The sequence below is a fragment of the Aedes aegypti genome, unplaced genomic scaffold (assembly GCF_002204515.2).
Source record: "Aedes aegypti strain LVP_AGWG unplaced genomic scaffold, AaegL5.0 Primary Assembly AGWG_AaegL5_hic_scaff_812_PBJ_arrow, whole genome shotgun sequence".
Lineage (NCBI taxonomy): Eukaryota > Metazoa > Arthropoda > Insecta > Diptera > Culicidae > Aedes > Aedes aegypti.
The window spans coordinates 1-55,088 of record NW_018736506.1 but is presented as its reverse complement, the minus strand read 5'-3'; the positions used below and the strand labels follow the sequence as shown (position 1 = coordinate 55,088).

The window sequence follows — 55,088 nt, the reverse complement described above, 5'->3', positions numbered from 1 at the left end:
CGCTAAATGTCTTCCTCCATCATTTGGAAGTCATTTATTCTGAGCCACTATAGAGAAACCAGAGGGCTTCTATTGGATAAAATGGACGGTTGCTGCACTCGCTGGTATGTAAGGTTCTAATACCACGGTAGACGGACGAAACTAAAGTCATTCTGCAAGAGAGCGACGCCCCGCACCGTGCTGTTTTCCGATCCACACGATTAAACCATACGTATTTCTTCCGGAGGAAGCGCCCAAGAAACGAGTTGTCACTGTTTTTAGTCTCCTGCAGAGGCGATAGCTACAGGAGGATTTCACGCAACTATAACAAAAAGTTCATCCTGACGGCCTTTAAGGCGTTAATGTTCCACGCACTGCAAACACTTTGGGGGGCTACAACTATGCTGTTCACTACTTGACTGTTACATACATGCGGCTTGATTGCGGTTCGTGGCCATACCTGGATCTTTGAGGAAGAGGTGAACTCACCTCGCCACCAATAGCTCCGTCGATTTCGTAGTTGCTACCCGACATTAATTCCGAATCGTTCCCGTTCGTATTCCGCTTGTAGGAGGGGAGATTTCTCCGGATTCCTCCTTGCTGCTTCCTTTTCGCCAACTTGTCCTTCTTGTCGATTTCTTTCTGCCTCCATCTCCGAATCGGTTACTTCATGACTTGGATCGTTCGTTCCTTCTTGCTCCGCTTATGCTTCTTCGTCGAAAGCTCCTCGACGATTTTTCGGAGCTTCGCCAATTCCTGGTCGACCCTTTCATCCGCTCCACTTCAGCCCGTAAAACTTGAATTTCCCGATCCTTTCGTCCTGATGCAATCGATTCTGAGCACCGGAAACCCCAGCATACGATTTTTCGCATGGACCCGGTCGTACTCCTTTTTCGCGTCAATGAACGACACGCCGGTGTTGACCTGATCCGGATGATTTCCTCCTCCTTCTGGAACAACCTTACATTTCTTGCTGTTCGACTGATCCCTTCGCCACAATGCAAACACTGCGGAGGCGATGCACAGCCGGCCTCGAGATCGATTGGGTGACTTTTCGAACAATTTCGACACCGTTCCTGCCCCTGGCAACGCAATTTTGTGACCGTACGCGAAACACTTGTAACAAACCATTGGGAGGGATAATACACACGGGTGGGAACTCGAAGCGAACCGAACCAAATATGCTTCGGATAACAGTTCCACTGATGGTCAAAATAAGGGTAGGTATTTACTCTTACCTTTCCATCCTGCCGTGTGATTCGGTGGACATTCGTCACGCCCGGCTGCTCAACTCCGTTTCAAGCAATTCCTTGCTCATGTTGATCGCTTCCGGGCAGCTGACAACGCATTTGACGAAATTCATCGTCGATGCAATTGAATCGCCACCTTGGCCATCAATCAGCTCCGTCATCTGCAGCAACTTTTGCACTTTCGCTTCACTTCGCACTTTCAACACGTACCGCGAACCTCTGTTTTCGGTGTACGTCTCGTCCAATTTTCCACCGGCGGCATGTTCCAGCGACCGCCCGATAACGAACGGATTGTCCGGGAACTTTCCTCCGTCTTTCGCCACCATCGACATCACCACTAATTGTCCGTGATTACTGTTCGGATCCAACCATTCCGGTAATCTTCTCCCGTTACCGGAATTCCCCCAGGGGGAGCGCATTTACAGCCGCATGGCAACAGGCCGAGCTCCCACAATCACAACTCCAGACAATCAATTGTCTTCACTCACGCACTAGAGGAATTCTTCTTCTCCTTCCACGCCACCGCAAAATCCTATTCGTTTAGGCACTACCAAACGTCGGCGAATCAATTCGAAACGACCACCACAACTTTTCACGGTTTTTGTTGTTTTCTTTCCCACCCGCAACGCCCTGCTGCACTGCAGCCTCGCCGACGGAATCACTCCGGCTCGCTTCTTCTCTTCCTTTTGCTGTCACACAACGCAATGCCAACGCTCACTGTGATCGCAACACGATCGCGGTTGAACACTCTTTCACACACTGACGGGTGGCACCGTCGAAAATAGGTCTCTCTCCTTTTCGCTTTTCCTTTTAGCTTCCGATTCGCACGTCTTATTCACTCGAAAACTATCACGCAACTGCATGGCTGCGCCAAACACTAGCGGCCACTTTTATACCCACTCGAGGGTGAGTTCTTCTTCCTCTCTTGCTTTTTCTATTCTTCCGTGGCTTCCGATTGGTTGCCTGCATCGATAGAGCATATAAAGAGGACTGCCTGGTTTTTTGACCCTCATTCTGTCGCTGCGTTTCAACTGATCCGTTTGGATTGAAAGCAAATTAATCATCATCTAACACAATGGGCCCGTACCAAGCAGACTGCTCGTAAGTCTACTGGAGGAAAAGCTCCTCGCAAGCAGCTGGCTACCAAAAGCCGCTCGCAAGAGCGCCCCAGCCACCGGAGGTGTCAAGAAGCCTCACCGTTATCGGCCAGGAACCGTTGCTCTGCGTGAAAATCCGTCGCTACAAAAGTCGACTGAGCTGCTGATCCGCAAGCTGCCATTCCAGCGTCTGGTTCGTGAGATCGCCCAGGACTTCAAGACCGATCTGCGCTTCCAGAAGCTCGGCTGTCATGGCCCTGCAGGAAGCGAGCGAGGCCTATCTGGTCGGTCTTTCGAAGATACCAACCTTGCGCCATCCACGCCAAGCGTGTCACCATTATGCCGAAGGACATCCAGCTGGCTCGCCGTATCCGTGGAGAACGCGCTTAAAATTCGGTCTTGCATTATAGTTGCCATTCTCAACAAAACGGCCCTTTTCAGGGCATAGAGCATTCCCTAAAAGAGTTGTGTGAGCAATTTTCCTTCAGTGTACCTAAAACTGTTGTTCCCCTGGGGGAACGATTACTTCCTAAAGCCCCTTGACCTTCCTCCTACCACCGAACGATCATACTCTCAACACTGATGAGGGAGGTACGTCAACCAAACCGACAACTCGAGTTGTCCCTTCATGCTTCGCTTTGCACACACTTTTGAATGTGCATCTCCAGCGCGGACTCATTCTCTGGTACCGCCGTATGTTTCCCCTTCTTCTTATGCTCTTTTCCGGATGCAGAGCTTTCCCAGCTCGCCTCCCCTTGTTGCTACAAATAGACAACTCGAACATCCAACATTGAAAGTTTGACCGTATGATTGAAACGTAATCTTTGGCTTGTTTACTTTGAAAACACCCTATGATAGTTATAATGATAATTGTGGGGTTTGGAAATTGATTGATTCCTTTTAATATTAGGAGCTCCTGATATAGCCTTTCTCGAATTAAATAATATAAGTTTTTTTAAAATACTACCTGCTTCATCAACTCTTCTATTGTCAAGCAGTAGATAGTAGAAAATGGGGGCGGAACTGGATGAACAGTTTACCCTCCTCTCTCTTCAGGAACAGCTCACGCAGGGGCTGGCTGTTTCAATGTTTTATGTTTCTGTTTCGGCAAATTGAACTCCAAAAATCGAAAGTTCGAGGTATCCGAACAGAACATTTTAAGAAGCCCAAACGTTTCCCCCCGGAATCTAGGAATTGATTCAGAAATGGTCATAATATGGCCGATATCTCTTCATCGATCCTCTCTGTGGCTAAATTAGATAAATCTGCAATATTTCAACAACAACTCTCTAGCGGTGGACTGGATATTGTCGTCCTGAAAAGGACGGTTTTTGGTTTGATGCACGCAGTGTAACTTATGCCTTCTTTTCGGTTTTCTTCGGCAGCAAGACAGCCTGAATGTTGGGCAGAACACCACCTTGGGCGATGGTAACACCGGACAGCAGCTTGTTCAATTCTTCGTCGTTGCGGATGGCCAACTGCAGATGACGGGGAATGATTCTGGTCTTCTTGTTGTCACGGGCAGCGTTTCCTGCCAATTCGAGCACTTCAGCGGCCAGATATTCCATAACGGCAGCCAAGTAGACTGGAGCGCCGGCACCGACACGCTCGGCATAGTTGCCCTTCCGGAGCAGACGGTGAATACGACCGACTGGGAACTGCAATCCAGCGCGGTTGGAACGGGACTTTGCCTTTCCCTTAACTTTGCCTCCTTTGCCGCGGCCAGACATTTTGTGGTTGAGTTTGAGTGGACTTGAGAAACAAACGTTCACGAAGCGTACGTAAGCGGTACTGATGGTGATTTCACCGGATGAGGGTATCTTTTATACATGCGTAGCCCTGCGCTCACTCATTAGGATGGTGCGAACGAAATGGATGAAGTAGCAAACGAAGCGAAGGGGCGGAACAGCGCTCACCATTCTACGGGTATAAAAGAGAACCGACTGGTTCGGTCGGGCATCAGTTTCAGTTTTCGTTTGGAATCTAAAACAACGTTAGCAGCACGATGGCACCGAAAACCAGCGGAAAGGCCGCGAAGAAATCCGGCAAGGCCCAGAAGAACATTGTCAAGGGCGATAAGAAGAAGAAGAAGCAGCGCAGGAAGGAAAGCTACGCCATCTACATCTACAAGGTGTTGAAGCAAGTTCACCCCGACACTGGCGTTTCGTCGAAAGCCATGAGCATCATGAACAGCTTCGTCAACGACATCTTTGAGCGTATTGCCGCCGAAGCCTCCCGCCTGGCCCACTACAACAAGCGTTCGACGATCACATCCCGCGAAATCCAAACCGCCGTCCGGCTTCTGCTCCCGGGAGAGTTGGCCAAGCACGCCGTTTCGGAAGGCACCAAGGCCGTCACCAAGTACACCAGCTCCAAGTAAATGACGACCGACACTGCGTTCAATCACACCAAACCAAAAGGCCCTTTTCAGGGCCACTATTTCAATCCCGAAAAAGAGTTGATTTTGAAAATCTGACACTAGACTGTTTTATCACACTATTGAACCGACTGAGGTAGTGTCACGGCGGTGACTTCATACGTGACAACACCCCCCTCTTATCAGTTTGAATTTATTCAATTCATTTTATTTATTCGATGTTATCAGTTTCAGTATTGATTAATTATAACGATTACAGTTGCAGAGATTTGGATCCCCATTCAGCTGCGTAATAAATAATAGGAACTTAATTGTTAAGCAGTATAGGGAAAAATCTGTTCACAAAAAAACCCTAGATCTAAGTTTTTCCATCCGTTTGAATTTAAAACAAGAAGATCCACTTCGTACGTTCAACATTTCTGCTGATTGCAAAAAAATGTTGTACCTTAACCACACTTCATTCACTAGCAGAACGTTTAAAGTTCAATATTTATGCTGATTGCCATGTTGCACCTTAACAACTTCATTTTTGCTATCGGTTGTGCTGCATGTTAGTAGTTTAGACAATTTTGACATCATAGGACTAGCTAGCTAGGCAGGCATGATGACAAGTTTCGTGGTTCGTTCGTTCTTCTTCTCAACGTATTGGAAAGAAGCTCATTATGTTTTCTAGCGTCCCATTACAAACGATCTCGTAAGAGCATCCCAGCAGTTCAGGCTATCATAATAACGTTTATCGAACAACAGTTGATGCAAATGGTATCGATCGGATAATCTCGATAATGCCATCAATCAGTTCCCATTGATGGGGCCCATTCACATAGTTCATGGGTGGGTGTGTTCTTCGAGATGTAACGGGTCAAACGAAATTGGGAAAACATTCTTATACACAATGGGTGGTGGGCGCGTTGCAAATGGTCATTGTTGGCGTTATGAAGTTTGCGAATGATGGTGACATGACACGTTGTGTGGTTGCCATTCGGCTTCCTGGCTCGGGTGTTGCTCAGTACTAGCACGGACAGACACGTTGAACAGCCCCTGAGGGCACTGTACACAAAAATATATCTCGATCGGGGGGAGTGTAGGGTGCAGTTTCTACACCGGGAACACGTGCCGTGGGGCATGTTAGGGACTTCCGAGAACAATTTGTCGCGAATTCAGCGCGACATGTCCGGTACTACTGCCGCCAGAAGAGATTGTATGGAATGTTCATTCGATGCAACTGCAGCTAGCAAAACCGATGCCTATTCGGGCAGATTTCGCACTAGCTCATTTGCAGATTCCACCGCAGGGAGGGTGCTTGCTTTGCTTGCTTGCTTCTTGAAGTAAAACATTCTCAGATAAGCTAGATCCATAGTAGCACGTGCACTGTCCTTTTCCAATGCAGTTGCCGCCGATGGCTGAGGCAATGCCAGCAATTTGCACACATTCGACCAACCAACAGTGCACAGGTGGAAGGTGATTAGTGTTTGGTGACATTGTTTTCCGGACAAAATGGCACAAACTTGTGTGACTGACGTCATAGTCGAGCCCAAGTTTTCGGTATGTTTGATGAAAAACATCAAATTAACATTGTTCAAAGTTTACTAAAACCAAACGCGTAACATCGCTCGTCGGCACTGGGAATGACTTTGTTTGAGGCTCATTAGGGGCCATTAGACACCGGCATACTGGCTATACCCGCATGTCACCGCAAAGAGCAACCATTCATGTTGCCAAATTCACCACCGCCGTGCAGGGTGGTATTGTTTCAATAGTTACTATTGATTGTTTTATCGAGCAAAGCCACACCATATGGCGCACGGGTGCTGTAAAGACATGTCTCAGCGGTGCTTCTCGCGAAACCGGCCCGATGTGGCGATGACGGGCTGCTAGCGAGACTCATGCACTCACCAAACGGACATACTAGACAGGCAAATACTTAGTGCGATTACCGGAAAAATGCGTTTTAAAAAGGTGTTACCAAAAATATGTACAATATTTCGCGAACAGTCATCCAGTGGACGACCATGTCTGCATCCCTAACACAGACGACGAAATCGAACACCGCACTGTTGCCAGAATTTCCGTCATTCATTCGTTTACTATCGCCATCGTGTGAGTGTTACTCTAGCTACCTATCGAGATGTCTGAAGTTGCCACTGAAGCCGCTGCCGCAGCCCCGGCTGCCTCGCCAGCCAAGACCAAGAAGCCAAGGGCCCCCAAGGGACAGGGCAAGCCGAAGAAGCCGTCGACCCACCCCCCAGTCAACGACATGGTTGTTGCTGCCATCAAAACCTTGAAGGAACGCAACGGATCGTCCCTGCAGGCCATCAAGAAGTACATCGCCGCCAACTACAAATGCGATGTCGCCAAGCTTGCCCCATTCCTCAAGAAGGCCTTGAAGAATGGCGTCGAGAAGGGCAAGTTCGTCCAAACCAAGGGCACCGGCGCTTCCGGTTCGTTCAAGCTGAAGGCTGAAGCTAAGAAGGCCGCCAGTGAGAAGAAACCGAAGAAGGCCGGCGAGAAGAAGGCCAAGAAGGCTACCGGAGAGAAGAAGAAGGCCACCAAGAAACCAGCTGGGGAGAAGAAGGCCAAGAAGCCAGCCGGCGAGAAGAAAGCCAAGAAGCCGGCTGCAGCCAAGAAAGCCAAAGCTGCTGGTGCCAAGGCTGCCAAAAAGGCCGGTGGTGTGAAGAAGGCTGCTGCTCCGAAGCAGAAGGCCACCAAACCTTCCAAGACCGCCGCCAAGAAGCCCAAGACCCCAAAACCGAAGAAGGCTGCCCCAGCCAAGAAAGCTGCCGCGAAGAAGACCGCTGCCAAGAAGTAAATTTGGGACAGCAACCGTACTGTTGTAAAACAGTATCTAACATCCAATCAGTCCTTTTCAGGACTACCATCCAAGTTTAGAACAAAGAGTTGCACAGTCAATGATATTCCATTTCCATTTATTTCCAGAGGGAAATAAATCCCCCCGAAAAGTTACGTGCACTTTGCCACTGAATGGCGAATTCTTCCCGAACCCTTTCGCAAATCAATAAAATTGGCCAATCATGCACCCCTTTCTCTGCCAGCAACTGTAAAGCCCGGACAGGTAGGCGAGCACTGGCTGGCACTCACTGTAGCGGTGCATCCGTACCCAAAGCAAACCTCCACTAGAGGAACAGCTTTTGATACACTCGAATGATTCAAGGATTTGAAGAAGTCTATCGACTTAAAGGCTCCCCCAGATCTAAGCGACTTTTTACGGCGACAGCGACAAAAAAACGTCGCGATTTCGCAGCGATTCGCGTCGTGTCAGTCAAGATGGTTCCATAGAAGAGTGCTTGCAGCGACACAACAACGAAATCGTGTCGCTGTCGCCGTAAAAAGTCGCGTAGTTTTGGGGGAGCCTTATTTAAATCGGGTTGAGATTCGTAGCGTTGCCTTGTGAAACCAAAACATGTTTTCGCGGCAACCTGGAATCGAACCAAGGACCTTGCGATCGATAGGCCCGTGCGTTTTTAATACACTCAGGCAAATGGACTATCGAAATACATTGGATGCACTTATGAAAATTCGCCACAATAAATCGGGTTGAAATTCATAGCTTTGCCTTATGAAACCAAACATTGGCAACAAAAAATGTTTCTCGCAGCAACCTGGAATCGAACCAAGGACCTTGCGATCGTTAGGTCTGTGCGTACACCACGCGCCTACCGACGCCTGGATGTGAGTTGATGCTAAAACGAAACATAAAGCGTTCGTATGTCAAAATGCAAAATGTATGCATTTCGATAGTCTAGTTCACAGGTCCGTACGTACCGGACCTACTGGGCAGGCTGAGTATCGACATCCCAAGTAGAGCGGTCAAGTACAGTTTGCTGCTAATAACCAAAGTAATCTTGACAGCTGATCCAGTATGAGCGAACTGCCACTATTTTCCTTGCGGAATAATCAAATTACTCTTGTGGATGTTGCAAATTAAGTTAATTGGCAGTAAAATACTAAGCCCAGGGATTGGCTTCTGAAAATCTCAATCTTTCGGGGCCAATGGGTCGACCTTGCTCAGTATGTTTGATTTTCGTAATCCAATGCTGTTCCACTATTCCAAAGATGAGAGCAAATCAATACAGTGTAACTGATTTTAAGCGTGATTGGCGAATCGAACGCCTCACATCCCCCATCGCAGTTTGGGTACGAGAGAAAGAGAGTGAGCACCGCCGCCATTTGCTTGCGTGCACCGAGAAAAATTTGCGGCTCGAAAATTTGGCCCTGAGCTCCTGACACTCAAATTGAAACCGGTAAATTAACTTCCGCCAGCTGTTACTACACGTGGAGCATTTCCGTTGGAGTGAACGCGTCTTCCATTATCAAAATTTTTTTGTGCTTCATTCTTTTGATTTATTTCGCACATGGGATTTGCGAATGCCTCTTCTTCTTCTCATTTTTCCTTGGCCGGCTTCTCACTTTCATTTTTTCTATGTGACCATTTGCTCACATGGCTTGTTGGGAAGTTGAACCCAGACACCTTCAGCATGGTTTGCTTTGTAGCCACCGACTTTACCACTACACTAAGGAAGGCCTTGACTGCTATTTATCAACATTATGCTCTTCAAAGTGCGTCTTACTGCCGAGTTTCAGACTAATTTGGCCGATGCCAAACTCCAGATGCCAAAATAAAATCAGTGTTTCATTAAATTGATGTTTCTCTAAAGTAATTAAATCTTAGGGTGAATAAAAAAATAAAACAAACCCACACATGTAGGCAGCATCTACCTTACCTATTCAATTTGTATCGATTAGTTAACTAAATGAGAGATTAGAAACTCTTAAAATGCTGTTCCCAAGAAATCTGGATTTATTGTGGTATGAATATTCAACAACTTAGGATTTTTTTTTGTATCCAATATGTTTGAGTGCAAAAACTTTCGGCAAGATTATTTTAGGCTAGTAAAACTTTTCTTTCAAACTCTTGAGTCAAAAAGTTAGAGCCAAGCTCAAAAAATCAAACAAACATTGTTTGGTACTACATTGCTAATTATTGAGAAAAGTGAAACCTTTTTAAGAAGTTAGTACCGTAAAATGGGGTGTTAAGGACTCGTGGGGTTTTAAGGGATTGAACTTCTCCATCAAGTTTGAAAAGTCACAAAAACGTCGGAAGTCGATATATCAGTCATCTGAAATGCTTGCTTTGTTCGGAGGATTGTGAGCTGCATTATGTGATCGGGATATCTATTAATATTAGGTATTGTGGAGTCTAGATATTGAAAACGATTCAAACCATTTTTGAAAGAATTTTATTGGCAAAAAAGATTTAACTACAAAACAATGAAACAATATTAACAAAACTATGTGAGTAACCCAGAACATAAGTATATTTAATTGAGATCACAACGCAGACAAAAGCTTTTGAAAATGTTATCTAGATTTCGCCTTTTAATATTTCTTATGGAAAAAGTTTCTTTTTGAAAGTTAGCGGGGTGTTAGGGATTATCTTTTCTACTACTTTTTCCAAGTTACAAAACTCGTTCGATTTATGCCGATATATGTTCCATTATACTTTAGGCTTGTTCCGTGAAGTAACACTGCATTGTAAAGGTTAAGGGGACTATTTTGTTTGTTACTGAATATTACTAAAATGTCTAGCCCTGAAAATATGGGATTTTTTTTTTTTTTTTTTTTTCTCAGAGGCACCCGAGTTGCGCGAAGAGTGAAACCAAATCTACCTATCGAACTGTCAAACTGTCTACCTATCGAGCAGACCAGCAAAACAAATAGGGGCTATTTTCGAAGACGAAGGAGAACAATCATTCAAAGAAGCAAATGCAAATATAGGTTATGATCCTGTTGCATTCAAGTATCAAAACCAATTCAAGACAATTTCAATATCGAGTTAGGGAGAGTTAACTGTACCGTCAAGCTACCATTCACCGTGCATTTAAGAAAAATTTGCACTTCAAAAAAATATAAAACTATTCCAAATAATTTGAAGCGTACTAGAATACCACTACGTAGCGGGCAATTATATAATAATTCAGGGAAAAATCTAAAACTAGTGATGCATAACAAAAAATTAGTCAAAAATTATGTTTGAAAATGTCATGTTAAGGTCGCCTCGTACCGTTCTATGTGTCACCATTTACCGTGCGTATAGTTTTCGTCATGATTTGATTTTGTATCTTGAAGAAACGTTGTTAATGGAGCAACTATGTTGCTAGTAGTGTGCGCATTCATTTTTAAGAGTATTCAAATCTTCATTTACAATAAAAACTATACAAAGTTTAAAAATTGGCTAAATTATTATTTTTTAATTAAAATCGTTATAGGAGGTTTGACTGTATTGTCCAAACCATTCCATATTCACTTAAATTCTAAATATGAAGTAGTTTAATGACGACATAACAATAAATCTAATATTATCGCATAATTTCATGCCTTTTACACTATACACGGTAATAGGATCCATATATATTGAAAAGGATCCATTCACCGTGCATTTGGGTTTCGACTGAAACACAATAAAAATTCTAATTTGCATTAAATCTCATTGCTCATACGATGAAATACATCTTACTAATAATATCCACAGTGAAAACTTGTTGAAATTTTGAAAAATTTCATACTCTATCGTTAAAATAAAAAAATGTGATTTTTTGGCGTTTCTACTAAGATTGTTGCAATATCTCGTTATCAAACAGAATTCACATGATTTTGTCTACATAAACTAGGTTTTTCAAAATTATTTGTGGCAAAAACTAGTTCGTTTCATCAGTTTTATTATTTGCTGACCAAAGAATGATTTGTGAAAATTGTATGAATATTCTGTAGGAATTTGTATATGTGCACGGTGAATGGAGGCCGCACGGTGACTGGTGACTTAACGGTATATAGGTTATGATCCTGTTGCATTTAAGTCTCAAAAACAATTCAAGACAATTTTACGAAGTATTGACAGTTTCCAGATTAATAACTATGAAAGATTTAGCAGTTAAAAGAAAACGGTTTGCGTTTGCAGGAGTTCCAAGTTCGATAATATTGATGTATTATCTGATTGAGGTTGAGCATAACTTATGAAAATGAATGAAAGCATCAAAGTTATTGATCAAAAAGATTATGTTTTGTGTTGGCAAAATATGGTTTCATTTGCGAAAGTCAAATTCCTTTACAACCCTGTTTTGCAGTTACGTCAAAAATCACACATTTTCATGATTATCTCAGAAATCTGCCATAGGATCCTCATAATTGTGTTTGGCACGCGACGAGAGAATCCAGTACTGACCCGATTTTGTCAGCCAATTTCAGATTTGTCAAAAAATTGGTATCGTCATGTTTTACCACGTACCCTCTTTAAAAGTCCATGTAACCATGTCGAAATTTGAAAAACGGGAACAAAATAAAATGACCCGATTTGGTCAGCCTAAAATTCATCGAGGGGCTGACAAAATCGGTCCTTACTGTAGTAGGGCTGTCCTTTGTTTAATTATTGACATACTAGAAGTTGCTTGAAAACACCCCATTTTACGGTAGACATTTCATCATCCACTTCAATACATTTCAATGAAACTGATTTTTCAAAGTCATAAATGCTTGTTGTGGTTTGTAGATTCGAAGCTTGGAAATGTTCGTTCAAAACGATTTTCCCGGTGACCTTCTCAAATTCCCGGTTTTTTCCCGTCGGTGGATTCAAATTCCCGTCTCTCACCCGGTTCGGTGATTCGTTTTCCCTTCGTTTCGTTTCGGGTGCGCGAACACAATTCCAGTGCTTGTAAATATTGATTGCAACCGCATCCATTCTCATAAGGTCAGTGTGAACATGATGAAATATTTGTTCGTCCATCGCATTGTGGAACCGAGCGAGGCAAACTAAGAAGTTCCTAACGCAATCCTAATGGAATTTGATGAGTGGTAATAGGTATAGGGAGTGGTACGACGAGCGTTCCGTACCTGACACTGAAGTCCGGAGTTGAGATGCATGCACGTGAGATTGGGGAAAGATGCACGCACTGGATTTCACCGGCGTGCATCATAGCGTTGTTGTTTTCGAACCGACCGAAGTACAACAAGTAAGTAACAACAGTAGTGCCACCCGGGAAAATGACAGTGCTGACTAGACTAGACTAGTATGTATATATATATTGCATTTTATGTGTCTTCCAATCGGAGAAAATTTTCTCCCCAAGCCACGCCACCGCCGGACTGCAAAAGCGTGTAGTGCTTTCCCATTAGATTACCCTTGCTTTTAGTGTGTGAACATTTGTCGTATCAACTCCTGATGAGTGTGTTTGGTGGCCCTGAAAAGGGCCGTTTGAAAGCGAAACTTTGGAATGCGATTTAACCTCCGAAACCGTACAGGGTGCGTCCCTGACGCTTCAGAGCGTAGACAACATCCATAGCGTAACGGTTTTACGCTTGGCGTGTTCAGTGTAGGTAACGGCATCACGGATGACGTTTTCCAGGAACACCTTCAACACACCACGAGTTTCCTCGTAATAAGTCCGAGATACGCTTGACTCCTCCACGACGAGCCAGACGACGGATGCGGGCTTGGTGATACCCTGGATGTTATCACGCAAAACCTTGCGATGACGCTGGCGCCTCCTTTTCCGATCCTTGCCTCCTTGCCACGGCCGTCATTTTGGATGAATTGGTTCTGTGTTCGACGACGGTAGTACTGGAACTGATGCTGCGCCAATTTTTTCATTATAAATTCATGTTTATTTGCAATTTTGGTTTACAAGTAATTGGTTCATGTCAAGAGGTGACCGATAGTCCTTCAGCTTTGGTCTTAAATTGGATTTTGATAGATGTTTGTTATTTTTGCGGTTTACCCTAGTTTTATATTGGCCGTATGGGCTCTGTGGTTTTAAAAGAAAATTTATCCTAGCTACTATTACATAGACTACAATAAAATAAAATTTGATAACCTAGGGGAACGAGTCCCGATGACCTGCTGGTCCGATGGGCAACGACCCAAATACCGATCGATCACCAAAAGCGCTCCTCTAATTTTGATCTCGCCAGACGGTGAACCTCGGTTTCCTCGTTCTCGGAGGGCTGTTGAGGATCATCCGGAGGAACTTATCTGGTCCTCTGGAGCCTCAGATGGTGGTTTTGCGCAACTCTCCCAGATGGAACGCCATATTCAATTACTGGAAGAATGACCTGTTTGAAACAGCAAGCTTATTCTTCAGAACAGAGTTGACTTCCGGTTTGATCAGGGGTACATGCTTTGAGCAAGATGTTGCTTTTGGTGACCGTTTTGTCAACCTGCTGTCTGAAGAAACTTGCTGTCTAACGTAGCCCAAGGTAGTCGGCTGCATCAGACCATTCCACCGTTGATCCACCGAGGTGATTTTACAATCCTCAGCCGGAACAAGTCTGGGGATTTGAATAGGGAAGAGGATGACCTGGGTCTTCGCTGCGTTGATACAGATCTTCCAGCTGTTCAAATAATCTGACAAACGTTCAGGCCTCTCTGAGTCGAGATTTAGCTCTCGTGAATCTGCCGCTGTAGACACTATGTCGCAGCGAACAGTGACAGTGACCCTCAGGAGCTGAGCATGTCCGAGGTGAACAGGTTTAGTAGGGACCTAAATACTGCCCGTGAACACCTCGGGGATGTTGTGGTCTGAGTGACTCCTATTGAGGAAACCCTGAACGCCTGTTAAACAGATAGTTTTTGATGATTTCACAAATAGTGGGAAATTGTATCGGTGCAGCTTGACACCAGCGTCGTGCAGACGTTTGTCGAATGCTTTTCAACATCGAGCAACGCCATGGCGGAGGATTTGGCAAGGACTTGTTCCCCTAGAGTTTGGTTATCGAGTCAGTTGGTGCACGGAACGACCGCGTCAAAGCCAAAACGTTCCTCGAGCAAGATTGTTTTATCGGCTCCGAAAGCACCGTCTGTTGATGCTTTTCAAAAAGCTTTGATAACCCCGAAGAAGGCTGATGCGATAGCTTTTGGGAGGAAGATCCTTCCCAAGTTCTTAATGGGATGACTTTGCTGACTTCCACACGAGGAAGTACTAAGTCGGAGCACTGATGAAAATCATGCCAGATGTTGTAGAACTGGAGACTCAATTGCTTAGCTCCAAGTTCAGGATTTGTCGAAACCTGGGCCTTCATGTTTTTGGATTTTGAGATAGCCAGCAACTCGTCGGCAGTGATCTCCAACTCCTCCGAAGTCGTTGGGAATTGGTGTAGGTAGCTGCGTGTTCGGAACAGCACTTCGTGTGGCTAGAATGTCTAGCCCAGATTTGGACTGACGAAATGCCGACCTATCCTCCGCACCTCTCCCAGGGTTATCAACGATCCTTAGAGTCGGTTGTCTAAATGGATCAACGTGGGAATAGGCTGGTTGGATTTTAAAAGTTGTCTTCTTCCAAATGCTAGCACAATCTGGAGAGACGGTCTTGTTGGAAATCAATCGTTCCTGAGGGTCCACCATTCTGGCCTTGATTATTTTGATATGCGATGTGACTTTCGCTTTTCAACGCAGGCAACCAGAGCGTTGGTACCTGCCTGCGTTTGGTTCCTTAAACGAATGAGATCTTGGTAACACGATCGATAAAAGGGGTTGCTCACCTGACCAGATGCTGTACATGCTGTTCTCGGGCCACGAATGGCCTCTTCACGCTCGCAGTGCCGGTCGATGTCTTCAGCGGCCAGGGAGCCTCGTACTGGATGTTAGCGTCGACACACCGCTGGAATTGCCCCAGTCGACAAGATTACTGCTCCGCGTGACCCTGCGGTGACCAGGGAACCAACTTCTGCCACCACCGGGTAGTGTCCGAGCTCAGTCCTGTGAACGACCGTTGTGAGATGTTGTCGGCCATGTTGGTCAGGAAACATCAATGTCGCATGGCCCCGAACCGCTCAGGCGGTGGGTGAATCCGGCTCAGGATGGTTAGTGGCCTTCCTCCAGGTCCGTTGTAGGATGAGCCGTCCATTCTCGCCGGGGTTCCCCAGGTCTCGTGCCTGCGTTCAGATCGCCACCAGGATGAACTGCCCTGCCCCGTGTCAGTTTACGAGTCTTGCTTAAGCCGCCGATGTTCCGTCTTTGATGGTTTGCTTCGGCAGTACGCCGCGATGATCGTGATTGGCCGATGAGTTTCCACCCGAACACCTACGCCTCGATGATTTGAGTTGAAAGCTCGGCAGCAGGGGCATTGACTTCCTCCGCAGAGCAACCGCAACGCCTCCACCTTCGATCCGCACCGGTCAAGCCGCACGAGCCGGAAGTCGGATGAAGATGTTAACTTCCGGCTTGAGGTCTCTCCGTTATCACGCTATGTCGATGCCTTCCTGTTCCAGGAAGGCACAACTCTCGATTTTTGCTCCGGAGACAAGCGTTCCAGTTGAGGATCTTGGGTGGTCACGGGCCATATTTGATAAGAACGCAAATACCACACGAGTTGCGGCGTCGATTTCTGTTCCGACATGAACGGCAGCTCGTAACCGTTGGAAAAGGTTCGTGTTATTCCAAATTTGCTCCGGCGTGTACAGGAGCCGGTCGTCGAGGGAGGAGGCCGAAGCACTGGGTCAGATTCCCCATCCAGAGGGGCGCTCCGGACCGATGGAGCAGCGCGGCGGCCCGAGGCGTTGCTGAACGAGGGGCCGAGCGGGATGCCTGCCGGTGGTTGTTGAAGCGTGGCAGATGGCACTTGTAGCGGGCGTCGGGAAGTGCTCCTCAGTCAGCGGTGGGTGTTGGCGCTGGCTTGCCGTCCCACTTTTGGCGGACGCTTGCTGGCGGATTGCCAAAACTCCGCACGTTTGGGCATTGCGGCTGCTCCCTCTGGTTTGCACCGCAGTTGGCGCACTTCGATTCGTGCCCCCATCGGCTGGCAGGTCGAAGTGTCGTGCGCACCGGCACATTTGCCACAGCGGGCTTCATATGGCAATTCCTGTCCGTGCCGAACGCGAGCAGTTGCCACACTGCGTCACGTCTCGTTTTTCGGGCGGTAGCGCTCCCATTCCACCACGATGTGGAAGAGCGCTCTCACTCTTGTCAGGCCCGCCATGTGGTAGCCCCTTCTCCAAATGGCCAGGTAGAGTGGTCCCGTGTCGTCCTCCTTGTGCTCGCCGGATGGAACACACTCGTCGCCTTGAGTCCAGCCGCCTTCATTTCATCGATGATGGCCTCCGGGTGAACTCCGGCAGCCCTCGGACGAGTACTTTGAACGGCTTGCTACCGGGGCATCGTGTGTAAATTCCACCCCTTTTGCCTTCAGCAGCTTGCCGGCCTTGTCGTAATCGCGCCGGAGCGCACATGATCTTAGGCCGGTATGCACAGCTTGAACAGTGGCCGATGTGTTGGCCGCTAGCTCGGATCGCAGCGCCGAGAGTCCTTCGACGCCGTGAAGAGGGGGGAACCTTCGCGCCGGGGGCTTGGTCCACAGGCAGGGAGGCAAACTTGTTATTTGCCAGCAACCTGCTGTATGCCGCCGTGGCATCTTCATTCCTGGCTCGTTTTGGCGCGCTGGTCTGCCCGCTGTCGGCCACGGGCGGGTCGAGGCGGAGTCCGCCTTTTGCTTCCGATTGCGACCCATCGCTATGGGCCGCGTTGCTCTGCTTCGACTAGCAGAGATGCTTTCTGGCTAGCCACCCCTAGAGTAGGTTAGCGCCGGAGAGCAGTCGCGAGCGGGAAATCGCGAAAAAAGAGTGCACTTCGCACACGCACGGAAGAGAATTCGAACTTTCTCGCAACTCAAAAAGACACGCAACCGTTCACAACGCAGTTCGATTCGGAATGATGGCTGCGCCAAACACTAGCGGCCACTTTTATACCCACTCGAGGGTTGAGTTTCTTTCCTCTCTTGCTTTTTCTATTCTTCCGTGGCTTCCGATTGGTTGCCTGCATCGATATGAGCATATAAAAGAGGACTGCCTGGTTTTTTTGACCCTCATTCTGTCGCTGCGTTTCAACTATCCGTTTGGATGAAAGCAAATTAATCATCATCTAACACAATGCCCGTACCAAGCAGACTGCTCGTAAGTCTACTGGAGGAAAAGCTCCTCGCAAGCAGCTGGCTACCAAAGCCGCTCGCAAAGCGCCCCAGCCACCGGAGGTGTCAAAAGCCTCACCGTTATCGGCCAGAACCGTTGCTCGTGAAATCCGTCGCTACCAAAAGTCGACTGAGCTGCTGATCCGCAAGCTGCCATCCAGCGTCTGGTTCGTGAGATCGCCCAGGACTTCAAGACCGATCTGCGCTTCCAGAGCTCGGCTGTCATGGCCCTGCAGAAGCGAGCGAGGCCTATCTGGTCGGTCTTTCGAAGATACCAACCTTTGCGCCATCCACGCCAAGCGTGTCACCATTATGCCCAAGGACATCCAGCTGGCTCGCCGTATCCGTGGAGAACGCGCTTAAATTCGGTCTGCATTATAGTTGCCATTCTCAACAAAACGGCCCTTTTCAGGGCCACTAGAGCATTCCCTAAAAGAGTTGTGTGAGCAATTTTCCCTTCAGTGTACCTAAAACTGTTTTTCCCCTGGGGAACGATTACTTCCTAAAGCCCCTTGACCTTCCTCCTACCACCGAACGATCATACTCTCAACACTGATGAGGGAGGTACGTCAACCAACCGACAACTCGAGTTGTCCCTTCATGCTTCGCTTTGCACACACTTTTGAATGTGCATCTCCAGCGCGGACTTCATTCTCTGGTACCGGCCGTATGTTTCCCCTTCTTCTTATGCTCTTTTCCGGATGCAGAAGCTTTCCCAGCTCGCCTCCCCTTGTTGCTACAAACTAGACAACTCGAACATCCAACATTGAAAGTTTGACCGTATGATTGAAACGTAATCTTTGGCTTGTTTACTTTGAAACACACCCCTATGATAGTTATAATTGATAATTGTGGGGTTGGAAATTGATTGATTCCTTTAATATTAGGAGCTCCTGATATAGCCTTTCCTCGAATAAAATAATATAAGTTTTTTAAATACTACCTGCTTCATCAACTCTTCTATTGTCAAGCAGTAGATAGTAGAAATGGGGCAGGAACTGGATGAACAGTTTTACCCTCCTCTCTCTCAGGAACAGCTTCACGCAGGGCTGGCTGTTTCAATGTTTTATGTTCTCTGTTTCGGCAAATTGAACTCCAAAAATCGAAAGTTCGAGGTATCCCGAACAGAACATTTAAGAAGCCCAAACGTTTCCCCCCGCGGAATCTAGGAATTGATTCAGAAATGGTCATAATATGGCCGATATCTCTTCATCGATCCTCTCTGTGGCTAAATTAGATAAATCTGCAATATTTCAACAACACTCTCTAGCGGTGGACTGGATATTGTCGTCCTGAAAAGGACGGTTTTGGTTTGATGCACGCAGTGTAACTTATGCCTTCTTTTCGGTTTCTTCGGCAGCAAGACAGCCTGAATGTTGGGCAGAACACCACCTTGGGCGATGGTAACACCGGACAGCAGCTTGTTCAATTCTTTCGTCGTTGCGGATGGCCAACTGCAGATGACGGGGAATGATTCTGGTCTTCTTTGTTGTCACGGGCAGCGTTTTCCTGCCAATTCGAGCACTTCAGCGGCCAGATATTCCATAACGGCAGCCAAGTAGACTGGAGCGCCGGCACCGACACGCTCGGCATAGTTGCCCCTTCCCGGAGCAGACGGTGAATACGACCGACTGGGAACTGGCAATCCAGCGCGGTTGGAACGGGACTTTTGCCTCCTTTGCCGCGGCCAGACATTTTGTGGTTGAGTTTGAGTGGACTTGAGAAACAAACGTTCACGAAGCGTACGTAAGCGGTACTGATGGTGATTTCACCGGATGAGGGTATCTTTTATACATGCGTAGCCCTGCGCTGCACTCATACTAGGATGGTGGCGAACGAAATGGATGAAGTAGCAAACGAAGCGAAGGGGCGGAACAGCGCTCACCATTCTACGGGTATAAAGAGAACCGACTGGTTCGGTCGGCATCAGTTTCAGTTTCGTTTGGAATCTAAAAACAACGTTAGCAGCACGATGGCACCGAAAACCAGCGGAAAGGCCGCGAAAGAAATCCGGCAAGGCCCAGAAGAACATTGTCAAGGGCGATAAGAAGAAAGAAGAAGCAGCGCAGGAAGGAAAGCTACGCCATCTACATCTACAGGTGTTGAAGCAAGTTCACCCCGACACTGGCGTTTCGTCGAAAGCCATGAGCATCATGAACAGCTTCGTCAACGACATCTTTGAGCGTATTGCCGCGAAGCCTCCCGCCTGGCCACTACAACAAGCGTTCGACGATCACATCCCGCGAAATCCAAACCGCCGTCCGGCTTCTGCCCCGGGAGAGTTGGCCAAGCACGCCGTTTCGGAAGGCACCAAGGCCGTCACCAAGTACACCAGCTCCAAGTAAATGACGACCGACACTGCGTTCAATCACACCAAACCAAAAGGCCCTTTTCAGGGCCCATATTTCAATCCCGAAAAAGAGTTGATTTTGAAAAATCTGACACTAGACTGTTTTATCACACTATTGAACCGACTGAGGTAGTGTCACGGCGTGACTTCATACGTGACAACACCCCCCTTCTCTATCAGTTTGAATTTATTCCAATTCATTTTATTTATTCGATGTTATCAGTTTCAGTATTGATTAATTATAACGATTACAGTTGCAGAGATTTGGATCCCCATTCAGCTGCGTAATAAATAATAGGAACTTATTGTTAAGCAGTATAGGGAAAAATCTGTTCACAAAAAACCCTAGATCTAAGTTTTTCCATCCGTTTGAATTTAAACAAGAAGATCCACTTCGTACGTTCAACATTTCTGCTGATTGCAAAAAAATGTTGTACCTTAAACCACACTTCATTCACTAGCAGAACGTTTAAAGTTCAATATTTATGCTGATTGCCACATGTTTGCACCTTAACAACTTCATTTTTGCTATCGGTTGTGCTGCATGTTAGTAGTTTAGACAATTTTGACATCATAGGACTAGCTAGCTAGGCAGGCATGATGACAAGTTTCGTGGTTCGTTCGTTCTTCTTCTCAACGTATTGGAAAGAAGCTCATTATGTTTTCTAGCGTCCCATTTACAACGATCTCGTAAGAGCATCCCCAGCAGTTCAGGCTATCATAATAACGTTTATCGAACAACAGTTGATGCAAATGGTATCGATCGATAATCTCGATAATGCCATCAATCAGTTCCCATTGATGGGGCCCATTCCACTAGTTCATGGTGGGTGGTGTGTCTTCGAGATGTAACGGTCAAACGAAATTGGGAAAACATTCTTATACACAATGGGTGGTGGGCGCGTTGCAAATGGTCATTGTTGGCGTTATGAAGTTTGCGAATGATGGTGACATGACACGTTGTGTGGTTGCCATTCGGCTTCCTGGCTCGGGTGTTGCTTCAGTACTAGCACGGACAGACACGTTGAACAGCCCCTGAGGGCACTGTACACAAAAATATATCTCGATCGGGGAGTGTAGGGGTGCAGTTTCTACCCCGGGAACACGTGCCGTGGGGCATGTTAGGGACTTCGAGAACAATTGTCGCGAATTCAGCGCGACATGTCCGGTACTACTGCCGCCAGAAAAGATTGTATGGAATGTTCATTCGATGCAACTGCAGCTAGCAAAAACCGATGCTATTCGGGCAGATTTCGCACTAGCTCATTGCAGATTCCACCGCAGGGAGGGTGCTTGCTTTGCTTGCTTGCTTCTTGAAGTAAAACATTCTCAGATAAGCTAGATCCATATAGTAGCACGGTGCACTGTCCTTTTCCAATGCAGTTGCCGCCGATGGCTGAGGCAATGCCAGCAATTTGCACACATTCGACCAACCAACAGTGGCACAGGTGGAAGGTGATTAGTGTTTGGTGACATTGTTTTCCCGACAAAATGGCACAAACTTGTGTGACTGACGTCATAGTCGAGCCCAAGTTTTCGGTATGTTTGATGAAAAACATCAAATTAACATTGTTCAAAAGTTTACTAAACCAAACCGTAACATCGCTCGTCGGCACTGGGAATGACTTTGTTTGAGGCTCATTAGGGCCATTAGACACCGGCAATACTGGCTAATACCCGCATGTCACCGCAAAGAGCACCATTCATGTTGCCAAATTCACCACCGCCGTGCAGGGTGGTATGTTTCAATAGTTACTAATTGATTGTTTTATCGGAGCAAACCACAACCATATGGCGCACGGGTGCTGTAAAGACATGTTCAGCCGGTGCTTCTCGCGAAACCCGGCCCGATGTGGCGATGACGGGCTGCTAGCGAGACTCATGCACTCACCAAACGGACATACTAGACAGGCAAATACTTAGTGCGATTACCGGAAAAATGCGTTTTAAAAAAGGTGTTACCAAAAATATGTACAATATTTCGCGAACAGTCATCCAGTGGACGACCATGTCTGCATCCCTAACACAGACGACGAAATCGAACACCGCACTGTTGCCAGAATTTCCGTCATTCATTCGTTTACTATCGCCATCGTGTGAGTGTTACTCTAGCTACCTATCGAGATGTCTGAAGTTGCCACTGAAGCCGCTGCCGCAGCCCCGGCTGCCTCGCCAGCCAAGACCAAGAAGCCAAGGGCCCCCAAGGGACAGGGCAAGCCGAAGAAGCCGTCGACCCACCCCCCAGTCAACGACATGGTTGTTGCTGCCATCAAAACCTTGAAGGAACGCAACGGATCGTCCCTGCAGGCCATCAAGAAGTACATCGCCGCCAACTACAAATGCGATGTCGCCAAGCTTGCCCCATTCCTCAAGAAGGCCTTGAAGAATGGCGTCGAGAAGGGCAAGTTCGTCCAAACCAAGGGCACCGGCGCTTCCGGTTCGTTCAAGCTGAAGGCTGAAGCTAAGAAGGCCGCCAGTGAGAAGAAACCGAAGAAGGCCGGCGAGAAGAAGGCCAAGAAGGCTACCGGAGAGAAGAAGAAGGCCACCAAGAAACCAGCTGGGGAGAAGAAGGCCAAGAAGCCAGCCGGCGAGAAAGAAAGCCAAGAAGCCGGCTGCAGCCAAGAAAGCCAAAGCTGCTGGTGGCAAGGCTGCAAAAAGGCCGGTGGTGTGAAGAAGGCTGCTGCTCCGAAGCAGAAGGCCACCAAACCTTCCAAGAACCGCCGCAAGAAGCCCAAGACCCCAAAACCGAAGAAGGCTGCCCCAGCCAAGAAAGCTGCCGCGAAGAAGACCGCTGCCAAGAAGTAATTTGGGGACAGCAACCGTACTGTTGTAAAACAGCTATCTAACATCCATCAGTCCTTTTCAGGACTACCATCCAAGTTTAGAACAAAGAGTTGCACAGTCAATGATATTCCATTTCCATTTTATTTCCAGAGGGAAATAATCCCCCCGAAAAGTTACGTGCACTTTGGCCACTGAATGGCGAATTCTTCCCGAACCTTTCGCAAATCAATAAAATTGGCCAATCAATGCACCCCTTCTCTGCCAGCAACTGTAAAGCCCGGACAGGTAGGCGAGCACTGGCTGGCACTCACTGTAGCGGTGCATCCGTACCCAAAGCAAACCTCCACTAGAGGAACAGCTTTTGATACACTCGAATGATTCAAGGATTTGAAGAAGTCTATCGACTTAAAGGCTCCCCCAGATCTAAGCGACTTTTTACGGCGACAGCGACAAAAAACGTCGCGATTTCGCAGCGATTCGCGTCGTGTCAGTCAAGATGGTTCCATAGAAGAGTGCTTGCAGCGACACAACAACGAAATCGTGTCGCTGTCGCCGTAAAAAGTCGCGTAGTTTTGGGGGAGCCTTATTTAAATCGGGTTGAGATTCGTAGCGTTGCCTTGTGAAACCAAAACATGTTTTCGCGGCAACCTGGAATCGAACCAAGGACCTTGCGATCGATAGGCCCGTGCGTTTTTAATACACTCAGGCAAATGGACTATCGAAATACATTGGATGCACTTATGAAAATTCGCCACAATAAATCGGGTTGAAATTCATAGCTTTGCCTTATGAAACCAAACATTGGCAACAAAAAATGTTTCTCGCAGCAACCTGGAATCGAACCAAGGACCTTGCGATCGTTAGGTCTGTGCGTACACCACGCGCCTACCGACGCCTGGATGTGAGTTGATGCTAAAACGAAACATAAAGCGTTCGTATGTCAAAATGCAAAATGTATGCATTTCGATAGTCTAGTTCACAGGTCCGTACGTACCGGACCTACTGGGCAGGCTGAGTATCGACATCCCAAGTAGAGCGGTCAAGTACAGTTTGCTGCTAATAACCAAAGTAATCTTGACAGCTGATCCAGTATGAGCGAACTGCCACTATTTTCCTTGCGGAATAATCAAATTACTCTTGTGGATGTTGCAAATTAAGTTAATTGGCAGTAAAATACTAAGCCCAGGGATTGGCTTCTGAAAATCTCAATCTTTCGGGGCCAATGGGTCGACCTTGCTCAGTATGTTTGATTTTCGTAATCCAATGCTGTTCCACTATTCCAAAGATGAGAGCAAATCAATACAGTGTAACTGATTTTAAGCGTGATTGGCGAATCGAACGCCTCACATCCCCATCGCAGTTTGGGTACGAGAGAAAGAGAGTGAGCACCGCCGCCATTTGCTTGCGTGCACCGAGAAAAATTTGCGGCTCGAAAATTTGGCCCTGAGCTCCTGACACTCAAATTGAAACCGGTAAATTACTTCCGCCGCTGTTACTACACGTGGAGCATTTCCGTTGGAGTGAACGCGTCTTCATTATCAAAATTTTTTGTGCTCATTCTTTTGATTTATTTCGCACATGGGATTTTGCGAATGCCTCTTCTTCTTCTCATTTTTCTTGGCCGGCTTCTCACTTTATTTTTTTGTGACCATTTTGCTCACATGGCTTGTTGGGAAGTTGAACCCAGACACCTTCAGCATGGGTTTGCTTTGTAGCCACCGACTTTACCACTACACTAAGGAAGGCCTTGACTGCTATTTATCAACATTATGCTCTTCAAGTGCGTCTTACTGCCGAGTTTCAGATAATTTGGCCGATGCCAAACTCCAGATGCCAAAATAAATCAGTGTTTCATTAAATTGATGTTTCTCTAAAGTAATTAAATCTAGGGTGAATTAAAAAAAATAAAACAAACCCACACATGTAGCAGCATCTACCTTACCTATTCAATTTGTAATCGATTAGTTAACTAATGAGAGATTAGAAACTCTTAAAATGCTGTTCCCAAGGAAATCTGGATTTATTGTGGTATGAATATTCAACAACTTAGGATTTTTTTTTTATCCAATATGTTTGAGTGCAAAAACTTTCGGCAAGATTATTTTAGGCTAGTAAACTTTTCTTTCAAACTCTTGAGTCAAAAAGTTAGAGCCAAGCTCAAAAAATCAAACAAACATTGTTTGGTACTACATTGCTAATTATTGAGAAAAGTGAAACCTTTTTAAGAAGTTAGTACCGTAAAATGGGGTGTTAAGGACTCGTGGGGTTTTAAGGGATTGAACTTCTCCATCAAGTTTGAAAAGTCACAAAAACGTCGGAAGTCGATATATCAGTCATCTGAAATGCTTGCTTTGTTCGGAGGATTGTGAGCTGCATTATGTGATCGGGGATATCTATTAATATTAGGTATTGTGGAGTCTAGATATTGAAAACGATTCAAACCATTTTTGAAAGAATTTTATTGGCAAAAAAGATTTAACTACAAAACAATGAAACAATATTAACAAAACTATGTGAGTAACCCAGAACATAAGTATATTTAATTGAGATCACAACGCAGACAAAAGCTTTTGAAAATGTTATCTAGATTTCGCCTTTAATATTTCTTATGAAAGTTTTAATATTCTTTGAAAAAGTTTTTTTGAGTTAGCGGGGTGTTAGGGGATTATCTTTTCTACTACTTTTTCCAGTTACAAAACTCGTTCGATTTATGCCGATATATGTTCCATTTACCTTTAGGCTTGTTCCGTGAAGTAAAGCTGCATTGTAAAGGTTAAGGGGGACTATTTGTTGTTACTGAATATTACTAAAATGTCTAGCCCTGAAATATGGATTTTTTTTTTTTTTTTTTTTTTTTTTTTTTTTTTTTTTTTTTTTTTTTTTTTTTTTTTTCTCAGAGGCACCCGAGTTGCGCGAAGAGTGAAACCAAATCTACCTATCGAACTGTCAAACTGTCCTACCTATCGAGCAGACACAGCAAAACAAATAGGGGCTATTTTCGAAGACGAAGGAGAACAATCATTCAAAGAAGCAATGCAAATATATAGGTTATGATCCTGTTGCTTTAAGTATCAAACCAATTCAAGACAAATTCAATACGAGTTAGGGAGAGTTAACTGTACCGTCAAGCTACCATTCACCGTGCATTTAGAAAAAAATTTTGCACTTCAAAAAAATATAAAACTATTCCAAATAATTTGAAGCGTACTAGAATACCACTACGTTAGCGGGCATTATATAATAATTCAGGGAAAAAATCTTAAAACTAGTGATGCATAACAAAAAAATTAGTCAAAAATTATGTTTGAAAAATGTCCATGTTAAGGTCGCCCTCGTACCGTTCTATGTGTCACCATTTACCGTGCACACTAGTGCACCATTCACCGTGCGTATAGTTTTCGTCATGATTTGATTTTGTATCTTGAAGAAACGTTGTTAATGGAGCAACTATGTTGCTAGTAGTGTGCGCATTCATTTTAAGAGTATTCAAATCTTCATTTCAATAAAAACTATACAAAGTTTAAAAATTGGCTAAATTATTATTTTTTAATTAAAATTCGTTATAGGAGGTTTGACTGTATGGTCCAAACCATTCCATATTCACTTAATTCTAAATATGAAGTAGTTTAATGAGACATAAACATAAATCTAATATTATCGCATAATTCCATGCCTTTTACACTATACACGGTAATAGGATCCATTATATATTGAAAAGGATCCCATTCACCGTGCATTTGGGTTTCGACTGAAACACAATAAAAATCTAATTTGCATTAAATCTCATTGCTCATACGATGAAATACATCTTACTAATAATATCCACAGTGAAAACTTGTTGAAATTTTGAAAAATTTCATACTCTATCGTTAAATAAAAAAATGTGATTTTTTGGCGTTTCTACTAAGATTGTTGCAATATCTCGTTATCAACAGAATTCACATGATTTTGTCTACATAACTAGGTTTTTCAAAATTATTTGTGGCAAAAACTACTTCGTTTCATCAGTTTTTATCTTATTTTGCTGACCAAAGAATGATTTGTGAAAATTGTATGAATAGTTCTGTAGGAATTTGTATATGTGCACGGTGAATGGAAGGCCGCACGGTGACTGGTGACTTAACGGTATATAGGTTATGATTCCCTGTTGCATTTAAGTATCAAAAACAATTCAAGACAATTTTACGAAGTATTGACAGTTTCCAGATTAATAACTATGAAAGTTTAGCAGTTAAAAGAAAACGGTTTTGCGTTTGCAGGAGTTCCAAAGTTCGATAATATTGATGTATTATCTGATTGAGGTGAGCATAACTTATGAAAATGAATGAAAGCATCAAAGTTATGATCAAAAAGATTATGTTTTGTTTGTTGGCAAAATAGGTTTCATTTGCGAAAGTCAATCCTTTACAACCCCTGTTTTGCAGTTACGGTCAAAAATCACCATTTTCATGATATCTCAGAAATCTGCCATAGGATCCTCATAATTGTGTTGGCACGCGACGAGAGAATCCAGTACTGACCCGATTTTGTCAGCCCATTTCAGATTTGTCAAAAAATTGGTATCGTCATGTTTAACCACGTACCTCCTTTAAAAGTCCATGTAACCATGTTCGAAATTTGAAAAACGGGAACAAAATAAAAATGACCCGATTTGGTCAGCCTAAAATTCATCGAGGGGCTGACAAAATCGGGTCCTTACTGTAGTAGGGCTGTCCTTTGTTTAATTATTGACATACTAGAAGTTGCTTGAAACACCCCATTTTACGGTAAGATCTTTCATCATCCACTTTCAATACATTACATACAATACAAACTGATTGTTCAAAGTCATAATGCTTGTTGTGGTTTGTAGATTCGAAGCTTGGGAAATGTTCGTTCAAAACGATTTTCCCGGTGACCTTCTCAAATTCCCGGTTTTCCCGTCGGTGGATTCAAATTCCCGTCTCTCACCCGGTTCGGTGATTCGTTTTTCCTTCGTTTCGTTTCGGGTGCGCGAACACAATTCCAGTGCTTGTAAATATTGATTGCAACCGCATCCAGTGAGCGGGACATTTCTCATAAGGTACAGTGTGGAACATGATGAAATATTTGTTCGTCCATCGCATTGTGGAACCGAGCGAGGCAAACTAAGAAGTTCCTAACGCAATCCTAATGGAATTTGATGAGTGGTAATAGGTAATAGGGAGTGGTACGACGAGCGTTCCGTACCTGACACTGAAGTCCCGGAGTTGAGATGCATGCACGTGAGATTGGTATGGAAAGATGCACGCACTGGATTTCACCGGCGTGGCATCATAGCGGTTGTTGTTTTCGAACCGACCGAAGTACAACAAGTAAGTAACAACAGTAGTGCCACCCCGGGAAATGACAGTGCTGACTAGACTAGACTATGTATGTATATATATTGGCATTTATGGTGTCCTTCCAATCGGAGACGAGAAGAATTTTCTCCCCAAGCCACGCCACCGCCGGACTGCAAAAGCGTGTAGTGCTTGTCCCATTAGATTACCCTTGCTTTTAGTGTGTGAACATTTGTCATATCAACTCCTTGATGAGTGTGTTTGGTGGCCCTGAAAAGGGCCGTTTGAAGAGCGAAACTTTGGAATGCGATTTAACCTCCGAAACCGTACAGGGGTGCGTCCCTGACGCTTCAGAGCGTAGACAACATCCATAGCGGTAACGGTTTTACGCTTGGCGTGTTCAGTGTAGGTAACGGCATCACGGATGACGTTTTTCCAGGAACACCTTCAACACACCACGAGTTTCCTCGTAGATAAGTCCGGAGATACGCTTGACTCCTCCACGACGAGCCAGACGACGGATTGCGGGCTTGGTGATACCCTGGATGTTATCACGCAAAACCTTGCGATGACGCTTGGCGCCTCCTTTTCCGAGTCCTTTGCCTCCCTTGCCACGGCCGGTCATTTTGGGATGAATTTGGGTTCTGTGTTCGACGACGGTAGTACTGGAACTGATGGCTGCGCCAAACACTAGCGGCCACTTTTATACCCACTCGAGGGTTGAGTTCTTCTTTCCTCTCTTGCTTTTTCTATTCTTCCGTGGCTTCCGATTGGTTGCCTGCATCGATATGAGCATATAAAAGAGGACTGCCTGGTTTTTTGACCCTCGTAAGTTCGAAAAGTTATCGCGAGTGCAATGGGTGGCAAGAGGAAGAAGAAGAGCCTCTCACCCAATAAATCCCAATCCAGCCCCTTGTCGAAGAAAGACAAGCGATCCAGTGCCTCCAGCGGAGTCGACTTTGGCCGCGAGCTGAATGCCAGCCAGTCGAACATGTACGCGCTGTTGGATGACATCAGCGACCGCGACGATGACCAGTGCTCCATCCACACTTCGGCCACCCCGAGCGAGCGAGTTCCTCGTTCCCAGGTCGAAGCGAGAGCGATCGTCAGTGGTACAATGAAGGCGAATTCTCCCCCGATGAAGAAGAAGCTGCCCCCGTTGGTGGTGAAATCTCTTCCGCTCGAGAAGCTGAAGAAAGTGATGCAAGCAATCAACGTCCGAGCCGAGTTCCAGCTCACCGGGATGGGCATTAAGCTCATCGTCAAGTCGGATCAGGAATTCAGCAAGGCGAAAAACGTACCTCTCCAAGTCTGGTGCAGAATTCTTCACCCACGATGTGGCAGCGGAGAAACCATTCAAAGCCGTCGTTCGCGGTCTCTCGCAAATGGACACCAACGAAATCCTATGCGAGTTGAAGGATGTGTACAAGCTACAACCGCTGGCTGTCTTCAACATCAACAGGAGGGCGGCAACCTCGTCGACGAAGTATCGCGATTGCCTGTACCTGGTACATTTCGCGAAGGGAAGTGCCACTCTCGGAGCACTGAAAGCAGTGCGCACCCTCAACGACTGCATTGTCAAGTGGGAAGCGTACCGTGGACCAAATCGCAGCGTGACGCAGTGCATGCGGTGCCTCAACTTTGGCCATGGCACCCGCAACTGCAACTTGAAGCCAAGGTGCAACTTCTGTTCCCAGGAGCATTGGACCGAAAACTGCGTTCTCGAGGGTGCTTGTGAGTTCAGATGTGCCAACTGTTCTGGACAGCACATGTCGACCGACAAGCGGTGCCCGAAGCTCGAGGAATACCAACGAATCCGGAAGCAAGCAACAACAAGGAACCAGCCGAATCAGCAGAAGAAGAAGAAGCCAAACCTCATCAACCTCGACGAGTTTCCCGAGCTACCTCCACCGATGTCATCCTCCGGTTGGCAACGTTCACGTTCGCCGCCAAGAGCTCCCCCTGGTGGCATCCCGCCCGGATTCAGGTGGGGCAATCCGAATGGTGGCTCAGAACCAATCAACCAAGGCTTCCCGCAACCGGAGGCCCTTCCAACATCTGTGTCCAGCACGATTGCACATCTCGCCGCTCTCGTTGCTGAGATGCAGAAAATGATGATGCAGATGATGCAGATGTTCCTCAGCTTCAACGTTCAACGTCAAGGTTGCTAATTGGAACGCCCGCTCCCTGGCGGCCAAACATCTAGAGTTCATCGAGTTTCTAGAAGCCAACCGAATCGACATCGCATTTATTACGGAAACTCATCTGAAGCCGTCCGTAAGTTTCTACCTGCCGGAGCACTCCGTCTTCAGACTGGATCGCCCTGGTGTACAACATGGTGGTGGCGTAGCCATTGCCGTTCGCAAGGGATTCAAGTGCCGTGCGCTGCCGGATTATCGATTGAGCACCATCGAGGCGGTCGGAGTAGAACTGCTTACACCGACTGGGCCAATCGAAATCGTTGCAGCCTACAATCCACTACAGAGCAAGCTCTCGGATGGTTCCTCCATTCGCTTGAAAAACGATCTCCAGAAGCTGACTCGACGGATGGGTAAGTTCATTCTGGCTGGCGACTTCAATGCCCGTCACTCGTTGTGGGGCAATGCGAGGAACAACAGGAACGGTATGGTGCTTGCCGAGGACCTTCAGGCAGGGCACTATGTCGTTCTCCATCCGGATTCTCCAACACACTTCTCCCCGGCCGGAGCTGGTTCCACATTGGACATTGTCATCACGAACATCTCGGACAACTGCTCCAACTTGGTCGCCTTGACAGAGCTGCCATCTGACCACCTACCGGTGGTTTTCGAGGTGGAACATGCCATCAATCCACGACAACAGTATCGGAGGAAAAACTACCATCGTGCGAACTGGCCCCAGTTCCAGCAGTTCGTCGAGGATCGGTCCAATGAGAACCCGGTTCTGGTGACGGCGGAAGACATCGACAATGCTCTCCGAGAACTCACTGATACCATTGGTGAGGCGGAGTCCCGATTCATCCCATCAACTGCAGTAGTAAGTAAGTTCACCAACATTGACAATACCACGAAACGAATAATATCCCTTAGAAATTGCATTAGAAGACAATATCAAAGAACCCTCAATCCATCCCGTAAAATTCTCTATAAAAAACTTAACAGAATCATTGCCAATAGAGTTAGTAAGTTTAAAAACAAACAGTTCAACACAGATCTCAAAAATTTGCCAAACTACTCCAAGCCCTTCTGGCGTCTTGCAAAAGTGTTAAAAACAAAACCCAAACCAATACCACCTCTCAGAGAACCAAACAAAATTTGCCTAACAGCCAGTGAAAAGGCAAATGCCATTTCAAAGCAGTTTCTAGCCTCGCATAATCTGGGTCGGGATATAGTTAGTCCGATGGAGCCGTTGGTAACCGACAGCATCAACCGATTGGCCAATACACCAAACGCGCTTCCAGCTGAAAAGAGGGTCACATCAGCAGAACTGACGACTAGCATCAAGTTCACGAGAAACATGAAGGCTCCAGGGTTCGATGGAGTGTTCAATATAGTCCTCAAGAATCTTGGCCCCAAGGCGATCAACGTTCTGGTCAATGTCTTCAACAGATGCCTCGAGATAGGATACTTCCCTTCCAGTTGGAAACTATCGAAGGTGGTTCCCATTCCGAAGCCGGGGAAGGATCCCACCAATCCAGCCAGCTACCGACCAATCAGCCTACTCTCGTCAATAAGCAAGGTGTTCGAGAGGGTTGTGTACCGTAGGCTTCTGGACCACACCGAAGCGAACAATATACTGTTGGATGTCCAGTTTGGATTCAGGCGGGGGCACTCAACAGTGCACCAACTGCAAAGGGTGACCAACCAGATCAGGCGGTCGAAGCAGTTGTCGAAGACAACAGTCATGGCGTTGCTAGACATTGAAAAAGCTTTTGATAATGTCTGGCACGCCGGACTCACACACAAGCTACTCCAGCAGAACTGTCCCGTCTATCTGGTGAAGATTATCTCCAACTACCTCGCCGGAAGAACATCCCAGGTTAGCGTTTCCGGTACACTCTCGAGTCCGTACCCAATCCCAGCCGGAGTGCCACAAGGCAGTATACTTGGTCCGATACTATACAACTTGTATACTTCGGACATCCCCCCGCTTCCAGCTAGAGGCTCCCTATCGCTGTTCGCTGATGACTCAGCGATTAGCTACACCGGGCGGGTCATCAGAGCGCTAGTGAACAAACTACAAAAAGGACTTGATGCCTACGTTAAGTACCTGAAAAATTGGAAGATCCGGGTGAACGCCATCAAGACCCAAGTCATTGTTTTCCCGCATAGGAATACGGACCGCCTCAAACCGAACGGGAAAATAAAAGTGCTTGGCAACGAAGTAGACTGGGTTGACGTGGTGAGATACCTGGGTCTTCTGATGGACAGCAAGCTGCTCTACCGACCGCATGTCAACGATAGGGTGCTAATGAGCACTTCCACGCTGAAAAGGCTCTACCCGATGATCAATCGCCGATCGAAGGTCTCCAGAACCAACAAATTGGCCATCTACAAACAGGTAGTCCTTCCAATGTTGCTGTACGGCTCCCCGGTCTGGATGGGATGTGCCCGGACCCACATTAGGAAGCTACAAACCGTTCAGAACAAGTACCTAAAGATGATTCTGAAGCTCCCATGGAACACAAGGACGGCCAAGGTCCATCGGCTAGCAAATCTTGACCCAATTGCGGTAAGGCTGGAAAATGTAGCTTTGAAACATAGAAACAGAACTGTTCAATCCGAATGGCCAATAATTAGGAACATCTATGTTTAACATGGGTTCTTTGTACATATTGTAAATAGTGTAAATAGTTAGGAGTAGTTTAGATTTAGATTATAATGAAACAAAACAATGAAATGTTTAAAAATTATCATTAATATTCAAACAACAAAACATAAACAAGTTAGTAATAACTAAATGAAAACTATCAAAGTTTGAAAAGCTTATAGCGGTATCACTTAGAATGTAAGAAAAATGATTGTTTCAACAAGAAAAAATGAAATACATACATATTAATTTAAAAAAAAAAAAAAAAAATTTTTGACCCTCATTCTGTCGCTGCGTTTCAACTGATCCGTTTGGATTGAAAGCAAATTAATCATCATCTAACACAATGGCCCGTACCAAGCAGACTGCTCGTAAGTCTACTGGAGGAAAAGCTCCTCGCAAGCAGCTGGCTACCAAAGCCGCTCGCAAGAGCGCCCCAGCCACCGGAGGTGTCAAGAAGCCTCACCGTTATCGGCCAGGAACCGTTGCTCTGCGTGAAATCCGTCGCTACCAAAAGTCGACTGAGCTGCTGATCCGCAAGCTGCCATTCCAGCGTCTGGTTCGTGAGATCGCCCAGGACTTCAAGACCGATCTGCGCTTCCAGAGCTCGGCTGTCATGGCCCTGCAGGAAGCGAGCGAGGCCTATCTGGTCGGTCTTTTCGAAGATACCAACCTTTGCGCCATCCACGCCAAGCGTGTCACCATTATGCCCAAGGACATCCAGCTGGCTCGCCGTATCCGTGGAGAACGCGCTTAAATTCGGTCTGCATTATAGTTGCCATTCTCAACAAAACGGCCCTTTTCAGGGCCACTAGAGCATTCCCTAAAAGAGTTGTGTGAGCAATTTTCCCTTCAGTGTACCTAAAACTGTTTGTTCCCCTGGGGGAACGATTACTTCCTAAAGCCCCTTGACCTTCCTCCTACCACCGAACGATCATACTCTCAACACTGATGAGGGAGGTACGTCAACCAACCGACAACTCGAGTTGTCCCTTCATGCTTCGCTTTGCACACACTTTTGAATGTGCATCTCCAGCGCGGACTTCATTCTCTGGTACCGGCCGTATGTTTCCCCTTCTTCTTATGCTCTTTTCCGGATTCAGAAGCTTTCCCAGCTCGCCTCCCCTTGTTGCTACAAACTAGACAACTCGAACATCCAACATTGAAAGTTTGACCGTATGATTGAAACGTAATCTTTGGCTTGTTTACTTTGAAACACACCCCTATGATAGTTATAATTGATAATTGTGGGGTTTGGAAATTGATTGATTCCTTTAATATTAGGAGCTCCTGATATAGCCTTTCCTCGAATAAATAATATAAGTTTTTTAAATACTACCTGCTTCATCAACTCTTCTATTGTCAAGCAGTAGATAGTAGAAAATGGGGCAGGAACTGGATGAACAGTTTACCCTCCTCTCTCTTCAGGAACAGCTCACGCAGGGCTGGCTGTTTCAATGTTTTATGTTTCTGTTTCGGCAAATTGAACTCCAAAAATCGAAAGTTCGAGGTATCCCGAACAGAACATTTAAGAAGCCCAAACGTTTCCCCCCGCGGAATCTAGGAATTGATTCAGAAATGGTCATAATATGGCCGATATCTCTTCATCGATCCTCTCTGTGGCTAAATTAGATAAATCTGCAATATTTCAACAACAACTCTCTAGCGGTGGACTGGATATTGTCGTCCTGAAAAGGACGGTTTTTGGTTTGATGCACGCAGTGTAACTTATGCCTTCTTTTCGGTTTTCTTCGGCAGCAAGACAGCCTGAATGTTGGGCAGAACACCACCTTGGGCGATGGTAACACCGGACAGCAGCTTGTTCAATTCTTCGTCGTTGCGGATGGCCAACTGCAGATGACGGGGAATGATTCTGGTCTTCTTGTTGTCACGGGCAGCGTTTCCTGCCAATTCGAGCACTTCAGCGGCCAGATATTCCATAACGGCAGCCAAGTAGACTGGAGCGCCGGCACCGACACGCTCGGCATAGTTGCCCTTCCGGAGCAGACGGTGAATACGACCGACTGGGAACTGCAATCCAGCGCGGTTGGAACGGGACTTTGCCTTTCCCTTAACTTTGCCTCCTTTGCCGCGGCCAGACATTTTGTGGTTGAGTTTGAGTGGACTTGAGAAACAAACGTTCACGAAGCGTACGTAAGCGGTACTGATGGTGATTTCACCGGATGAGGGTATCTTTTATACATGCGTAGCCCTGCGCTGCACTCATACTAGGATGGTGCGAACGAAATGGATGAAGTAGCAAACGAAGCGAAGGGGCGGAACAGCGCTCACCATTCTACGGGTATAAAAGAGAACCGACTGGTTCGGTCGGGCATCAGTTTCAGTTTTCGTTTGGAATCTAAAACAACGTTAGCAGCACGATGGCACCGAAAACCAGCGCAGGCAGTACCAACGCTCTGGTCTGCCTGCGTTGAAAAGCGAAGTCAATCGCATATCCAAAATAATCAAGGCCAGAATGGTGGACCTCAGGAACGATGATTTTTCCAACAAGATCCGCTCTCTCCCAGATTGTGCTAGGCCATTCTGGAAGATGACCAAACTTTTAAAATCCAAACCCAGACCTATTCCACCGTTGATCCCATTAGACAACACCGACTCTAAGGATCGCTTGATAACCCCTGCGGAGAAGGCTGCTGAGATAGGTCGGCATTTCGTCAGCTCCCACAATCTAGGGCTAGACATTCCTAGCCCACACGAAGCTGCTGTTTCCGAACACGCAGCTAACCTACACCAATCTCCCAACGACTTCTCGGAGGAGTTGGAGATCACTGCCGACGAGTTGCTGGCCTATCTCAAAACATCCAAAAACATGAAGGCCCCAGGTTTCGACAACATCCTGAACTTGGAGCTCAAGCAATTGAGTCTCCAGTTCTACCAACATCTGGCACTGATTTTCAATCAGTGCCTCCGACTTAGCTACTTCCCCTCGTCGTGGAAGTCAGCAAAAGTCATCCCCATTAAGAAACCTGGGAAGGATCCTTCCTCCCCCAAAAGCTATCGACCCATCAGCCTTCTCTCAGGGTTATCAAAGCTTTTTGAAAAAAGCGATCAACAGACGGCTGCTTTCGGCAGCCGATCAAAACAACATCTTGCTCGAGGAACAGTTTGGCTTTCGACGCGGTCGTTCAACCGTGCACCAACTGACTCGAGTAACCAACATCCTCAGGCGGAACAAGTCCCTTGCCAAATCCTCCGCCATGGCGTTGCTTGACGTTGAAAAAGCATTCGACAACGTCTGGCATGACGGCCTGGTGTACAAGCTGCACCGATACAATCTTCCCACCTATTTGGTGAAAATCATCAAACATTATCTGTTTAACAGGACGTTCAGGGTTTCCCTTAATGGAGTCAACTCAGATCATCACAACATCCCCGCAGGTGTTCCACAGGGCAGTATTTTAGGTCCCCTACTATACAACCTGTTCACCTCGGACATGCCTCAGCTCCCTGAAGGCGGCTCTCTGTCACTGTTCGCTGACGACACATCAGTCGTCTACAGCGGCAGATTCACGAGAGCACTAACATCTCGACTCCAGAGAGGCCTGAACGTTTTGTCAGATTATTTGAACAGCTGGAAGATCTGTATCAACGCAGCGAAGACCCAGGTCATCCTCTTCCCCTATTCCAAATCCCCCAGACTTGTTCCGGCTGAGGATTGTAAAATCACCCTCGGTGGATCAACGGTGGAATGGTCTGATGCAGCCGACTACCTTGGGCTAACGTTAGACAGCAAGCTTCTCTTCAGACAGCAGGTTGACAAAACGGTCATCAAAAGCAATATCTTGCTAAAAGCACTTTACCCACTCATCAACCGGAAGTCAACTCTGTCTTTGAAGAACAAGCTTGCTGTTTACAAACAGGTCATTCTTCCAGTAATTGAATATGGCGTACCAATCTGGGAGAGTTGCGCTAAAACCCACCATCTGAGGCTCCAGAGGACCCAAAATAAGTTCCTCCGGATGATCCTCAACAGTCCTCCGAGAACGAGGACAACCGAGGTCCACCGTCTGGCCGAGATCAAAACTTTAGAGGAGCGCTTTGGTGACTCGATTGAAAAATTCAGGGCTCGTTGCCACCAATCTGGCCAGCAGGTCATCCGGGACCTCGTTCCCCCCTAGGTTATCAAATTTTTTGTAGTGTAAATAGTAGTAGTTAGGTTATCAAATTTTCTTTTCTTTTCTTAAAACTACCAGAGCCTTAAAGGCCGATTAATTACACTAGGGTAAAACCAAATCTATTCCACAACGAGAACAAAAATCAACCAAAATCAAAGCTGAAGGACCTGAAGGTCAAACTCTTAATTTGTAAAAATAATTTTTGTAAAACACAATGGAAAATAAACATGAATTTAATGCAACCGAAAACCAGCGGAAAGGCCGCGAAGAAATCCGGCAAGGCCCAGAAGAACATTGTCAAGGGCGATAAGAAGAAGAAGAAGCAGCGCAGGAAGGAAAGCTACGCCATCTACATCTACAAGGTGTTGAAGCAAGTTCACCCCGACACTGGCGTTTCGTCGAAAGCCATGAGCATCATGAACAGCTTCGTCAACGACATCTTTGAGCGTATTGCCGCCGAAGCCTCCCGCCTGGCCCACTACAACAAGCGTTCGACGATCACATCCCGCGAAATCCAAACCGCCGTCCGGCTTCTGCTCCCGGGAGAGTTGGCCAAGCACGCCGTTTCGGAAGGCACCAAGGCCGTCACCAAGTACACCAGCTCCAAGTAAATGACGACCGACACTGCGTTCAATCACACCAAACCAAAAGGCCCTTTTCAGGGCCACTATTTCAATCCCGAAAAAGAGTTGATTTTGAAAATCTGACACTAGACTGTTTTATCACACTATTGAACCGACTGAGGTAGTGTCACGGCGGTGACTTCATACGTGACAACACCCCCCTCTCTGATCAGTTTGAATTTATCCAATTCATTTTATTTATTCGATGTTATCAGTTTCAGTATTGATTAATTATAACGATTACAGTTGCAGAGATTTGGATCCCCATTCAGCTGCGTAATAAATAATAGGAATTTCATTGTTAAGCAGTATAGGGAAACATCTGTTCACAAAAAAAACCCTAGATCTAAGTTTTTCCATCCGTTTGAATTTAAAACAAGAAGATCCACTTCGTACGTTCAACATTTCTGCTGATTGCAAAAAAATGTTGTACCTTAACCACACTCCATTCACTAGCAGAACGTTTAAAGTTCAATATTTATGCTGATTGCCATGTTGCACCTTAACAACTTCATTTTTGCTATCGGTTGTGCTGCATGTTAGTAGTTTAGACAATTTTGACATCATAGGACTAGCTAGCTAGGCAGGCATGATGACAAGTTTCGTGGTTCGTTCGTTCTTCTTCTCAACGTATTGGAAAGAAGCTCATTATGTTTTCTAGCGTCCCATTACAAACGATCTCGTAAGAGCATCCCAGCAGTTCAGGCTATCATAATAACGTTTATCGAACAACAGTTGATGCAAATGTTATCGATCGGATAATCTCGATAATGCCATCAATCGGTTCCCATTGATGGGGCCCATTCACATAGTTCATGGGTGGGTGGTGTGTCTTCGAGATGTAACGGGTCAAACGAAATTGGGAAAACATTCTTATACACAATGGGTGGTGGGCGCGTTGCAAATGGTCATTGTTGGCGTTATGAAGTTTGCGAATGATGGTGACATGACACGTTGTGTGGTTGCCATTCGGCTTCCTGGCTCGGGTGTTGCTCAGTACTAGCACGGACAGACACGTTGAACAGCCCCTGAGGGCACTGTACACAAAAATATATCTCGATCGGGGGGAGTGTAGGGTGCAGTTTCTACACCGGGAACACGTGCCGTGGGGCATGTTAGGGACTTCCGAGAACAATTTGTCGCGAATTCAGCGCGACATGTCCGGTACTACTGCCGCCAGAAGAGATTGTATGGAATGTTCATTCGATGCAACTGCAGCTAGCAAAACCGATGCCTATTCGGGCAGATTTCGCACTAGCTCATTTGCAGATTCCACCGCAGGGAGGGTGCTTGCTTTGCTTGCTTGCTTCTTGAAGTAAAACATTCTCAGATAAGCTAGATCCATAGTAGCACGTGCACTGTCCTTTTCCAATGCAGTTGCCGCCGATGGCTGAGGCAATGCCAGCAATTTGCACACATTCGACCAACCAACAGTGCACAGGTGGAAGGTGATTAGTGTTTGGTGACATTGTTTTCCGGACAAAATGGCACAAACTTGTGTGACTGACGTCATAGTCGAGCCCAAGTTTTCGGTATGTTTGATGAAAAACATCAAATTAACATTGTTCAAAGTTTACTAAAACCAAACGCGTAACATCGCTCGTCGGCACTGGGAATGACTTTGTTTGAGGCTCATTAGGGGCCATTAGACACCGGCATACTGGCTATACCCGCATGTCACCGCAAAGAGCAACCATTCATGTTGCCAAATTCACCACCGCCGTGCAGGGTGGTATTGTTTCAATAGTTACTATTGATTGTTTTATCGAGCAAAGCCACACCATATGGCGCACGGGTGCTGTAAAGACATGTCTCAGCGGTGCTTCTCGCGAAACCGGCCCGATGTGGCGATGACGGGCTGCTAGCGAGACTCATGCACTCACCAAACGGACATACTAGACAGGCAAATACTTAGTGCGATTACCGGAAAAATGCGTTTTAAAAAGGTGTTACCAAAAATATGTACAATATTTCGCGAACAGTCATCCAGTGGACGACCATGTCTGCATCCCTAACACAGACGACGAAATCGAACACCGCACTGTTGCCAGAATTTCCGTCATTCATTCGTTTACTATCGCCATCGTGTGAGTGTTACTCTAGCTACCTATCGAGATGTCTGAAGTTGCCACTGAAGCCGCTGCCGCAGCCCCGGCTGCCTCGCCAGCCAAGACCAAGAAGCCAAGGGCCCCCAAGGGACAGGGCAAGCCGAAGAAGCCGTCGACCCACCCCCCAGTCAACGACATGGTTGTTGCTGCCATCAAAACCTTGAAGGAACGCAACGGATCGTCCCTGCAGGCCATCAAGAAGTACATCGCCGCCAACTACAAATGCGATGTCGCCAAGCTTGCCCCATTCCTCAAGAAGGCCTTGAAGAATGGCGTCGAGAAGGGCAAGTTCGTCCAAACCAAGGGCACCGGCGCTTCCGGTTCGTTCAAGCTGAAGGCTGAAGCTAAGAAGGCCGCCAGTGAGAAGAAACCGAAGAAGGCCGGCGAGAAGAAGGCCAAGAAGGCTACCGGAGAGAAGAAGAAGGCCACCAAGAAACCAGCTGGGGAGAAGAAGGCCAAGAAGCCAGCCGGCGAGAAGAAAGCCAAGAAGCCGGCTGCAGCCAAGAAAGCCAAAGCTGCTGGTGCCAAGGCTGCCAAAAAGGCCGGTGGTGTGAAGAAGGCTGCTGCTCCGAAGCAGAAGGCCACCAAACCTTCCAAGACCGCCGCCAAGAAGCCCAAGACCCCAAAACCGAAGAAGGCTGCCCCAGCCAAGAAAGCTGCCGCGAAGAAGACCGCTGCCAAGAAGTAAATTTGGGACAGCAACCGTACTGTTGTAAAACAGTATCTAACATCCAATCAGTCCTTTTCAGGACTACCATCCAAGTTTAGAACAAAGAGTTGCACAGTCAATGATATTCCATTCCTCTCACAGAGGGAAATAAATCCCCCCGAAAAGTTACGTGCACTTTTTGCCACTGAATGGCGAATTCTTCCCGAACCCTTTCGCAAATCAATAAAATTGGCCAATCATGCACCCCTTTCTCTGCCAGCAACTGTAAAGCCCGGACAGGTAGGCGAGCACTGGCTGGCACTCACTGTAGCGGTGCATCCGTACCCAAAGCAAACCTCCACTAGAGGAACAGCTTTTGATACACTCGAATGATTCAAGGATTTGAAGAAGTCTATCGACTTAAAGGCTCCCCCAGATCTAAGCGACAGCGACAAAAAAACGTCGCGATTTCGCAGCGATTCGCGTCGTGTCAGTCAAGATGGTTCCATAGAAGAGTGCTTGCAGCGACACAACAACGAAATCGTGTCGCTGTCGCCGTAAAAAGTCGCGTAGTTTTGGGGGAGCCTTATTTAAATCGGGTTGAGATTCGTAGCGTTGCCTTGTGAAACCAAAACATGTTTTCGCGGCAACCTGGAATCGAACCAAGGACCTTGCGATCGATAGGCCCGTGCGTTTTCAATACACTCAGGCAAATGGACTATCGAAATACATTGGATGCACTTATAAAAATTCGCCACAATAAATCGGGTTGAAATTCATAGCTTTGCCTTATGAAACCAAACATTGGCAACAAAAAATGTTTCTCGCAGCAACCTGGAATCGAACCAAGGCCCTTGCGATCGTTAGGTCTGTGCGTACACCACGCGCCTACCGACGCCTGGATGTGAGTTGATGCTAAAACGAAACATAAAGCGTTCGTATGTCAAAATGCAAAATGTATGCATTTCGATAGTCTAGTTCACAGGTCCGTACGTACCGGACCTACTGGGCAGGCTGAGTATCGACATCCCAAGTAGAGCGGTCAAGTACAGTTTGCTGCTAATTACCAAAGTAATCTTGACAGCTGATCCAGTATGAGCGAACTGCCACTATTTTCCTTGCGGAATAATCAAATTACTCTTGTGGATGTTGCAAATTAAATTAATTGGCAGTAAAATACTAAGCCCAGGGATTGGCTTCTGAAAATCTCAATCTTTCGGGGCCAATGGGTCGACCTTGCTCAGTATGTTTGATTTTCGTAATCCAATGCTGTTCCACTATTCCAAAGATGAGAGCAAATCAATACAGTGTAACTGATTTTAAGCGTGATTGGCGAATCGAACGCCTCACATCCCCATCGCAGTTTGGGTACGAGAGAAAGAGAGTGAGCACCGCCGCCATTTGCTTGCGTGCACCGAGAAAAATTTGCGGCTCGAAAATTTGGCCCTGAGCTCCTGACACTCAAATTGAAACCGGTAAATTACTTCCGCCGCTGTTACTACACGTCGAGCATTTCCGTTGGAGTGAACGCGTCTTCATTATCAAAATTTTTTGTGCTCATTCTTTTGATTTATTTCGCACATGGGATTTTGCGAATGCCTCTTCTTCTTCTCATTTTTCTTGGCCGGCTTCTCACTTTATTTTTTTATGTGACCATTTTGCTCACATGGCTTGTTGGGAAGTTGAACCCAGACACCTTCAGCATGGGTTTGCTTTGTAGCCACCGACTTTACCACTACACTAAGGAAGGCCTTGACTGCTATTTATCAACATTATGCTCTTCAAGTGCGTCTTACTGCCGAGTTTCAGATAATTTGGCCGATGCCAAACTCCAGATGCCAAAATAAATCAGTGTTTCATTAAATTGATGTTTCTCTAAAGTAATTAAATCTAGGGTGAATTAAAAAAATAAAACAAACCCACACATGTAGCAGCATCTACCTTACCTATTCAATTTGTAATCGATTAGTTAACTAATGAGAGATTAGAAACTCTTAAAATGCTGTTCCCAAGGAAATCTGGATTTATTGTGGTATGAATATTCAACAACTTAGGATTTTTTTTTGCATCCAATATGTTTGAGTGCAAAAACTTTCGGCAAGATTATTTTAGGCTAGTAAACTTTTCTTTCAAACTCTTGAGTCAAAAAGTTAGAGCCAAGCTCAAAAAATCAAACAAACATTGTTTGGTACTACATTGCTAATTATTGAGAAAAGTGAAACCTTTTTAAGAAGTTAGTACCGTAAAATGGGGTGTTAAGGACTCGTGGGGTTTTAAGGGATTGAACTTCTCCATCAAGTTTGAAAAGTCACAAAAACGTCGGAAGTCGATATATCTTGCTTGCTTTGTTCGGAGGATTGTGAGCTGCATTATGTGATCGGGGATATCTATTAATATTAGGTATTGTGGAGTCTAGATATTGAAAACGATTCAAACCATTTTTGAAAGAATTTTATTGGCAAAAAAGATTTAACTACAAAACAATGAAACAATATTAACAAAAATATGTGAGTAACCCAGAACATAAGTATATTTAATTGAGATCACAACGCAGACAAAAGCTTTTGAAAATGTTATCTAGATTTCGCCTTTTAATATTTCTTATGGAAAAAGTTTCTTTTTGAAAGTTAGCGGGGTGTTAGGGGATTATCTTTTCTACTACTTTTTCCAAGTTACAAAACTCGTTCGATTTATGCCGATATATGTTCCATTATACTTTAGGCTTGTTCCGTGAAGTAAAGCTGCATTGTAAAGGTTAAGGGGACTATTTTGTTTGTTACTGAATATTACTAAAATGTCTAGCCCTGAAAATATGGGATTTTTTTTTTTTTTTTTTTTTTTTTTTTTCTCAGAGGCACCCGAGTTGCGCGAAGAGTGAAACCAAATCTACCTATCGAACTGTCAAACTGTCTACCTATCGAGCAGACCAGCAAAACAAATAGGGGCTATTTTCGAAGACGAAGGAGAACAATCATTCAAAGAAGCAAATGCAAATATATAGGTTATGATCCTGTTGCATTTAAGTATCAAAACCAATTCAAGACAAATTCAATATCGAGTTAGGGAGAGTTAACTGTACCGTCAAGCTACCATTCACCGTGCATTTAAGAAAAATTTGCACTTCAAAAAAATATAAAACTATTCCAAATAATTTGAAGCGTACTAGAATACCACTACGTAGCGGGCAATTATATAATAATTCAGGGAAAAATCTAAAACTAGTGATGCATAACAAAAAATTAGTCAAAAATTATGTTTGAAAATGTCATGTTAAGGTCGCCTCGTACCGTTCTATGTGTCACCATTTACCGTGCGTATAGTTTTCGTCATGATTTGATTTTGTATCTTGAAGAAACGTTGTTAATGGAGCAACTATGTTGCTAGTAGTGTGCGCATTCATTTTTAAGAGTATTCAAATCTTCATTTACAATAAAAACTATACAAAGTTTAAAAATTGGCTAAATTATTATTTTTTAATTAAAATCGTTATAGGAGGTTTGACTGTATTGTCCAAACCATTCCATATTCACTTAAATTCTAAATATGAAGTAGTTTAATGACGACATAACAATAAATCTAATATTATCGCATAATTTCATGCCTTTTACACTATACACGGTAATAGGATCCATATATATTGAAAAGGATCCATTCACCGTGCATTTGGGTTTCGACTGAAACACAATAAAAATTCTAATTTGCATTAAATCTCATTGCTCATACGATGAAATACATCTTACTAATAATATCCACAGTGAAAACTTGTTGAAATTTTGAAAAATTTCATACTCTATCGTTAAAATAAAAAATGTGATTTTTTGGCGTTTCTACTAAGATTGTTGCAATATCTCGTTATCAAACAGAATTCACATGATTTTGTCTACATAAACTAGGTTTTTCAAAATTATTTGTGGCAAAAACTACTTCGTTTCATCAGTTTTATCTTATTTTGCTGACCAAAGAATGATTTGTGAAAATTGTATGAATATTCTGTAGGAATTTGTATATGTGCACGGTGAATGGAGGCCGCACGGTGACTGGTGACTTAACGGTATATAGGTTATGATCCTGTTGCATTTAAGTCTCAAAAACAATTCAAGACAATTTTACGAAGTATTGACAGTTTCCAGATTAATAACTATGAAAGATTTAGCAGTTAAAAGAAAACGGTTTGCGTTTGCAGGAGTTCCAAGTTCGATAATATTGATGTATTATCTGATTGAGGTTGAGCATAACTTATGAAAATGAATGAAAGCATCAAAGTTATTGATCAAAAAGATTATGTTTTGTTGTTGGCAAAATATGGTTTCATTTGCGAAAGTCAAATTCCTTTACAACCCTGTTTTGCAGTTACGTCAAAAATCACACATTTTCATGATTATCTCAGAAATCTGCCATAGGATCCTCATAATTGTGTTTGGCACGCGACGAGAGAATCCAGTACTGACCCGATTTTGTCAGCCAATTTCAGATTTGTCAAAAAATTGGTATCGTCATGTTTTACCACGTACCCTCTTTAAAAGTCCATGTAACCATGTCGAAATTTGAAAAACGGGAACAAAATAAAATGACCCGATTTGGTCAGCCTAAAATTCATCGAGGGGCTGACAAAATCGGGTCCTTACTGTAGTAGGGCTGTCCTTTGTTTAATTATTGACATACTAGAAGTTGCTTGAAAACACCCCATTTTACGGTAGACATTTCATCATCCACTTTCAATACATTACATACAATACAAACTGATTTGTTCAAAGTCATAAATGCTTGTTGTGGTTTGTAGATTCGAAGCTTGGAAATGTTCGTTCAAAACGATTTTCCCGGTGACCTTCTCAAATTCCCGGTTTTTCCCGTCGGTGGATTCAAATTCCCGTCTCTCACCCGGTTCGGTGATTCGTTTTCCCTTCGTTTCGTTTCGGGTGCGCGAACACAATTCCAGTGCTTGTAAATATTGATTGCAACCGCATCCAGTGAGCGGGACATTTCTCATAAGGTACAGTGTGGAACATGATGAAATATTTGTTCGTCCATCGCATTGTGGAACCGAGCGAGGCAAACTAAGAAGTTCCTAACGCAATCCTAATGGAATTTGATGAGTGGTAATAGGTAATAGGGAGTGGTACGACGAGCGTTCCGTACCTGACACTGAAGTCCGGAGTTGAGATGCATGCACGTGAGATTGGTATGGAAAGATGCACGCACTGGATTTCACCGGCGTGGCATCATAGCGGTTGTTGTTTTCGAACCGACCGAAGTACAACAAGTAAGTAACAACAGTAGTGCCACCCCGGGAAATGACAGTGCTGACTAGACTAGACTATGTATGTATATATATTGGCATTTTATGGTGTCTTCCAATCGGAGACGAGAATTTTCTCCCCAAGCCACGCCACCGCCGGACTGCAAAAGCGTGTAGTGCTTGTCCCATTAGATTACCCTTGCTTTTAGTGTGTGAACATTTGTCATATCAACTCCTTGATGAGTGTGTTTGGTGGCCCTGAAAAGGGCCGTTTGAAGAGCGAAACTTTGGAATGCGATTTAACCTCCGAAACCGTACAGGGTGCGTCCCTGACGCTTCAGAGCGTAGACAACATCCATAGCGGTAACGGTTTTACGCTTGGCGTGTTCAGTGTAGGTAACGGCATCACGGATGACGTTTTCCAGGAACACCTTCAACACACCACGAGTTTCCTCGTAGATAAGTCCGGAGATACGCTTGACTCCTCCACGACGAGCCAGACGACGGATTGCGGGCTTGGTGATACCCTGGATGTTATCACGCAAAACCTTGCGATGACGCTTGGCGCCTCCTTTTCCGAGTCCTTTGCCTCCCTTGCCACGGCCGGTCATTTTGGATGAATTTGGTTCTGTGTTCGACGACGGTAGTACTGGAACTGATGGCTGCGCCAATTTTTGCATTTTGCATTAAATTCATGTTTATTTTCCATTGTGTTTTACAAAAATTATTTTTACAAATTAAGAGTTTGACCTTCAGGTCCTTCAGCTTTGATTTTGGTTGATTTTTGTTCTCGTTGTGGAATAGATTTGGTTTTACCCTAGTGTAATTAATCGGCCTTTAAGGCTCTGGTAGTTTTAAGAAAAGAAAAGAAAATTTGATAACCTAACTACTACTATTTACACTACAAAAAATTTGATAACCTAGGGGGGAACGAGGTCCCGGATGACCTGCTGGCCAGATTGGTGGCAACGAGCCCTGAATTTTTCAATCGAGTCACCAAAGCGCTCCTCTAAAGTTTTGATCTCGGCCAGACGGTGGACCTCGGTTGTCCTCGTTCTCGGAGGACTGTTGAGGATCATCCGGAGGAACTTATTTTGGGTCCTCTGGAGCCTCAGATGGTGGGTTTTAGCGCAACTCTCCCAGATTGGTACGCCATATTCAATTACTGGAAGAATGACCTGTTTGTAAACAGCAAGCTTGTTCTTCAAAGACAGAGTTGACTTCCGGTTGATGAGTGGGTAAAGTGCTTTTAGCAAGATATTGCTTTTGATGACCGTTTTGTCAACCTGCTGTCTGAAGAGAAGCTTGCTGTCTAACGTTAGCCCAAGGTAGTCGGCTGCATCAGACCATTCCACCGTTGATCCACCGAGGGTGATTTTACAATCCTCAGCCGGAACAAGTCTGGGGGATTTGGAATAGGGGAAGAGGATGACCTGGGTCTTCGCTGCGTTGATACAGATCTTCCAGCTGTTCAAATAATCTGACAAAACGTTCAGGCCTCTCTGGAGTCGAGATGTTAGTGCTCTCGTGAATCTGCCGCTGTAGACGACTGATGTGTCGTCAGCGAACAGTGACAGAGAGCCGCCTTCAGGGAGCTGAGGCATGTCCGAGGTGAACAGGTTGTATAGTAGGGGACCTAAAATACTGCCCTGTGGAACACCTGCGGGGATGTTGTGATGATCTGAGTTGACTCCATTAAGGGAAACCCTGAACGTCCTGTTAAACAGATAATGTTTGATGATTTTCACCAAATAGGTGGGAAGATTGTATCGGTGCAGCTTGTACACCAGGCCGTCATGCCAGACGTTGTCGAATGCTTTTTCAACGTCAAGCAACGCCATGGCGGAGGATTTGGCAAGGGACTTGTTCCGCCTGAGGATGTTGGTTACTCGAGTCAGTTGGTGCACGGTTGAACGACCGCGTCGAAAGCCAAACTGTTCCTCGAGCAAGATGTTGTTTTGATCGGCTGCCGAAAGCAGCCGTCTGTTGATCGCTTTTTCAAAAAGCTTTGATAACCCTGAGAGAAGGCTGATGGGTCGATAGCTTTTGGGGGAGGAAGGATCCTTCCCAGGTTTCTTAATGGGGATGACTTTTGCTGACTTCCACGACGAGGGGAAGTAGCTAAGTCGGAGGCACTGATTGAAAATCAGTGCCAGATGTTGGTAGAACTGGAGACTCAATTGCTTGAGCTCCAAGTTCAGGATGTTGTCGAAACCTGGGGCCTTCATGTTTTTGGATGTTTTGAGATAGGCCAGCAACTCGTCGGCAGTGATCTCCAACTCCTCCGAGAAGTCGTTGGGAGATTGGTGTAGGTTAGCTGCGTGTTCGGAAACAGCAGCTTCGTGTGGGCTAGGAATGTCTAGCCCTAGATTGTGGGAGCTGACGAAATGCCGACCTATCTCAGCAGCCTTCTCCGCAGGGGTTATCAAGCGATCCTTAGAGTCGGTGTTGTCTAATGGGATCAACGGTGGAATAGGTCTGGGTTTGGATTTTAAAAGTTTGGTCATCTTCCAGAATGGCCTAGCACAATCTGGGAGAGAGCGGATCTTGTTGGAAAAATCATCGTTCCTGAGGTCCACCATTCTGGCCTTGATTATTTTGGATATGCGATTGACTTCGCTTTTCAACGCAGGCAGACCAGAGCGTTGGTACTGCCTGCGTTTGGTGTTCCTTAAACGAATGAGATCTTTGGTAACACGATCGATAAAAAGGGGGTTGCTCACCTGACCAGATGCTGGTACATGCTGTTCTCGGGCCACGGAGATGGCCTCTTCGACGCTCTGCAGGTGCCGGTCGATGTCTTCAGCGGACGCCAGGGGAGCCTCGTACTGGATGTTAGCGTCGACACACCGCTGGAATTGGCCCCAGTCGACACGATGGTAGTTGCGCCGGGTGACCCGATGCCGGTTGACCAGGGAACCAACTTCTGCCACCACCGGGTAGTGGTCCGAGCTCAGGTCCTGGTGAACGACCGGTTGGGAGATGTTGTCGGCCATGTTGGTCAGGAAGATATCAATGGTCGCATGGGCCCCGGACCGGCTCAGGCGGGTGGGTGAATCCGGGCTCAGGATGGTGTAGTGGCCTTCCTCCAGGTCCTGTTGTAGGATGAGGCCGTTCCTATTTCGCCGGGGGTTTCCCCAGATCTCGTGCCTTGCATTCAGATCGCCAGCCAGGATGAACTGCCCCTGCCGCCGTGTCAGTTTGACGATGTCTTGCTTTAGGGCCGCCGATGTTCCGTCGTTGATGTTGGTTTGCTTCGGGCAGTACGCCGCGATGATCGTGATTGGGCCGATGGAGGTTTCCACCCGAACACCTACGGCCTCGATGACTTTTAGTTGGAAGCTCGGCAGCAGGGTGCAGTTTACGTTCCTCCGCAGAGCAACCGCAACGCCTCCACCTTCGGATCCGCACCGGTCAAGCCGCACGAGCCGGAAGTCGGGGATGAAGATGTTAACTTCCGGCTTGAGGTGCGTCTCCGTTATCACTGCTATGTCGATGCCTTCCTGGTCCAGGAAGGCGGACAACTCTCGATTTTTGCTCCGGAGGGAGCAAGCGTTCCAGTTGAGGATCTTGGTGGTGGCCTCACGGGCCATATTTGGATAAGAACGCAAATACCACCGAGTTGGCGGCGTCGATCTGTTCCGACTTGGAACGGCAGGCTCGTAGCCGTTGGAAAAGGTTCCTTGTGTATTCCAACATTTGCTCCGGCGTGTACAGGGAGCCGTCGTCGTCGGAGGGAGGAGGAGTGCCGGAAGCACTGGGTCCAGGATTCCCCCATCCAGGAGGGGGCGCATTCCGGACCGATGGAGCAGCGGCGGCGGCCGCGAGGCGTTGCTGAACGGAGGGGGCCGACTGGCGGGATGCCTGCCGGTGGGTTGGTTGAAGCGGTGGCAGATTGGGCACTTGGTAGCGGGGCGTCGGGAAGTGCTCCTCAGTCAGCGGTGGGGGTGGTTGGCGCTGGCGTTGCCGTCCCAGCTTCTTGGCGGACGCTTGCTGGCGGATTGCCAGAAACTCCGCACGTTTGGGGCAGTTGCGGCTGCTGCCCTCGTGGTTTGCACCGCAGTTGGCGCACTTCGATTCGGTGCCCTCCATCGGCTGGCAGGTCGAAGTGGCGTGCGCACCGGCACATTTGCCACAGCGGGGCTTCATATGGCAATTCCTGGTCCCGTGGCCGAACGCGAGGCAGTTGCCACACTGCGTCACGTCTCGTTTTTTCGGGCGGTAGCGCTCCCATTCCACCACGATGTGGAAGAGCGCTCTCACTCTTGTCAGGCCCGCCATGGTGGTAGACCCCTTCTCCAAATGGGCCAGGTAGAGCTGGTCCCGGTGTCGTCCTCCTTGTGCTCGCCGGATGGGGAACACACTCGTCGGCTTGAGTCCAGCCGCCTTCATTTCATCGATGATGGCCTCCGGGGTGAACTCCGGCAGCCCTCGGACGAGTACTTTGAACGGCTTGCTACCGGGGGCATCGTGGGTGTAGAATTCCACCCCTTTTGCCTTCAGCAGCTTGCCGGCCTTGTCGTAATCGGCGCCGGAGGCGCACATGATCTTAGTGCCGGTATGGCACAGCTTGAACAGCGGCCGGATGTTGTTGGCCGCTAGCTCGGATCGCAGCGCCGAGAGGTCCTTCGACGCCGTGAAGAGGGGGGGAACCTTCGCGCCCGGGGGGGCTTGGTCCACAGGCAGGGAGGCAAACTTGTTATTTGCCAGCAACCTGCTGTATGCCGCCGGGTTGGCATCTTCATTCCTGGCTCGTTTTGGCGCGCTGGTCTGCCCGCTGTCGGCCAGCGGGGCGGGGATCGAGGCGGAGTCCGCCTTTTGCTTCCGATTGCGACCCATCGCTATGGGCCGCGGTTGCTCTGCTTCGACTAGCAGAGATGCTTTCTGGCTAGCCACCCCTAGGAGGTAGGTTAGCGCCGGAGAGCAGTCGCGGGAGCGGGAAATCGCGAAAAGAGAGTGCACTTCGCACACGCACGGAAGAGAATTCGAACTTGTGTCTCGCAACTCAAAAAGACACGCAACCGTTCACAACGGCAGTTCGATTCGGAATCGGCTGCGCCAAACACTAGCGGCCACTTTTATACCCACTCGAGGGTTGAGTTCTTCTTTCCTCTCTTGCTTTTTCTATTCTTCCGTGGCTTCCGATTGGTTGCCTGCATCGATATGAGCATATAAAAGAGGACTGCCTGGTTTTTTGACCCTCATTCTGTCGCTGCGTTTCAACTGATCCGTTTGGATTGAAAGCAAATTAATCATCATCTAACACAATGGCCCGTACCAAGCAGACTGCTCGTAAGTCTACTGGAGGAAAAGCTCCTCGCAAGCAGCTGGCTACCAAAGCCGCTCGCAAGAGCGCCCCAGCCACCGGAGGTGTCAAGAAGCCTCACCGTTATCGGCCAGGAACCGTTGCTCTGCGTGAAATCCGTCGCTACCAAAAGTCGACTGAGCTGCTGATCCGCAAGCTGCCATTCCAGCGTCTGGTTCGTGAGATCGCCCAGGACTTCAAGACCGATCTGCGCTTCCAGAGCTCGGCTGTCATGGCCCTGCAGGAAGCGAGCGAGGCCTATCTGGTCGGTCTTTTCGAAGATACCAACCTTTGCGCCATCCACGCCAAGCGTGTCACCATTATGCCCAAGGACATCCAGCTGGCTCGCCGTATCCGTGGAGAACGCGCTTAAATTCGGTCTGCATTATAGTTGCCATTCTCAACAAAACGGCCCTTTTCAGGGCCACTAGAGCATTCCCTAAAAGAGTTGTGTGAGCAATTTTCCCTTCAGTGTACCTAAAACTGTTTGTTCCCCTGGGGGAACGATTACTTCCTAAAGCCCCTTGACCTTCCTCCTACCACCGAACGATCATACTCTCAACACTGATGAGGGAGGTACGTCAACCAACCGACAACTCGAGTTGTCCCTTCATGCTTCGCTTTGCACACACTTTTGAATGTGCATCTCCAGCGCGGACTTCATTCTCTGGTACCGGCCGTATGTTTCCCCTTCTTCTTATGCTCTTTTCCGGATTCAGAAGCTTTCCCAGCTCGCCTCCCCTTGTTGCTACAAACTAGACAACTCGAACATCCAACATTGAAAGTTTGACCGTATGATTGAAACGTAATCTTTGGCTTGTTTACTTTGAAACACACCCCTATGATAGTTATAATTGATAATTGTGGGGTTTGGAAATTGATTGATTCCTTTAATATTAGGAGCTCCTGATATAGCCTTTCCTCGAATAAATAATATAAGTTTTTTAAATACTACCTGCTTCATCAACTCTTCTATTGTCAAGCAGTAGATAGTAGAAAATGGGGCAGGAACTGGATGAACAGTTTACCCTCCTCTCTCTTCAGGAACAGCTCACGCAGGGCTGGCTGTTTCAATGTTTTATGTTTCTGTTTCGGCAAATTGAACTCCAAAAATCGAAAGTTCGAGGTATCCCGAACAGAACATTTAAGAAGCCCAAACGTTTCCCCCCGCGGAATCTAGGAATTGATTCAGAAATGGTCATAATATGGCCGATATCTCTTCATCGATCCTCTCTGTGGCTAAATTAGATAAATCTGCAATATTTCAACAACAACTCTCTAGCGGTGGACTGGATATTGTCGTCCTGAAAAGGACGGTTTTTGGTTTGATGCACGCAGTGTAACTTATGCCTTCTTTTCGGTTTTCTTCGGCAGCAAGACAGCCTGAATGTTGGGCAGAACACCACCTTGGGCGATGGTAACACCGGACAGCAGCTTGTTCAATTCTTCGTCGTTGCGGATGGCCAACTGCAGATGACGGGGAATGATTCTGGTCTTCTTGTTGTCACGGGCAGCGTTTCCTGCCAATTCGAGCACTTCAGCGGCCAGATATTCCATAACGGCAGCCAAGTAGACTGGAGCGCCGGCACCGACACGCTCGGCATAGTTGCCCTTCCGGAGCAGACGGTGAATACGACCGACTGGGAACTGCAATCCAGCGCGGTTGGAACGGGACTTGCCTTTCCCTTAACTTTGCCTCCTTTGCCGCGGCCAGACATTTTGTGGTTGAGTTTGAGTGGACTTGAGAAACAAACGTTCACGAAGCGTACGTAAGCGGTACTGATGGTGATTTCACCGGATGAGGGTATCTTTTATACATGCGTAGCCCTGCGCTGCACTCATACTAGGATGGTGCGAACGAAATGGATGAAGTAGCAAACGAAGCGAAGGGGCGGAACAGCGCTCACCATTCTACGGGTATAAAAGAGAACCGACTGGTTCGGTCGGGCATCAGTTTTCAGTTTTCGTTTGGAATCTAAAACAACGTTAGCAGCACGATGGCACCGAAAACCAGCGGAAAGGCCGCGAAGAAATCCGGCAAGGCCCAGAAGAACATTGTCAAGGGCGATAAGAAGAAGAAGAAGCAGCGCAGGAAGGAAAGCTACGCCATCTACATCTACAAGGTGTTGAAGCAAGTTCACCCCGACACTGGCGTTTCGTCGAAAGCCATGAGCATCATGAACAGCTTCGTCAACGACATCTTTGAGCGTATTGCCGCCGAAGCCTCCCGCCTGGCCCACTACAACAAGCGTTCGACGATCACATCCCGCGAAATCCAAACCGCCGTCCGGCTTCTGCTCCCGGGAGAGTTGGCCAAGCACGCCGTTTCGGAAGGCACCAAGGCCGTCACCAAGTACACCAGCTCCAAGTAAATGACGACCGACACTGCGTTCAATCACACCAAACCAAAAGGCCCTTTTCAGGGCCACTATTTCAATCCCGAAAAAGAGTTGATTTTGAAAATCTGACACTAGACTGTTTTATCACACTATTGAACCGACTGAGGTAGTGTCACGGCGGTGACTTCATACGTGACAACACCCCCCTCTCTGATCAGTTTGAATTTATCCAATTCATTTTATTTATTCGATGTTATCAGTTTCAGTATTGATTAATTATAACGATTACAGTTGCAGAGATTTGGATCCCCATTCAGCTGCGTAATAAATAATAGGAATTTCATTGTTAAGCAGTATAGGGAAACATCTGTTCACAAAAAAAACCCTAGATCTAAGTTTTTCCATCCGTTTGAATTTAAAACAAGAAGATCCACTTCGTACGTTCAACATTTCTGCTGATTGCAAAAAATGTTGTACCTTAACCACACTCCATTCACTAGCAGAACGTTTAAAGTTCAATATTTATGCTGATTGCCATGTTGCACCTTAACAACTTCATTTTTGCTATCGGTTGTGCTGCATGTTAGTAGTTTAGACAATTTTGACATCATAGGACTAGCTAGCTAGGCAGGCATGATGACAAGTTCGTGGTTCGTTCGTTCTTCTTCTCAACGTATTGGAAAGAAGCTCATTATGTTTTCTAGCGTCCCATTACAAACGATCTCGTAAGAGCATCCCAGCAGTTCAGGCTATCATAATAACGTTTATCGAACAACAGTTGATGCAAATGTTATCGATCGGATAATCTCGATAATGCCATCAATCGGTTCCCATTGATGGGGCCCATTCACATAGTTCATGGGTGGGTGGTGTGTCTTCGAGATGTAACGGGTCAAACGAAATTGGGAAAACATTCTTATACACAATGGGTGGTGGGCGCGTTGCAAATGGTCATTGTTGGCGTTATGAAATTTGCGAATGATGGTGACATGACACGTTGTGTGGTTGCCATTCGGCTTCCTGGCTCGGGTGTTGCTCAGTACTAGCACGGACAGACACGTTGAACAGCCCCTGAGGGCACTGTACACAAAAATATATCTCGATCGGGGGGTGTAGGGTGCAGTTTCTACACCGGGAACACGTGCCGTGGGCATGTTAGGGACTTCCGAGAACAATTTGTCGCGAATTTCAGCGCGACATGTCCGGTTACTACTGCCGCCAGAAGAGATTGTATGGAATGTTCATTCGATGCAACTGCAGCTAGCAAAACCGATGCCTATTTCGGCAGATTTCGCACTAGCTCATTTGCAGATTCCACCGCAGGGAGGGTGCTTGCTTCTTGAAGTAAAACATTCTCAGATAAACTAGATCCATAGTAGCACGTGCACTGTCCTTTTCCAATGCAGTTGCCGCCGATGGCTGAGGCAATGCCAGCAATTTGCACACATTCGACCAACCAACAGTGCACAGGTGGAAGGTGATTAGTGTTTGGTACATTGTTTTCCGGACAAAATGGCACAAACTTGTGTGACTGACGTCATAGTCGAGCCCAAGTTTTCGGTATGTTTGATGAAAAACATCAAATTAACATTGTTCAAAGTTTACTAAAACCAAACGCGTAACATCGCTCGTCGGCACTGGGAATGACTTTGTTTGAGGCTCATTAGGGGCCATTAGACACCGGCATACTGGCTATACCCGCATGTCACCGCAAAGAGCAACCATTCATGTTGCCAAATTCACCACCGCCGTGCAGGGTGGTATTGTTTCAATAGTTACTATTGATTGTTTTATCGAGCAAA

General features: G+C 46.3%; 11 protein-coding genes and 2 pseudogenes across 11 annotated transcripts; 9 read left to right on the top strand and 4 right to left on the bottom strand.

The window, feature by feature from the left end:
• Positions 1-2,090: 2,090 nt before the first annotated feature.
• LOC110681404 lies at positions 2,091-3,120 on the top strand (annotated as a pseudogene).
• Positions 3,121-3,633: 513 nt separating this feature from the next.
• Positions 3,634-4,142, bottom strand: LOC110681406 (histone H2A). Its single transcript, XM_021857148.1, has one exon. It carries the CDS (start codon positions 4,054-4,056, stop codon positions 3,682-3,684), a length of 375 nt encoding a protein of 124 aa, XP_021712840.1. The 5' UTR covers positions 4,057-4,142; the 3' UTR covers positions 3,634-3,681.
• Positions 4,143-4,232: 90 nt separating this feature from the next.
• LOC110681407 (histone H2B) lies at positions 4,233-4,758 on the top strand. Its single transcript, XM_021857149.1, has one exon. The coding sequence runs from the start codon at positions 4,332-4,334 to the stop codon at positions 4,704-4,706; it is 375 nt and encodes a 124-aa protein (XP_021712841.1). The 5' UTR covers positions 4,233-4,331; the 3' UTR covers positions 4,707-4,758.
• A 1,343-nt stretch (positions 4,759-6,101) lies between these two features.
• Positions 6,102-7,570, top strand: LOC110681405 (histone H1-like). The gene has a single exon (XM_021857147.1). It carries the CDS (start codon positions 6,829-6,831, stop codon positions 7,507-7,509), a length of 681 nt encoding a protein of 226 aa, XP_021712839.1. The 5' UTR covers positions 6,102-6,828; the 3' UTR covers positions 7,510-7,570.
• A 10,059-nt stretch (positions 7,571-17,629) lies between these two features.
• On the top strand, positions 17,630-18,086 carry LOC110681403 (annotated as a pseudogene).
• Positions 18,087-19,626: 1,540 nt separating this feature from the next.
• Positions 19,627-37,689, top strand: LOC110681402 (histone H2B). Its single transcript, XM_021857145.1, has 2 exons — positions 19,627-19,664; positions 37,287-37,689. Exons 1-2 carry the CDS (start codon positions 19,641-19,643, stop codon positions 37,635-37,637), a joined length of 375 nt encoding a protein of 124 aa, XP_021712837.1. The 5' UTR covers positions 19,627-19,640; the 3' UTR covers positions 37,638-37,689.
• On the top strand, positions 33,154-33,704 carry LOC5579070 (histone H3). Its single transcript, XM_001657215.2, has one exon. The coding sequence runs from the start codon at positions 33,237-33,239 to the stop codon at positions 33,645-33,647; it is 411 nt and encodes a 136-aa protein (XP_001657265.1). The 5' UTR covers positions 33,154-33,236; the 3' UTR covers positions 33,648-33,704.
• On the bottom strand, positions 34,571-35,081 carry LOC5579088 (histone H2A). The gene has a single exon (XM_021857146.1). It carries the CDS (start codon positions 34,991-34,993, stop codon positions 34,619-34,621), a length of 375 nt encoding a protein of 124 aa, XP_021712838.1. The 5' UTR covers positions 34,994-35,081; the 3' UTR covers positions 34,571-34,618.
• Positions 37,690-39,037: 1,348 nt separating the features above from the next.
• LOC110681401 (histone H1-like) lies at positions 39,038-40,593 on the top strand. Its single transcript, XM_021857143.1, has one exon. It carries the CDS (start codon positions 39,765-39,767, stop codon positions 40,443-40,445), a length of 681 nt encoding a protein of 226 aa, XP_021712835.1. The 5' UTR covers positions 39,038-39,764; the 3' UTR covers positions 40,446-40,593.
• A 5,301-nt stretch (positions 40,594-45,894) lies between these two features.
• LOC5579077 (histone H4) lies at positions 45,895-46,304 on the bottom strand. The gene has a single exon (XM_001657219.2). It carries the CDS (start codon positions 46,251-46,253, stop codon positions 45,942-45,944), a length of 312 nt encoding a protein of 103 aa, XP_001657269.1. The 5' UTR covers positions 46,254-46,304; the 3' UTR covers positions 45,895-45,941.
• A 4,416-nt stretch (positions 46,305-50,720) lies between these two features.
• LOC5579067 (histone H3) lies at positions 50,721-51,377 on the top strand. The gene has a single exon (XM_001657218.2). It carries the CDS (start codon positions 50,910-50,912, stop codon positions 51,318-51,320), a length of 411 nt encoding a protein of 136 aa, XP_001657268.1. The 5' UTR covers positions 50,721-50,909; the 3' UTR covers positions 51,321-51,377.
• Positions 51,378-52,243: 866 nt separating this feature from the next.
• LOC110681408 (histone H2A, sperm-like) lies at positions 52,244-52,857 on the bottom strand. Its single transcript, XM_021857150.1, has 3 exons — positions 52,792-52,857; positions 52,702-52,726; positions 52,244-52,632 (listed from the first exon to the last, which is right to left on the bottom strand). The coding sequence occupies exons 1-3, from the start codon at positions 52,855-52,857 to the stop codon at positions 52,292-52,294; spliced, it is 432 nt and encodes a 143-aa protein (XP_021712842.1). The 3' UTR covers positions 52,244-52,291.
• Positions 52,858-52,908: 51 nt separating this feature from the next.
• On the top strand, positions 52,909-53,371 carry LOC5579069 (histone H2B). Its single transcript, XM_001657216.2, has one exon. The coding sequence runs from the start codon at positions 52,945-52,947 to the stop codon at positions 53,317-53,319; it is 375 nt and encodes a 124-aa protein (XP_001657266.1). The 5' UTR covers positions 52,909-52,944; the 3' UTR covers positions 53,320-53,371.
• Positions 53,372-55,088: the final 1,717 nt, after the last annotated feature.

Excerpts from the sequence above, each read along its gene's own strand:
- LOC110681402 (XM_021857145.1), top strand. The coding sequence starts at position 19,641 with ATGGCACCGAAAACCAGCGGAAAG. Across the intron at positions 19,665-37,286 it reads CACCGAAAACCAGCGGAAAG|GCCGCGAAGAAATCCGGCAA; the intron begins GCCGCGAAAGAA and ends ACCAGCGGAAAG.
- LOC5579077 (XM_001657219.2), bottom strand. The coding sequence starts at position 46,253 with ATGACCGGCCGTGGCAAGGGAGGCAAAGGACTCGGAAAAGGAGGCGCC.
- LOC110681405 (XM_021857147.1), top strand. The coding sequence starts at position 6,829 with ATGTCTGAAGTTGCCACTGAAGCCGCTGCCGCAGCCCCGGCTGCCTCG.
- LOC110681406 (XM_021857148.1), bottom strand. The coding sequence starts at position 4,056 with ATGTCTGGCCGCGGCAAAGGAGGCAAAGTTAAGGGAAAGGCAAAGTCC.
- LOC5579067 (XM_001657218.2), top strand. The coding sequence starts at position 50,910 with ATGGCCCGTACCAAGCAGACTGCTCGTAAGTCTACTGGAGGAAAAGCT.
- LOC5579069 (XM_001657216.2), top strand. The coding sequence starts at position 52,945 with ATGGCACCGAAAACCAGCGGAAAGGCCGCGAAGAAATCCGGCAAGGCC.
- LOC5579070 (XM_001657215.2), top strand. The coding sequence starts at position 33,237 with ATGGCCCGTACCAAGCAGACTGCTCGTAAGTCTACTGGAGGAAAAGCT.
- LOC110681401 (XM_021857143.1), top strand. The coding sequence starts at position 39,765 with ATGTCTGAAGTTGCCACTGAAGCCGCTGCCGCAGCCCCGGCTGCCTCG.
- LOC110681407 (XM_021857149.1), top strand. The coding sequence starts at position 4,332 with ATGGCACCGAAAACCAGCGGAAAGGCCGCGAAGAAATCCGGCAAGGCC.
- LOC110681408 (XM_021857150.1), bottom strand. The coding sequence starts at position 52,857 with ATGGTGAGCGCTGTTCCGCCCCTTCGCTTCGTTTGCTACTTCATCCAT. Across the intron at positions 52,727-52,791 it reads ATTTCGTTCGCACCATCCTA|TACCGCTTACGTACGCTTCG; the intron begins GTATGAGTGCAG and ends AATCACCATCAG. Across the intron at positions 52,633-52,701 it reads CTTACGTACGCTTCGTGAAC|GGAAAGGCAAGTCCCGTTCC; the intron begins GTTTGTTTCTCA and ends GGCAAAGTTAAG.
- LOC5579088 (XM_021857146.1), bottom strand. The coding sequence starts at position 34,993 with ATGTCTGGCCGCGGCAAAGGAGGCAAAGTTAAGGGAAAGGCAAAGTCC.